The following is a 66,428-nucleotide window of genomic DNA, read 5'->3' as shown; positions in this document are numbered from 1 at the left end:
CGTAGTCTCAGCCTGGCAGCCAGGGCTCAGCTAAAACCTGTCTTACTAAGAAGAGGAGAATGGATATAGACGGTCAGCAGCTGCCCACCCGCGCCTCCTAAGTTTCCGACCCACAGGTCATAAGCAAAACAAAACGGTTGTTTTAAGCCATCAAGTTTTGTTGTAATTTGTTGTGCATCAGTAGTAACCGGAACACGTGGACCCTGCTCTGTCATTGACATGTTAGAAGATTTTATGTAACCAGAAGGAAATATTTATTTATTTTTTTAATCTTCATTTTATTGAGATATATTCACATACCACGCAGTCATACAAAACAAAATGTACATTCGATTGTTCACAGTACCATTACATAGTTGTACATTCATCACCTAAATCAATCCCTGACACCTTCATTAGCACACACACAAAAATAACAAGAATAATAATTAAAGTGAAAAAGAGCAATTAAAGTAAAAAAGGACACTGGGTACCTTTGTCTGTTTGTTTCCTTCCCCTATTTTTCTACTCATCCATCCATAAACTAGACAAAGTGGAGTGTGGTCCTTATGGCTTTTAGAAGGAAATATTTAAACAAATAATTTTGAGAATAAGAATTTGTAAACATTTACTCATCAATACCAGGGGGTGATACTATTATCATCTAGGAGACTGCTTCTATTATTTAAATAGAGATGGCCCTTGAATTAAACAATGTGAATATTTTTTTCTTTTTTCCTCCCAAAGCTTTTTTTCAATTTTATATTCAAAGTATCACTCAAGTTTTTGGTATGAAAATTTTCAAACCCACTGAGAAGTTGAGACACTAGTACCACGATGTCCCATATTCCTTCCACTGAGATGATTCAACAGTTTTTTGCCATATGGCAAATATATATAAATTTCTGTACCTTTTGACAGACAGATGCAGAATGAATATCTTATTTTTAAAATAACCGTTTTTTATGACCACATAAATAATATATGCTCATTTTGTAACTACTGGAAAATGTATAAAAATATAAAGAAAAGGGTATTCCTCTATAACCCCACTGCCCAGATAAACTGGTTGATTCTTGGCTTGCTGAGCTAGTGTTTGAGCTGAATTTGGTCTTGCTAAGCCAGGATGCCCTCTACTGGCGGCTGGGTGAATTGTCATGCACTGGAATTTTCATTTACATAGTCTCTTGAGGGTTTTAGTTGAATTGATTCCTCAGATTTCCTAACTCACGGATGAATCAGGAAAGTATGAGGATTTCATCCAAGTCTTGGGAGAAGCCTTACCTGAGGCAGCTTGACTAACTTACCTGTCCTTGCCACGTTTTCCCCTTGAATTGGACCAGTGCTCCTCCAAAATGGAACTAATGTCTCTGATTTTCCCTAGATTCTTTTCTTTCCTTTGGTTCATCTTTCTTGTCCCTTTACTCCAGTCACAACTTGTCTTGTTTACACTTCCTGCCTTTTGGGGCCTCTTGTGTAAAATCGCTTTGCTCTTGCTCTCTTTTGCAGTCTGTCAACTTATGACTCATTGAAAATTAGCATATTCAAATATATTCATTATATAATAAAGACTCTATAAGATTTATTTAAAATACATCATTTCTTTCTCTCACAAAATTAATGGGAAAGAGGAGGATCACAGTCATATCTTCAGGAAGCCATGGCTTTGGAGGGTCTGAGGTGGGCAGTCACACTTTCCCTGCACTGTTCTGACTTCTTTAGGCTTTTCAGATAGCAATCACATTGAGCTCACGTTGAATTAGCTTGTTATCTGCCTCCATTGCTTGGTGGACAGCAACTTAAGATTAATAAATAGGGTAATTGTAGTTTAAAAATTTCACGATTTACTGTCATACAACTTCTGTGAGGAAAACGTAAGAGGAAATAGTTAGGCTTTGTGGCAGGAGTGTGGCGAGCCCGAGTGAAGGAGGGCGTCAAGTGTGGGGTTTCGAGGAGGAGGAGCAGTCCAGAGTAGGCCGAAGTCCGATGAGAGGTGGCACTGGGGTTGCTCTCAGCTTTTCTTGGCCAACAGTCTTACCTCATTGCTTCATTTTGACTTATTTCAGACAGCTGCTTCTTAAAGTGCTCCTAAGTCTTACGCTATGGAATGCTGAAACTGAACTCTCGTTTCATTTGGCACATCCAGAGAACCACGACATGACACGTCTAGAGGAGACAGTGCTCTCACGGCGCTCTCCACTTAAACTAACTTGGATCTGGTACACCGTCCTCCTCACAATCAGCAAGTGGGGGGTCTTTTTAAGACCTGACCTCTGTGGCCACTCCACAACACCAGACCCAATTGTCAGTGGGTCCCAGACGACTGCCCTGCCCCAAGCCACACAAAGTTTTGGGCTTCAGAAGTGTGGAATAAATGAGCTCCACGTAGACAGTCTAGAATCCTGTTCTTGTTTTTCAAAAGACTCCCCTTCCATCCTACTCTGCTCTGAAGTTTGGTAGAGTGGTATGGAGAAGGAATTCTTCAAAGTCTGATTCTTGACAATGAGTAAGCGGTCATGTCTACCTTGGGATTTGCATCAACTCAATGATTATGATTTTTATTGAACATTTTCAGGGGGTCTGGCCTTGTACTGCAGGCTGATGCCAAAAGCCCTGTCCCTTCCCTCTTGGGGTTCACAATTTGGTAGGACTGAGATGTGGACTAAGAAACAAATAAAAATTCTAGAAATGAAAACTGTAATTGTAGAAATGAAAAACTAAATGGATGCACATATATTTCTGTCTGCGAGGGTGGAGGATTTCCCTCTCAACATACACTAATCATAAAAGAAAAGGGTGCTGAATTCTACTTCATTAAAATTAATTTTACTCATCAGATATACTCTAAGGCAAAGTGTAAAGACAAGTCACAAACTAGGAAATGATACTTGTAATATATATAACTGACAATGGCTTAGAACAAAGGATAAAAAACTCCTACAGATCAAAAAGAAAAATTCCGACACTCAATAGAAGAAGGGTAAAAGATATGACAAGCATTTCAGAAAAGAGGAAAAGCTTGTAGTCCATAAATATATGGAATGATCGTTAATTTCTTTGTTATTCAGGGAAATGAATATCAAAACCACAATAGGGTATTTTTTCTGTAGACATTTGATTGTTAAAAAATTAAGATATTTGAAATTACCAAATATTATAAAAGAAGTGGCTCCATTTTTGGGAGTAGGAAGGGGCATGACTTGATGTAACTACTTTGAAAACAATTTGACATTATCTCTTATGATTTGTATACTTTAACTGCTAGGAATAGATCCCAGAAAAACTCTTGCACATAAGCACCTGGAAATTTGTAGAAGGATGGCCATATTAGCACTGTTCATTGTAGCGAAATACCAGAAACAATATAAATGTCCTTTGCTGGGAGCTTGTAACATATATTATGGTATACTCACTTCATGGAATGTTACCAGTATAAGGAGTGAACCACAATCACAGGTTGCAAACTTGATGAATCTTGGCAACAAAGGTGAGTAGGAAAAAACAAGTTCTAGAAAAACATGTACAGTATGATATCACTTTTGTAAAGCTAAATACAAGCAAAACTAAGTAATCTTAGTTAGACATGCATCTCTATCTACCTCTCTCTGTGATGCACATGGATTAGAAGCACAAATAGTTTTTTCACTTATTGTATTAGTTAGGGTTCTCCTTGGAAACAGAATCAATGAGAGATGTCTCTGATTATCAAATTGTAAAAGTGACTCACGCAACTGCGGGAGCGCACGAGTCCAAATTCTGCAGAGCCGTCAACAAGCTGTCAACTCCAAGGAAGACGTCCAACGAACTCCTCGGGAAACGAACCGACAACTTTGACAAACTCCTCAGGAAACGAACTGGCAACTTCGACGAGCTCCCCAGGAAAAGCTTCACTGAGCAGCTGAAGAAGAAGTGAAGGGTCTCTAACCATCCGGCTTATAAGCCTCCAACTGATCACCTGGACCAAATCCAGCCAATTGCATTCTCTCACCGTGGAAGCACGCCCCTTGATGAGTCATCAGTCAGCCGCAGTCAATTGACTGATGATCCGACAAACCAACCAGCCTCAAATAGCCTCACAGGAATCGTCAGGCCAGTGCCCGCTTGACCAGACAGCTAGGCCACCTAGCCAAGTTGACACATGAACCCAACCATCACACTTATCATTGTTATCACTTTGAGGGGAGGGGCATGGAGATGGGATGGGGGTACAATACATAGGAATAAATTATTGTTTTAGTTCTTGTGTTAGGTGGTGGGTTCGGAGTGTTTATTACATTATAAAAAGAGAAACTAGTCCACAAATAAGTAAAACAAAGCCCAGGGATTCTACTATTAAATGATATTAAATGATATTAAATGATAAAGGGGAGAATGGATACTGAAGGTGAACCAGCAGGGAACTCTTGGATTTCTTGCAGGAACAGCTAAGTAGAGGAAGTGCCATTTAGAGAATTCTGGGAAACAAAAACAAAAACAAAAACAAAACCTGCAAAACAGTTTGTATGAGGGTAATGAGTTCACCTGTGAACATTTTTAATTTTCAGTTGCCCAAGTGACATCCAAGTGAGTCGTTTAATCTGTAGGTAACAATATCAGAAAAGAGGTCTGGGGTGGAAATATGAATCTGTGAGTCAAAGCCACAGAAGTGCCTGAGTGGTGGCTACAATATTTAGAGCTCAGACATAGGTGAGGAGAACCCAGCTCCCGGATTTGGGGGTGCACAGGTGCTGCTACCTTATGTGGAAGGTGCTCCCAGATGCTCATAGCAAAGACAGGAAGCTGTACCTTCTGAAGCCAGTGTGAAAGGATGGACAAGGCGATTGCTTAAACAACATCCTGGGAGATGGTTTGCAGATGGTGCTGTCCAAGGAGCTAGTCATCTTGTCAAGTCTCCAGGGGACCACAGGATAACTAATATGATGTAACTTGGTTCTTATCTAACACAAGTCTCAGGCATGGTTGCAGAGGGTAAACTGCGTGGAGTCCAAAGCAAGAAAAACAGAATCGGCATGTTTGTGTCCATCCAGCACTTCCCACAGCAGCTGGTGTGAGTATTCCGATGAAAATGAGCAAGTTGACTTCTGGGTCACTGATCAGTTTTTAGAAGCCTTGTTTACATCAATAAATACAACAAACAGAAACCAACATATTGTGTAAAAATAAATCAAATGTCTGGAAGCCCTTTGTCCACTAGGTATCATACCTAACACTCAGGTCACCAAATTCCTAAAAGAAAAAGGGAATTTTGCAGTAACTAATCAAATATTTTTCTCTAAGCTTCTGCAGAATGCAGAATGTACAAACTTCTTCTCTTCTTTGTCTTTCCATATGTAGTTTTAATGTGCCCTGAGTTGTGAATCTTTAACTGCTCAAATAAGCCCACATAAATAATGTCCTGTTTAATACTTAATTTTAACAAAGCGAACCTGTTTCCCCACTTGATGGATATTGGTTGGATTGATAAAATGTTTTGTAATCCCCACTCTGGCCATGCACTCTACTCTTGGGTGACGGTAGGAGCTGGGAGAAGAATATGATCAGGTTGTCCAGGTGCCGAAATCCCAGGCGAAATGCGAGGAAACACCTCTGTCTTTTACTGAGCCATGGTTGCAACGTAGAACTGCAGCTTCTGAGAGAAACAAGAAGCCCTCAAACAGGGATGATTGGATTTTGTACATATTTATACAGCTTTCCAAGGCCCTTCCTTCTTGTTTCCTCACTTCCTCCTTCCATCCTTGCTTCCTTCCCTTCCTTCCTTAATTCCTTCCATTTGTCTTTGGATTCCCCCTTCTAATATCTCTTCTTTACCACCCTTGGAAAACCAACAGAGCAGCCTGTGATCATGCTCAAATTAGGTTGGTACCAGAATTCCTCATATGTCATTGTTCTAAATGAAAAACTTTATTTTTAGAGCCGTATACCCCTCTCTAGTATGTCATTTTCATTGGGAAGAGGTTGGGTGGTCTTTGTTAACTTGTTCGATGCCTGGGCAGTCCTAATTTGATGATAATGTTCTATGAGATAAAATATTTTAAAAATACAGAGATTTATTTTCCAGTAAGTGTGTGTGTGTGAATAAATACACAAACACACACAGACATATGTATATATTCTTTTAAAATTGAGTGATAACTTTCAGAAAATGCATGATTGTGTACAACTAAAAGAATTATGACATAATATATATGCAATACATATATGTAGCTGCCATCTAGACCAAGATATAGAACATTTCCAGCATCCCAGAAAGTTCCCTTGTTTTGTTAATCAGTATTTCCCACTATTCTGAATTCCATCAACTTTGATTGGTTTTGCTCTTCTTGAACTTCATATAAATGGTAACATTCTGCATTTACTCTTTTGTGTCTGGCTTATTTCACTCAATATAGTATCTGTAAGAGTCATCTTCATGTGTATTAATAATTCATTCTTTTTTTATCCATGGAGTAAATATACCACAATTTGTTTTACCCATTCTCTTACTGATGGACATTTGTGTTGCTTCCAATGTTTGGCTGTTAAGAGTAAAGCTACTGTGAACATTCTTTTTTTTTTTTTTTTTTTTGGTAGACATATATATACTCATTTCTTTCAAGTGTATACCTACAAGTAGAATTGCTGGATCATAGGGTATATGTATATTTAGCTTTTGTAGCTATTGCCAAACAATTTTCCAAAGTAGTTGAGTTGTACCAGTTACACTCCCAGCAGTAATGTGTGAGTGCTGCAGTTGTTCCAGATCCTTACCAACACTTAGTATTATCAGTCTTTTTAATTTTAATGATTCTTTTTTTGTGTAGTGTCATCTCATTGTAATTTAATTTGAATTTTCCTGTTGAATGAAAATGTCAGTAACATTTTCATATACTTATTGGCCATTTGGATATCCACTTTTGTAAAATGGCTGTTCACATCTCTCTGTCTCTCTCTCTCTCTCTTTTTGAGGGGCATGTCATCATTTTAATGATGTAGCTCTTTGGTATTTCCCTCAGTGTTCAAGTCTTTTACACAGTTTTAAAAAATTGTCTTTTCCAATTGATTTGTAAATATTCTTTAAAAGTATATTCTTGATATGACTTTTTTGTTGTATGTATTTACTGCACATATAGTTTCCCAGTCTGTGACTTCCTTTTCATTCTCTCAATGGTGATTTTTGATGAACAGAAGGTCTTAATTTTCATGAAGAACACTGCTTGTTAAAACAATGAAACATTAACATGCAAAAATCAGTTTCAGCTAATAACAGCTAATAACATAATCAACAGTGAGAGACTGAAAGCCTTTCCTCTAAGATCAGGAACAAGACAAGCACGCCCACTGTCATCATTGTTATTCAAAGTTGTACTAGACATTCTAGCTAGAACAGTGAGGCTAGAAAAAGAAATAAAAGGCATCCAAATTGGAAAGGAAGAAGTAAAACTCTATTTGCAGATGACATGATCCTATATTTAGAAAATCCTCAAAAAACTATGACAAAGCTACTAGAGCTAACAAATGAGTTCAGCGAAACGGCAGGATGCAAGATCAACACGCAAAAATCAGTAGTGTTTCTATATGTTAGTAATGATCTATCCAAAGAGGTAATCAAGAAAAAAAATTCTATTCACAATAGCAACTATAATAATCAAATATCTAGGAATAAACTTAACTAAGGCTGTAAAGGACCTGTACCTAGAAAACTACTAAAACATTGCTAAAAAAAGTTGAGGAAAACCTAAATAAATGGAAAGACATTTTGTGTTCATGGATTGGAAGGATAAATGTTACTGTCAATTCTACCCAAATTGATCTACAGAGTCAATGAAATACCAATAAAAATTCCAACAGCCTACTTTGCAGAAATGGAAAAGCTACTTATCAAGTAGCCACAAACATCTGGAAAAAGAAGAACAAAGCTGGAGGACTCACACTTCCTGACTTAAAGCATATTATAAAGCCACAGCGATCAAAACAGCATGGTACTGGCATAAAGCTAGACATATCGATCAATGGAATCAAACTGAGTTCAGAAGTAGACCCTCAGTTCTATGGTGAACTGATTTTTGACAAGGTTCCCAAATCCTCTCAACTGGGACAGAATAGTCTTTTTAATACTTGGTTTTGGGCAAACTGGATATCCATAACCAAAAGAATGAAAGGGGACCCCTACCTAACAATCTCTACAAGAATTAACTCAAAATAAATCAGAGACCTAAATATGGGTCAGGACCATGAAACCCCTAGAAGAAAATATAGGGAAGCATCTTCAAGACCTAGTGATATTTGGTAGCTTCCTACCCAAAGCACAAGCATTGAAAGAAAAAAAACAGATAAATGGGACTGCCTCAAAATGGGATACTTCTGTGCTTCAAAGAACATGGTCAAAAGGGTGAAAGGCAGCTGAGTCCATGAGAGAAAATATTTGGAAACCACATAATGGCTTGATATCCTGAATATATAAAGAAATCCTACAACTCAACAGTAAAAATACAAACAACCCAATTTAAAAGTGGGCAAAATAAATGAATAAACATTTCTCCAAAGAGGATGTACAAATGGCAAAAAGCACATGAAAAGATGCTCATCTTCATTAGCTATTAGGGAAATGCAAATCAAAATCACAGTGAGATACCATCTCACACCCACAGAATGGCTACTATTAAAGAGGAAACTACAGGTGTTGGAGAGGATGTGGAGAAACAGGGACACTTACTCACTGCTAGTGGGGGTGTAAAATTGTACACGTGAAAGATGGTCTGGAAGTTCCTTAGAAAACTAAATATAGAGTTGCCATATGACCAGCAATCCTGCTATTTGTTATATACCCAGTAGAACTGAAAGCAGGGCTGTGAAAAGACCCTTGCACACTGATGTTCATATTAGCATTATTCACAATTGTCAAAAGATGGAAACAACCCCAGTGTCCATCATCTGATGAATGGGTCAACAAAATGTGACGTATGCATAAGATGGAATATTAGCACTAAGTAGGAATGAAGTCCTGAAGCACGCAACAGCATGGATGAACCTTGAGGATATTATGCTGAGTGAAATAAGTCAGACACAAAAGGACAAATATTGTATGATTTCACTGTTATGGACCAATTATATAATATGTAAATTCATAGTCATAAAATCTAGAATATAGGTTACCAGGAGACAGAATGAGGCTAGAGAATGGGGAGCTGTTGCTTACTAGGTACAGTATTTTTAACTAGGTTGAACTTAAATGTTTGGAAATGGGTAGAGATGATGGTAGCATGTTATTGTTAATATAAGTGTTAGTGCTGAACTGTATGTGAATGTGGCTGAAGGGGGTTGTTTAGAGTCATGTATGTCACCAGAAGGAAGCTAGAGGTTAAACTGTGGGAATGTGAAGCACAGTGAACCTTGTGGTTGATAATGTCTGTGATTAACACTACAAATATAAATAAGTTCTTTCATGGACCAGAACAAGTGTATGACCCTTTTACAAAATGTTAAAATAGAATGGTATATGGGAAAAAATGTATCTATTGCAAACTATGAACTATAGTTAGTAGTAATATCTTAATATTCTTTCATCAACAGTAACAAATGTACCACACCAATACTAGGGGTCAACTATAGGCAGGAATAAGAGGTATGGGATGTTTGGGTTTTCTTTTTTATATTTATTTTTCTTTTTGGAGTAATGAAAACATTTTAAAATTGATTGTGGTGATGATTGCACAACTATGTGATGACACTGTGAACCACTGATTATATACTTTGGATGGATTGTATAGTGTGTGAACATATCTCGATCAAATTGCATTAAAAACAAAGAAAAAAATTAGTTACAGTAAAATTATGGTAAGGATTGGTTCATATTGTACTCTATTTTTTTTTACCAGATAAATTTGATTATATTCAAGACTCAATCAGAGAAGAAAATGTTACAGGCTTTGCCATGACCTCTGCACGCTCTGCCATAAGCAGGCTACAACATCATTTTTTAAGCCTGTTGGGAAGGTTGGGAAGGCTGGGCCGGGCTCATTCTCACACAGCTGTAGGCTCCACAGAGGCCGGCGCTGGACTCGTTCACTGCTCTGTCTCTGGGACCCAAAACAGAGCTTGGCACATAATAGGCATCTCATAAATTCTTAATAATTGAAAAAACAGATAATTGGGGCTAGGAGACTTAATCTGCTTGTAGGGCTGACTCCATCTGTAAGTTCCTAATAGCCCAAATGAGAGAGTCCAGAGCATGTGATGAACTTAGTTGTTCCCAAGTAGATCCATTGTGGTGGAGATTTGCTACATGAATAGCAATACTCTGAGGAGGAAGTGTCATGGTTCCAGGTGATAAATTAAGGTTTTTTTTTTTTTTTTAAGAAACAATTTTAGTGAAATTTTTGGCAACAAAAAGTTAGCTTAGCAGAGGAAATGACAACAAAATAGAAAACTCATAAACATACATTTATTCAGGAAAAACAGTTACCAAAGTCCTTGATATTTCAATGATCTTTCCACATCATAAATTATTCACATGCATTCTCTTAAATCTACACCAAGGCATGCAGACATTTTTTGGGGGGAAGTCATAACCATTTCTTCCATTAAATGCTATGGTATCCATTTTAATTGTAAACAAAGTACTTGAGCTAAACTTCTTAAATACTTGGGCAAAATGACTTAAAAATTTAAAGGAGAAGGAAAATTATTTTTAAAAAGCACATTTGAATCATCAAACCCCAAAGAACTAGACCACTGTCCTCTAATATTATACCAACAGATGCTATGGCCATATAAGAAAGTAGGTAATTACCAATGATACTATTTCTCATCTGCATTTTTAAACATGGTTTTTCAAATAATATTTATTTTTGTAAGTTTTAAAGGTTAGGGGAGAAGAAAGGTGCCAGACATTAAAATTTTTACATTTAATCTACTGGCAGATTTTGTTTTATAATAAAAAATGAAGGTAGACTGTAATTATTCCCAGGTAAGGAACATCTGTACCTTTTATTCCTAAAGAAATTACTAAGAAATATAGTCATTTGTTACATAGCTGCAAATTGAATTACTCTGATACTTCCAGAGTCCAGTGTAATTAGAATATTTTATAAAGGGGTAAACTAGAGGTTTTCAACCCTAGAAATCCATTAGAACCACCTGGAAAGACTAATAAAAATAAATGTCAGGGCTCCACTCCCAGATATTTTCATTTAGTTGGTGTGGGATGGGACCCAGGTATCAATAATTTTTAACACTCTGCAGGGTGTTCTATTATGTATCCAAGTTTGAAAACCACTGAGTCACCTCATTTTGAAATATCAAAAAAAAAAAGAGGAAATTGAGAAGGGGGAAAATTTATATTTGTAACTCTATAAATTAAACACCTATTATATACTTACTATTTGCCTAGTTATGTTCATGAATCATACATTTCTAAGACCAAAACTGCCTTCATTTTCTTCCTATACGAGAGCACTACTGCACATCTTTGCCACTGAATAACTGAATTTTTCTATGATCAAGACTTAAAATTCTGGGATACACTGTGAAAATGGCATTAATGAAAATTACTGCTGCTCATGCTCAGCAGTAGCAAGTAGAACTACTGTATTTGGCTCCTTTAAGCTATCCTAATTTAAAGAATTATAAATAGGTGCCAACCTACACAAAGAACAGATTGTGGATTAGTGTAGAAGGCACAAAAAAAAAAAAAAATAGCTTACTCAATTTACTAAATTTCAACACCAAAAAAGATTTAACTTGGCTGAAATTTCTGAAACTGCTGAGATACTGAACCACGAAGCTATAATTTATAATGAAATGTTGACACACCTTTAAAAACTTCCACAGCTGTAGCTATACTAAATATTTCTTCAGGGCTTTATAACCCTGTAATGTAAGAATACAAGCATAACAATAATATTACTGTTCTTATATGCACCAATACTGCTCTTTAATATATATAAAGCTCTACAACAAATACCTTTAATAATTTTACAATTAAATAAAATAAGGCCATAATTCTTCTACACTACTTTGGTCTCAACATTTTAAAAACATCAATTAATTTTGAAAATATACAATTTGCAACATGATCCTATCAATAACAAGCACGTTTTGTAGTGGACTAAAGATGCATTCAACAATGCACTCCAGTGTTCAATACCTAAATGATAAACAACAGTGCTGACTGACTTCTTACTCTGCAAATCTTTGAAAATGGGAATAATCTTTTAAGACTCATGGTGCTCACAAACATGCAGAAAAGGTATACATTTCTAGTTTTCCTGAAGGAATGTTACAAAATGCTGACTTTTTATACAGGGTAGATAATTATGTCAAATTCCATTTTCCATTACCTTCCAGTCCATTATCTTCTTTTCAGGATCTGTCACTTGTTAAATTAAAAAAAAAAAATGTACAAATTCTCCTGTAAGTTCTGAAAGATCTGACTAAAAATGAACCTGAACTCTAATTTCAGCCTTGAAAAAGTTCAGTCATACACTAATAGCTGCCTTTTGGTAAAACAGTGACATCCAGTGGACAAGTGAAATAAAGAAACCTTTCAAAATTCCCATCATAATTTGAATTGTAAACAAAGATCACATTCTGTAAATCCAGTAATTTTAATATGAATTAGTTCCTGTGCATTTTGACAAGGAGTCTGCAGATTCTTATGAACACATAACCCTCATACTTTCTAAACATCTTGAATATATCCTTCTCTCTTCTTTCTATTTAAAATTACGCCTTTAAATTGAACTGGTAAAGAGTCTGTAATCCTGAGGCTAGTGAGGTTAAAGGTATAACCTTCACTTCTGCTATTTCCCACTACAAACTAACTGGCTCATCTCCAGGAATGAAAGAAACAAAATATAAGAAATATATTTAAATAAAAATGAACAGCATTAAAAAATTATAAAAGATGAAATTAGAACCTCTTTTTGCACTTGTAGTTTATGATATATTATTGAATATAAATAGATAGAAAAGGATGTAATCAGGAATGCTAACAATCAAATTACATCCTCTTGCATTACTGCTCAAATATTATTGAAAGAACACATATTATAGTAATGATTGTTCAGTGTTTAAAAACTTACTTTTATAAATCAGTACAAATGAATATTCATTATACAGTATGTTTAAATAAAAGTAAAAAACTTCCACTGTGCTTCCAATGAATTTACCATTCATTAGATATATTATGTGTTTTCAAAAGGTCAAAATGCTGCAGTGATGTTAACACTGACAGTGTAACGAACTTCTGTAGCTGAGACTGTATGTTTAATTCCTCAGAGAACTGTAAAGAAAACTCACAGGTAAAAAAAAATAAAGTAAGCAAAAGGAAGAATTGGAGAACTGTTATTTTTAAATAAGCAGCCAAATGAAGAAAGCTTTTTTTAAAAAAGATTAAGAATGTAAAAGTACATTTTAATATTAAAAAAGTATTTTTAAATATCTATAACAATTTTATGACAAAATCTGCATTTGAAAAAGGCCTGTAAAAAGAGCAGGACAGAATTGCCCTCATCACCTTTCACTTAATCTTGTCAGAAAAAAGTGACATATCTCTGGAGCCATACATGATGTTAAAATAGGTATTTATAAAATAGCAAGGAGAATTTCATGGGAAGTTTTTGTTTTTTACAATCATTGACATTGAGGCCCCGGCAGGTCATAAGTAAACCTTCTCTAGCCCAAAGCAAAATGGAATATAAAGTTTTGAACTGCATTAGGTTGTGAAAGAAGGGAGCCCACCCCGTCCTCTCTGTTCCTGCAACAGAAAGTTTTATTCTACTCATTCCTACAGGTTTTTATAGCATACAAGGTAGTTTCCTACATGACGGTTTTCAGGTATTTCAGGGAGGGTACATTTTTTCTAAAGCCGTAAGGTGTGTTTACATGTCTTTAATCTCAAGGGACAATTTCTTTGGGGCTAGACAGGAAACAGCGGGAGTGGGAGACAGGAGCACAGAAGGAGCCCAGCAAGGAGCCCTTATCTAAATTGCTACCTGCCTTCAGACATGCAAAACTTTGGCCTTTTCCCAGCTGGGCACCCGCCTTCAGGCATCCGAAGCTTGGGAAGTGGTAACTGGGTAATTAAGGTGTGCTAAGACCACTTTTAGGGGGATAATAATGATAATGAAGAACTTTGTTAGAAAAATTCAAGCTCAATATATATGCTAAAGGCTCAAGCATTGTTCAAGTTCTGGGTAACATGGAGTGAGATTTTTCTGGTTCTTGTATCCCAAGTAATTTTGGATTGTATCCTGAATATTTTGAATATTGTTATTAGATATTGTTGTTATTCTTATTATTGGGGTCTTACAGAGAATTTTGGTATTTTTGCTTTAGAGAACAATTGAGCTGGTTCAATTAAGGCCACAGATTCTGACTTGCTTGTGTGACCCATGAGGGAGTATAATATACTCCAGAAGAACTGCATGATTTTTCCAATTTATATACACAAAAATCAGGAGGATATGTGTGGGAATGGATATTAAGGGTGTGGGATAATGGTGGAAGGAATATAAAGTTGGATCAGGCTGAATTTATTGATATGGGCCCACTAAACAGAGATTCTAGATTCAGTGTTTGTATCTTGAGGGGATAGAAAGGGCTTTAATGATTTGTTTGGGTGGTTGGCTGAAACATGGATCAAAAGGTGGCTGACATTACCTGAGATCAAAATGCCAGAACTGCCATGGTATAATGTAGCTAAGGGAATCCAAAGGCTTAGAGAGATTGGAATGTTAGAGTGGATTTATCATAGAAGACCTGCTCACACACCCCAGGAATGTGCAGAGAACACACCTTTCACCAGCATTGTGAGGAATAGATTTGTGAGGCTAGCTCCATCATCTCTGAAAAGCTGTGTAGTCACCCTTCCCTGTAGGTCAGATATTAGTGTGGGAACTGTTGTCACTGAACTAGAATCTTTAAACATACAGTGGGGATGATTGGATCCTGTGTTGGCAGAAGCCATGCAGCAGCACTTAATTGTCAAAGACAAGGTAGGCATGGCTACCATAAAGAAAAACGGGCTCAAAGCCACAGTCAAAATAATCTGACTTGCAGAGACTTACGGCCTTTTTTAGAAGAATATGGGTTACCTAGAAGTAAAATAGATGGGCAGTCTACTAAATTCTTACCTGATCTGTATAAGAAGAGTTGTAGGTCCAGTGAACAAAAATCAAACTTGAATTACAAAAACAGAGATTCATGGCACCTTGATCAATTCCCAGACTTAAGAGCCCCTTGAATCAGGGGAAGGCCAATTCTCCTTGGGGAAGGACCCTGTTACACTGCCAAAAATTTATGCTGTTAATCTTCCTCCCAGCCTTCCCCAGGGGGAACTATGGCCTTTTACCAAGGTAATTGTGCATTTGGGAAAAAGGAAATGATCAGACCTTTCAGGAATTATTAGACACTGGCTCAGAAGTGACATTAATTCCAGGAGACCCAAAACATCACTGTGGTCCACTAGAGTAGGGGTTTATGGAGGACAGGTGATCAATGGTGTTTTAGCTCATGTCCAAATCACAATGGGTCCAGGGGGTCCCTGGACCTATTCTGGAGTTATTTTCCCAGTTCCAGAATGCATAATTGGTGGAATAAAGTACTCAGGGACTGGAAGAATCCCCACATTGGCTCCCTGACTTGTGGAGTAAGGGTTACTATGGTGGGAAAAGCCAAGTGGAAGCCACTAGAACTGCCCTACCTAGGAAAATAGTAACTCAGAAACAATACTGATTCCTGGAGGCATTTCAGAGATTAGTGCCACTCTTAAGGACTTGAAGGATGCAGAGGTGGTGATTTCTACCACATCCTCATTCAACAATCCTATTTGGCCTAGGCAGAAAATCCTATTAGTCTTGGAGGATAACAGAGGTTTATCATAACCTTAACCAGGTGGTGACTCTAACTGCAGCTGCTGTCCCAGATGTGGTATCATTGCTTGAGCAAATCAAGACATCCCCTGGTACTTGGTATGCAGCTGTTGATCTAGCAAATGCTTTTTTTCTCAATTGCTGTTAGTAAGGACCACCAGAAACAGTTTGCTTCCAGATGGCAAGGCCAGCAGTATACCTTCACTCTCCTACCTCAGAGGTATAACAACTCTCCAGCCCTATGTCATAATATTGTCTGCAGGGTTCTTGATCATTTCTCTCTCCCACAAGACATCACACTGATCCATTATATTAGTGATGTCAGGTTGATTGGACCTAGTGAGCAAGAAGTAGCAAATACTCTAAAATTACTGGTAAGGCATTTGTATGTCAGAGGATGGGAGATAAATCCAACAAATCCACCTCAGTGAAATTTCTAGGTGTCCAGCAGTGTGGGGCATGTTGAGATTTTGCCTTCTAAGGAGAAGGATAAGCTGTTACATCTGGCCCCTCCTATGACCAAAAAAGAGGCATAATGCCTGGTGACCTCTTTGGATTCTGGAGACAATCCCTAATTTGGGTGGGCTACTCTGGCCCATTTACCAACTGACCAGAAAAGCTTCAGTTTTGAGCGGAGACCAGAACAAGATGAGGGTCTGTGACAGGTCCAGGCTGCTGTGCAAGCTTCTCTGCCACTTGGACCATATGATCCAGCTGGTCCAATGGTGCTGGAAGAGTCAATGGCAAATAGAGATGCTGTCTGGAGTCTTTTGAAGGCCCCTATAGGAGAATCACAGTGTAAGCCCTTAGGATTTTGGAGCAAAGCCATCCCATTTCTGCAAATAACTGCTTTTCTTTTGAGAAATAGGTTTTGACCTGCAACTGGGCCTGAGAAGAACTGAACACTTAACCATGAGCTGCCAAGTTACCATGAGACCTGAGTTGCCTGTCATGAGCTGGGTGTTGTCTGACCTACCAAGCCAGAAAGTTGGCTTGCAAACAGCACTCCATAATAAAATGGAAGTGGTATATATGAGATAAGGCTTGAGCACATTCTGAAGGCACAAGTAAGGTATATAAGGAAGTGACCTAAATGCCCTTCTCTTTCCCAGCCCACAGCTACACATCTTGGGGGGTTCCTTACAATCAGTTGACTGTGGAAGAGAAAACTTGGACCTTGTTTACAGATGATTCTGCACTGTATGCAGTTACCACCTGCAGCATTGAATCCCCTTTCTGGATGTTCCTGAAATACAGTGGTGAGGCGAAATCCTCCCAGTGGGCAGAACTTTGAGCAGTGCACCTGGTTGTTCATTTTTCTTGGAAGGAGAATTGGCCAGAGTTGTGTTGGTATATTGATTCATGGGCTGTTGCTAATAGTTTGGCTGGATGGTCAGGGACTTGGAAGGAACATGATTGAAAAATTGGTGACAGAGAAGTCTGGGGAAGAGGTATGTTGATAGACCTTTCTGAGTGGGCAAAAAACATGAAGATATTTATGTCCCATGTGAATGCTCACCAGAGAGTGGCTTCAGCAGAGGAAGATTTTAATAATTAAGTGGATAAGATAACCTGTCCTGTGGTTACCAGTCAGCCTCTCTCCCCTGCCACTCCTGTCATTGCCCAAAGGGCTCATGAACAAAGTGGTCATGTGGTAGGGATGGAAGTTGTGCATGGCCTCAGCAAAATGGACTTCCAGTCACTAAGGTTGATCTGGCTACAGCCACTGCTAACTGTCCAGTCTGCCAGCAGCAGAGACCCACACTCAGTCCCTGATATGGGATAATTCCCCAGTGAGATCTGCCTGCTACCTGGTGGCAGGTTGACTACATTGGACCACTTCTATCATGGAACGGGTAGCTACTTGTTATAACTGAGATAGACACACACTCCAGATATGGGTTTTCCTACCCTGCATGCAGTGCTTCTGGTACCAAAATTTGTTCCAGTTTGCTAATGCTGCTTTTATGCAAAATACCAGAAATGGATTGGCTTTTATAAAAGGTGTTTATTTGGTTACACAGTTACAGTCTTAAGGCCATAAAATGTCCAAGGTAAGGCATCAACAATGGGGTACCTTCACTGGAGGATGGCCAATGGCATCCAGAAAACCTCTGTTAGCTGGGAAGGCATGTGGCTGGTGTCTGCTCCAGGGCTCTGCTTTCAAAATGGCTTTCTCCCAGGACATTCCTCTCTAGGCATCTGGGGATGTTCTCTTAGTTTCTCCCAGGCAAGCTCTGGGTTAGCAAAAGTCTGCTTTCAACAGCCATTTCCAAAATGTCTGTCTTGGCTGCTCTGAGGTCCTTCTGTTTGTGAGCTCTTTTATAGGACTCCAGTGATTAAATCAAGATCCATTCTGAAAGGGCAAGGTCCATATCTCCATGGAAATAAATCAAAAGTTTCACCCACAGTTGATTGATTCACATCTCCATGGGAACACTCAAAGGATTCTAACCTAATCAACACTAATACATCTGCCCTGACAAGATTGCATTAAAGAGCATAGCATTTTGGGGGACATAATACATCCAAACTGGCACATTCTACCCCCTGGACCCCAAAATGACATGACCTTTCTGTATACAAAATACATTCACCCCAATAAAATATCACAAAAACTTAAATCATTTCAGTAACTATAGGTAAGTATAAGATCTCATCAAGATCAGTTACAGGTGTGGTCTATCCTAAGGAAAATTTCCTCTAGCTGTGGACCTGTGAAACTTAGAACACATTATCTGCTGCCAATATACAAAGGAGGGACAGTCATAGGATAAACATTCTCATTGCCATAGGGAGAAATTGAAAGGAAAACAGGGTTCACAGGACCAAAACAATTCCTAAAACCTGCAGGGCAAACTCCATTGGATTTCAAAGTCTGAGAGTCATTTACAGAATGATGTTATATCCTTGGGGCTTGAGAGAGCAGGAGTTCAACCCTCTCTAAGGGCCTTTGCAGCAGTCTTCTTGCCTCTATGGTTTCTTATGGGTTTGGCTTCCCTTGTGTGGGGTGAATCACTTTTCTCTTGCTGCTTTCACAATTGTTTCATCAGTATTTCCCAGCCAAAACAGGGCCGGGGACCCACTCAGAGAGCATAGTCCAGTTCCAAAGGGCCCTGAAGAGAGGGTCAGGATAGATGCCAAAGCCTTTTATCAGCCTTACTTTCCTTCAAGCTAAACACATTGTGGTCTTTGCCAAGAAGCCTACTTGATGCTCCCCAACAGGTGGTGCTCCTTGGCCACCTATGCCACACAGCCCTGTGACGGCAGGGCATTTTCAGCCCTCTGTTGGTTCTGCCCCTGATGCATGTCAAAATGATGGCCCAGCAGTACCCATCAGGGATGGGCCAATGCTGTGGGACCCAGTGGTCCAAACGCACTGGCCAACAGCTGTATTCACACTGGGCCATGTCCCCTGCATTCTTGGGGAGGAGGACCTCACAGACCTCCCAGTCTGCAGCAGCCAGGCCAGGCAGGGATCAGATTGGCCTTGCCTCAGTGGTACAGGGTTGGCACAGGCAGTTGCTGTGCAGTGAATTACAGTTTTTTGATGCAGTTTCTCAGTCTGTTTGTCTCACTCTTCCATGGATGCTACACAGTACTCCCTGGTCTCCAGAGCTCCAGAACGTTGTTTCAGACAGTTTCTGCCAGTCCACTAGGTGTTTCGGGAGAGGAGTAAGCTCTGCCGCCCCCTATTCTGCCATCTCCCCAGAAAGCCTGTCTGCCAACACATTTTCTTTAAAAATTCAATTTTATTGAAATTCTTTGCATACCATACAATCATCCCAAGTGCACAATCAATTGCCCATGGTACCGTCACACAGCTGTGCACCCATCACCACAATTAAACTTTTTTCAAATTTTTAGAACATTTTCATTACTCCAGAAAAGAAATAAAAATAGAAAACAAAACCCAAAACCTCCCATACCCCAAAGCCCCACTCCATTATTGACTCATAGTATTGGTATAATACATTTGTTACTGTTGATGAAAGAATGTTAAAATACTACTAACTGTAGTACATAGTTTGTAATGGGTATATTTTTTCCCTATATACCCCTCTATTATTAACTTCTAGTTATAGTGTCATACATTCGTTCTAGTTCATGAAAGAAATTTCTAATATTTATTCGGTTAATCATGGACATTGTCCACCACAAGATTCACTGTTTTATACATTCCCATATTTTAACCTCCAACTTTCCTTCTGGTGACATACATGACTCTAAGCTTCCCCTTTCCACCACATTCACACACCATTCAGCACTGTTAGTTACTCTCACAATAATGTGCTACCTTCACCTCTGTCCATTTCCAAACACTTAAATTCAACATAGTTAAACATTCTGCTCTTAATAAGTGACTGCTCCCCATTCTTTAGCCTCATTCTATATCCTGGTAACCTATATTTCATGTCTATGAGTTTACATATTATAATTAGTTCATATCAGTGAGACCATACAATATTTATCCTTTTGTGTCTGACTTATTTCACTCAATATAGTGCCCTCAAGGTTCTTCATCAATCCATTTTTTTAAGATGGCTTTTTTCACACATCATACATTCTGTCCTAAGTAAACAATCAGTGGTTCCCTGTATAATCACATATTTATTCACTCACTGCCATCACCACTATCTGTATAAGGACATCTCCATTTTTTCCACAATAAAGAAGGAAGTGTCACATAAGGTAGAGAGAAAAAATAAAAAGAAAGAAAAAATGACAGCTAAAAATCAGCAAAAGGAAAGATAGAGTTGAAATAAAGTACAATAAAAGAGTCAGACAACATTGCCAATGCCAAGAGTCCCATACCCCTCCCTTATATCCCCATCTTATAGGCATTTAGCTTTGGTGTATCACCTTTGTTACATTAAAGGAAGCATAAAACAATGTTTCTGTTAACTCTAGTCTCTAGTTTGCACTGATTGTATTTTTCCCCAATACCACCCATTTTTAACACCTTGCAAGGTTGACATTCATTTGTTCTCCCTCATGTAAAAACATATTTATACATTTTATCACAACTGTTGAGCACTCTAGGTTTCATTAAGTTATACAGCCCCAGTCTTTATTCTCCTTCTTTTCTTCTGGTGTTGCACATGCCCCTAACCTTCCTCTTTCAACCATACTCACAGTCATCTTTATTCAGTGTACTTACATTGCTGTGCTACCATCACCCAAAATTGTGTTCCAAACCTCTCACACCTGTCTTTTCCTATCTGTCTGTATTTCCCCCTTTAGTATTTCCCATAAGGCAGGTATCTTATCCACAAACTCTCTAATTGTCTGTTTGTCAGAGAATATTTTAAACTCTCACTTGTAATTGAAGGACAGTTTGCCAGATATATGATTCTTGGTTGGCAGTTTTTCTCTTTGAGTATCTAAAATATATCACACCACTTCCTTCTTGCTTCCATGATTTCTACTGAGAAATTTGCATATAGTCTTGTCAAGCTTCCTTTGTATGTGATGGATCATTTTTCTCTTCCTTTCACGATTCTCTCTTTGTCTTTGATGTTTGATAATCTGATTATTAAGTGTCTTAGTGTAGGTCTATTAAGATCTGTTCTGTTTGGGGTAGTTTGTGCTTCTTGGATCTGTAACTTTATGTCTTTCATAAGAGATGGGAAATTTTCATTGATTATTTCCTCTATTATTGCTTCTGCCCCTTTCCCCTTCCCTTCTTCTGGGATACCTGTGACACATACATTCATGTGCTTCAGATTGTCATTCAATTTCCTGAGATGTTGCTCATATTTTTCCATTCTTTCCCCTATCTGTTCTTTTGTGTGTAGTATTTCAGTTGTATTGCTCTCCAGTTCCTGAATGTTTTCTTCTTCCTCTTGAGATCTGCTGTTGTATGTCTCCTTTGTGTTTTTCATCTCTTGTGTTGGGCCTTTCATTTCCATAGATTCTGCCAGTTGTTTTTCAAACTTTTAATTTCTACTTTATGTTCACCCAGTGTTTTCTTTACATCCTTCATCTCTTTTGCTGTATCTTCCCTGAACTCATTGATTTGGTTTTTCATTTGATTTAGCATATTTATTTGAAAATCTTTAATTGATTGTTTCATTAAAGTGAGACAATATCTCAACTATATCTTAATTGGGCCATATCTTCATTTTTCCGAGTGTGAATTGTGGTTTTCTTTGATCTAGGCATCTGGTTTCCTTGATTACTTCAATCAGATTTTCCCAGACCAGAACAGGCTCAGGTCTCAGAAGAGGAAAATATTCAGTATCAGGTTTCCATGAGGGTGTGTCTTAAAAGATTGACAGACTTTCCTGTGAGGCCTCTAGCCACTTTGCTTTACCTAACCTGTCCAGCAGGTGCAGGTGGCACCTGTCATCCTGTCACTCCCCACTGGTGTAAAGAGATGTGGCCCTTTAATTTTCAGGTTGTTTCTGGATTAATTGTTTTCCCCAAGACTTTGGGGTCTGAATTCTTTTTTTTTTTTTTTTGTAACAGCTTTATTGAGATATAATTCACACACCATACAATTCACCCATTCAAAGTATACATTTCAATGGTTTTGAATAGAACAATGACAACAATTAATTTTAGAACATTTTCATCACCTCAGAAAGAAACTATGTACCCTTTAGCTAGCACCCCTCTATTCCCCACCTCTTCAGCCCCAACCAACCACCAACCTACTTTCTGTTTCTATACACTTGCCTATTCTAGATGTTTCATATAAATGGAAACATATAATACATGGTTTTTTGCAACTGGCTTCTTCCATTTAGAATAATGTTTTCAAGGTTCATCCATGTTTTAGCATGTATCAGTGCTTCTTTCCTGCTTATGGCCAAATAATACTGTATTGTAAGGACATACCACATTTTGTTTTATCCATTCATCAGGTGATGGACATTTGGATTATTTCCATCTTTGGCCTATTAAGAATAATGCTGCCATAAACATTCATGTACAAGTTTTTGTGTGAACGTATGGTTTTATTTCTCTTGGGTATATACCTAGGAGTAGAACTGATGGGTCTATGTTTAATTGTTTGAGGAACTACCATACTGTTTTCCAACATGGCTCACCACTTGATATTACCACCAGCAATATCTGAGGGTTCTGATTCTCCACATTATTGCCAACACTAGTTACCAGACTTTGATTATAGCCATCCCACAGGGTGTGATGTGGTTACCTTATTGTGATTTTGATTTGCATTTCCCTAATGACAAATGATGTTAATCAGCTTTTCATGTGTGAAATTATTTTATTAATGGGGTGCTTAATGAAAAAGTTGTGAGACTACTGGTGTAAAATTTTCTGGCAATTTCAGGGACAGTTGTCCAATGAAAGCCCCAGAGAGCATTCTGAAATAACAACAATAGCACCTTTTCAAGACACTTAGCTCTTCATGGACAAGAAAAAAGGAGTACACATAGGTACCATATAAATCAAATCAAGCCCCAAGCACAGGAGACTAGTAGGAGATAAAGATCAACCAGACATGGATGTCTATCTATATACCACCTCCAAATCAAGGACACTATATAACTCTGAGGAACATGGAGAGTATCAATGACACTGTCACCACTGTTTAAACTGAGGCATGCCTCCACTCTTATCACAAAGAGGTGGCAAAAGCAACACTTCAGTCATTTCCTTGGCACATCATTAGAAGTTCATGAAAGGCAAATTTAGTGACAACTCTGAACGGAGGCACTACACAAGGACCAAGTCATTGGAGGCCAGTGTCTGTGTCAGTGTCAACAGTTCTTCATGGTACAGAACTGAAAGAACTACACAGATTTTTTTTTTTAATATGGCAAGATATAATCAATTTAAAGAAGTGTTCTTTTTTGCCAAAATTATATCTACTCTACGTTTTGGTATTATGGAACAGCAGTGACAGTCAACATCTCTACCTAGAAAAATTATTTCTGGAAATTGTAGCAGTCTGTGAAGTCCAAAAGTCTGGGAACTTCTGCTTTAGTACATACCTTACACCCTAGAAAGACCATATGGTCTCTCTAACTTACCCTACTCATTCTTTTTTTTTTTATCTTCATTTTATTGAGATATATTCACATACCACACAGTCATACAAAACAAATCGTACATTCGATTGTTCACAGTACCATTACATAGTTGTACATTCATCACCTAAATCAATCCCTGACACCTTCATTAGCACACACACAAAAATAACAAGAATAATAATTAAAGTGAAAAAGAGCAATTGAAGTAAAAAAGAACACTGGGTACCTTTGTCTGTTTGTTTCCTTCCCCTATTTTTCTACTCATCCATCCATAAACTAGACAAAGTGGAGTGTGGTCCTTATGGCTTTCCCAATCCCATTGTCACCCCTCATAAACTACATTTTTATACAATTGTCTTTGAGATTCATGGTTTCTGGGATGTAGTTTGATAGTTTCAGGTATCCACCACCAGCTACCCCAATTCTTTAGAACCTAAAAAGGGTTGTCTAATGTGTGCGTAGGAGTGCCCACCAGAGTGACCTCTCGGCCCCTTTTGGAATCTCTCTGCCACTGAAGCTTATTTCATTTCCTTTCACATCCCCCTTTTGGTCAAGAAAATGTTCTCCGTCCCACAATGCCAAGTCTACATTCCTCTCCGGGAGTCATATTCCACGTTGCCAAGGAGATTCACTTCCCTGAGTGTCTGATCCCATGTAGGGGGGAGGGCAGTGATTTCACCTTTCAAGTTGGCTTAGATAGAGAGAGAGGGCCACATCTGAGCAACAAAGAGGCATTCGGGAGGAGGCTCTTAGGCACAATTATAGGGAGGCCTAGCGTCTCCTTTGCAGCAACCGTCTTCCCAAGGGTAAAACCTATGGTAGAGGGCTCAACCCATCAAACCACCAGTCCCCCATGTCTGTGGCCACGTCAGCAACCATGGAGGTGGGGTAGGCCAATACCCCCGCACTCTCCACAGGCTCCTCAAGGGCGCACTACATATTTTTTTCCTTGTTTTTCTTTTTTAAATCAACTGTATGAAAAAAAAAAAAAAACAACATATAATAAAAGAACATTTCAAAGAGACCATAACAAGGGAGTAAGAAAAAGACAACTAACCTAAGATAACTGCTTAACTTCCAACCTGTTCCTACTTTACCCCAAGAAAGTTACCTAATATAGCAACATTTCTGTGAACTTGTTCCTACTATATCCATCAGAAATTAACAGACCATAGTCATTCCTGGGCATCCCCAGAATGTTAAATAGCTTATCTGTTCTTCTTGGATTATTGTTCCCCCTTACTTAATTGCTCTCTATTGCTAGTTCCCCTACATTCTACATTATAAGCCATTTGTTTTACATTTTTCAAAGTTCACATTAGTGGTAGCATATAATATTTCTCCTTTTGTGCCTGGCTTATTTCGCTCAGCATTATGTCTTCAAGGTTCATCCATGTTGTCATATGTTTCACGAGATCGTTCCTTCTTACTGCTGTGTAGTATTCCATCGTGTGTATATACCACATTTTATTTATCCACTCATCTGTTGAAGGACATTTGGATTGTTTCCATCTCTTGGCAATTGTGAATAATGCTGCTATGAACATTGGCGTGCAGATATCTGTTCGTGTCACTGCTTTCCGATCTTCCGGGTATATACCGAGAAGTGCGATCGCTGGATCGAATGGTAGCTCTATATCTAGTTTTCTAAGGAACTGCCAGAGTGACTTCCAGAGTGGCTGAACCATTATACAGTCCCACCAACAATGAATAAGTGTTCCAATTTCTCCACATCCCCTCCAGCATTTGTAGTTTCCTATTTGTTTAATGGCAGCCATTCTAACCGGTGTTAGATGGTATCTCCTTGTGGTCTTAATTTGCATCTCTCTAATAGCTAGTGAAGCTGAACATTTTTTTCATGTGTTTCTTGGCCATTTGTATTTCCTCTTCAGAGAACTGTCTTTTCATATCTTTTGCCCATTTTATAATTGGGCTGTCTGTACTATTGTCATTGAGTTGTAGGATTTCTTTATATATGCAAGATATCAGTCTTTTATCAGATACATGGTTTCCAAAAATTTTTTCCCATTGAGTTGGCTGCCTCTTTACCTTTTTGAGAAATTCCTTTGAGGTGCAGAAACTTCTAAGCTTGAGGAGTTCCCATTTATCTATTTTTTCCTAAGCTTGAGGAGTTCCCATTTATCTATTTTTTCTTTTGTTGCTTGTGCTTTGGGTGTAAAGTCTAGGAAGTGGCCGCCTAATACAAGGTCTTGAAGATGTTTTCCTACATTATCTTCTAGGAGTTTTATGGTACTTTCTTTTATATTGAGATCTTTCATCCATTTTGAGTTAATTTTTGTGTAGGGGGTGAGGTAGGGGTCCTCTTTCATTCTTTTGGATATGGATATCCAACTCTCCCAGCCCCATTTGTTGAAAAGACCGTTATGGCTCAGTTCAGTGACTTTGGGGGCCGTATCAAAGATCAGTCAGCCATAGATCTGAGGGTCTATCTCTGAATTCTCAATTCGATTCCATTGATCTATATGTCTATCTTTGTGCCAGTACCATGCTGTTTTGGCAACTGTGGCTTTATAATAAGCTTCAAAGTCAGGGAGTGTAAGTCCTCCCACTTCGTTTTTCTTTTTTAGAGTGTCTTTAGCAATTCGAGGCATCTTCCCTTTCCAAATAAATTTGATAACTAGCTTTTCCAAGTCTGCAAAGTAGGTTGTTGGAATTTTGATTGGGATTGCATTGAATCTGTAGATGCGTTTGGGTAGAATTGACATCTTAATGACATTTAGCCTTCCTATCCATGAACATGGAATATTTTTCCATCTTTTAAGGTCCCCTTCTATTTCTTTTTTTTTTCTTTTTTTTTTATCATCATTTTATTGAGATATATTCACATACCACGCAGTCATACAAAACAAATCGTACTTTCGATTGTTTACAGTACCATTACATAGTTGTACATTCATCACCTAAATCAATCCCTGACACCTTCATTAGCACACACACAAAAATAACAAGAATAATAATTAGAGTGAAAAAGAGCAATTGAAGTAAAAAAGAACACTGGGTACCTTTGTCTGTTTGTTTCCTTCCCCTACTTTTCTACACATCCATCCATAAACTAGACAAAGTGGAGTTTGGTCCTTATGGCTTTCCCAATCCCATTGTCACCCTCATAAGCTACATTTTTATACAACTGTCTTCGAGATTCATGGGTTCTGGGTTGTAGTTTGATAGTTCCAGGTATCCACCACCAGCTACCCCAATTCTTTAGAACCTAAAAAGGGTTGTCTAAAGTGTGCGTAAGAGTGCCCACCAGAGTGATCTCTCGGCTCGTTTTGGAATCTCTCTGCCACTGAAGCTTATTTCATTTCCTTTCACATCCCCCTTTTGGTCAAGAAGATGTTCTCCGTCCCACGATACCGGGTCTACATTCTTCCCCGGGAGTCATATTCTACGTTGCCAGGGAGATTCACTCCCCTGGGTGTCTGATCCCACTTAGAGGGGAGGGCAGTGATTTCACCTTTCAAGTTGGCTTAGCCAGAGACAGAGGGCCACATCTGAGCAACAAAGAGGCATTCAGGAGGAGACTCTTAGGCACAAATATAGGGAGGCCTAGCCTCTCCTTTGCAGCAACCGTCTTCCCAAGGGTAAAACTTATGGTAGAGGGCTCAACCCATCAAACCACCAGTCCCCTATGTCTGTGGTAATGTTAGCAACCATGGAGGTAGGGTAGACGAATACCCCTGCATTCTCCACAGGCTCCTCAAGGGGGCACTACATCTTTTTTTTTTTTTCCCTTGTTTTTCTTTCTTTTTTTTTTTTTTAACTTTCCCTTCTTTTTTTTTTTTTATTTATTTATCTGTTTACTTTTTTTTTAATCATCATTTTATTGAGATATATTCACATACCACGCAGTCATACAAAACAAATTGTACTTTCGATTGTTTACAGTACCATTACATAGTTGTACATTTATCACCTAAATCAATCCCTGACACCTTCATTAGCACACACACACAAATAACAAGAATAATAATTAGAGTGAAAAAGAGCAATTGAAGTAAAAAAGAACACTGGGTACCTTTGTCTGTTTGTTTGCTTCCCCTACTTTTCTACACATCCATCCATAAACTAGACAAAGTGGAGTTTGGTCCTTATGGCATTCCCAATCCCACTGTCACCCCTCATAAGCTACATTTTTATACAACTGTCTTCGAGATTCATGGGTTCTGGGTTGTAGTTTAATAGTTTCAGGTATCCACCACCAGCTACCCCAATTCTTTAGAACCTAAAAAGGGTTGTCTAAAGTGTGCGTAAGAGTGCCCACCAGAGTGATCTCTCGGCTCGTTTTGGAATCTCTCTGCCACTGAAGCTTATTTCATTTCCTTTCACATCCCCCTTTTGGTCAAGAAGATGTTCTCCGTCCCACGATACCGGGTCTACATTCCTCCCCGGGAGTCATATTCTACGTTGCCAGGGAGATTCACTCCCCTGGGTGTCTGATCCCACTTAGAGGGGAGGGCAGTGATTTCACCTTTCAAGTTGGCTTAGCCAGAGACAGAGGGCCACATCTGAGCAACAAAGAGGCATTCAGGAGGAGACTCTTAGGCACAAATATAGGGAGGCCTAGCCTCTCCTTTGCAGCAACCGTCTTCCCAAGGGTAAAACCTATGGTAGAGGGCTCAACCCATCAAACCACCAGTCCCCTATGTCTGTGGTCATGTTAGCAACCATGGAGGTAGGGTAGACGAATACCCCTGCATTCTCCACAGGCTCCTCAAGGGGGCACTACATCTTTTTTTTTTTTTTCCTTGTTTTTCTTTCTTTTTTTTTTTTTTAACTTTCCCTTCTTTTTTAAATCAACTGTATGAAAAAAAAAGTTAAAAAGAAAACAAACATACAATAAAAGAACATTTCAAAGAGACCATAACAAGGGGGTAAGAAAAAGACAACTAACCTAAGATAATTGCTTAACTTCCAACATGTTCCTACTTTACCCCAAGAAAGTTACATAATATAGCAACATTTCTGTGAACTTGTTCCTACTATATCCATCAGAAATTAACAGACCATAGTCATTCCTGGGCATCCCCAGAATGTTAAATAGCTTATCTGTTCTTCTTGGATTATTGTTCCCCCTTCCTTAATTGCTCTCTACTGCTAGTTCCCCTACATTCTACATTATAAACCATTTGTTTTACATTTTTCAAAGTTCACATTAGTGGTAGCATATAATATTTCACTTTTTGTGCCTGGCTTATTTCACTCAGCATTATGTCTTCAAGGTTCATCCATGTTGTCATGTTTCACCAGATCGTTCCTTCTTACTGCCGCGTAGTATTCCATCGTGTGTATATACCACATTTTATTTATCCACTCATCTGTTGAAGGACATTTGGGTTGTTTCCATCTCTTGGCAATTGTGAATAATGCTGCTATGAACATTGGCGTGCAGATATCTGTTCGTGTCACTGCTTTCCGATCTTCCGGGTATATACCGAGAAGTGCAATCGCTGGATCGAATGGTAACTCTATATCTAGTTTTCTAAGGAACTGCCAGACTGACTTCCAGAGTGGCTGAACCATTATACAGTCCCACCAACAATGAATAAGAGTTCCAATTTCTCCACATCCCCTCCAGCATTTGTAGTTTCCTGTTTGTTTAATGGCAGCCATTCTAACCGGTGTTAGATGGTATCTCATTGTGGTCTTAATTTGCATCTCTCTAATAGCTAGTGAAGCTGAACATTTTTTCATGTGTTTCTTGGCCATTTGTATTTCCTCTTCAGAGAACTGTCTTTTCATATCTTTTGCCCATTTTATAATTGGGCTGTCTGTACTATTGTCATTGAGTTGTAGGATTTCTTTGTATATGCAAGATATCAGTCTTTTGTCAGATACATGGTTTCCAAAATTTTTTCCCATTGAGTTGGCTGCCTCTTTACCTTTTTGAGAAATTCCTTTGAGGTGCAGAAACTTCTAAGCTTGAGGAGTTCCCATTTATCTATTTTCTCTTTTGTTGCTTGTGCTTTGGGTGTAAAGTCTAGGAAGTGGCCGCCTAATACAAGGTCTTGAAGATGTTTTCCTACATTATCTTCTAGGAGTTTTATGGTACTTTCTTTTATATTGAGATCTTTCATCCATTTTGAGTTAATTTTTGTGTAGGGGGTGAGGTAGGGGTCCTCTTTCATTCTTTTGGATATGGATATCCAACTCTCCCAGCCCCATTTGTTGAAAAGACCGTTATGGCTCAGTTCAGTGACTTTGGGGGCCGTATCAAAGATCAGTCAGCCATAGATCTGAGGGTCTATCTCTGAATTCTCAATTCGATTCCATTGATCTATATGTCTATCTTTGTGCCAGTACCATGCTGTTTTGGCAACTGTGGCTTTATAATAAGCTTCAAAGTCAGGGAGTGTAAGTCCTCCCACTTCGTTTTTCTTTTTTAGAGTGTCTTTAGCAATTCGAGGCATCTTCCCTTTCCAAATAAATTTGATAACTAGCTTTTCCAAGTCTGCAAAGTAGGTTGTTGGAATTTTGATTGGGATTGCATTGAATCTGTAGATGCGTTTGGGTAGAATTGACATCTTAATGACATTTAGCCTTCCTATCCATGAACATGGAATATTTTTCCATCTTTTAAGGTCCCCTTCTATTTCTTTTTTTTTTCTTTTTTTTTTATCATCATTTTATTGAGATATATTCACATACCACGCAGTCATACAAAACAAATCGTACTTTCGATTGTTTACAGTACCATTACATAGTTGTACATTCATCACCTAAATCAATCCCTGACACCTTCATTAGCACACACACAAAAATAACAAGAATAATAATTAGAGTGAAAAAGAGCAATTGAAGTAAAAAAGAACACTGGGTACCTTTGTCTGTTTGTTTCCTTCCCCTACTTTTCTACACATCCATCCATAAACTAGACAAAGTGGAGTTTGGTCCTTATGGCTTTCCCAATCCCATTGTCACCCTCATAAGCTACATTTTTATACAACTGTCTTCGAGATTCATGGGTTCTGGGTTGTAGTTTGATAGTTCCAGGTATCCACCACCAGCTACCCCAATTCTTTAGAACCTAAAAAGGGTTGTCTAAAGTGTGCGTAAGAGTGCCCACCAGAGTGATCTCTCGGCTCGTTTTGGAATCTCTCTGCCACTGAAGCTTATTTCATTTCCTTTCACATCCCCCTTTTGGTCAAGAAGATGTTCTCCGTCCCACGATACCGGGTCTACATTCTTCCCCGGGAGTCATATTCTACGTTGCCAGGGAGATTCACTCCCCTGGGTGTCTGATCCCACTTAGAGGGGAGGGCAGTGATTTCACCTTTCAAGTTGGCTTAGCCAGAGACAGAGGGCCACATCTGAGCAACAAAGAGGCATTCAGGAGGAGACTCTTAGGCACAAATATAGGGAGGCCTAGCCTCTCCTTTGCAGCAACCGTCTTCCCAAGGGTAAAACTTATGGTAGAGGGCTCAACCCATCAAACCACCAGTCCCCTATGTCTGTGGTAATGTTAGCAACCATGGAGGTAGGGTAGACGAATACCCCTGCATTCTCCACAGGCTCCTCAAGGGGGCACTACATCTTTTTTTTTTTTTCCCTTGTTTTTCTTTCTTTTTTTTTTTTTTAACTTTCCCTTCTTTTTTTTTTTTTTTTATTTATCTGTTTACTTTTTTTTTTAATCATCATTTTATTGAGATATATTCACATACCACGCAGTCATACAAAACAAATTGTACTTTCGATTGTTTACAGTACCATTACATAGTTGTACATTTATCACCTAAATCAATCCCTGACACCTTCATTAGCACACACACACAAATAACAAGAATAATAATTAGAGTGAAAAAGAGCAATTGAAGTAAAAAAGAACACTGGGTACCTTTGTCTGTTTGTTTGCTTCCCCTACTTTTCTACACATCCATCCATAAACTAGACAAAGTGGAGTTTGGTCCTTATGGCATTCCCAATCCCACTGTCACCCCTCATAAGCTACATTTTTATACAACTGTCTTCGAGATTCATGGGTTCTGGGTTGTAGTTTAATAGTTTCAGGTATCCACCACCAGCTACCCCAATTCTTTAGAACCTAAAAAGGGTTGTCTAAAGTGTGCGTAAGAGTGCCCACCAGAGTGATCTCTCGGCTCGTTTTGGAATCTCTCTGCCACTGAAGCTTATTTCATTTCCTTTCACATCCCCCTTTTGGTCAAGAAGATGTTCTCCGTCCCACGATACCGGGTCTACATTCCTCCCCGGGAGTCATATTCTACGTTGCCAGGGAGATTCACTCCCCTGGGTGTCTGATCCCACTTAGAGGGGAGGGCAGTGATTTCACCTTTCAAGTTGGCTTAGCCAGAGACAGAGGGCCACATCTGAGCAACAAAGAGGCATTCAGGAGGAGACTCTTAGGCACAAATATAGGGAGGCCTAGCCTCTCCTTTGCAGCAACCGTCTTCCCAAGGGTAAAACCTATGGTAGAGGGCTCAACCCATCAAACCACCAGTCCCCTATGTCTGTGGTCATGTTAGCAACCATGGAGGTAGGGTAGACGAATACCCCTGCATTCTCCACAGGCTCCTCAAGGGGGCACTACATCTTTTTTTTTTTTTTCCTTGTTTTTCTTTCTTTTTTTTTTTTTAAATTTCCCTTCTTTTTTAAATCAACTGTATGAAAAAAAAAAGTTAAAAAGAAAACAAACATACAATAAAAGAACATTTCAAAGAGACCATAACAAGGGGGTAAGAAAAAGACAACTAACCTAAGATAATTGCTTAACTTCCAACATGTTCCTACTTTACCCCAAGAAAGTTACATAATATAGAAACATTTCTGTGAACTTGTTCCTACTATATCCATCAGAAATTAACAGACCATAGTCATTCCTGGGCATCCCCAGAATGTTAAATAGCTTATCTGTTCTTCTTGGATTATTGTTCCCCCTTCCTTAATTGCTCTCTACTGCTAGTTCCCCTACATTCTACATTATAAACCATTTGTTTTACATTTTTCAAAGTTCACATTAGTGGTAGCATATAATATTTCACTTTTTGTGCCTGGCTTATTTCACTCAGCATTATGTCTTCAAGGTTCATCCATGTTGTCATGTTTCACCAGATCGTTCCTTCTTACTGCCGCGTAGTATTCCATCGTGTGTATATACCACATTTTATTTATCCACTCATCTGTTGAAGGACATTTGGGTTGTTTCCATCTCTTGGCAATTGTGAATAATGCTGCTATGAACATTGGCGTGCAGATATCTGTTCGTGTCACTGCTTTCCGATCTTCCGGGTATATACCGAGAAGTGCAATCGCTGGATCGAATGGTAACTCTATATCTAGTTTTCTAAGGAACTGCCAGACTGACTTCCAGAGTGGCTGAACCATTATACAGTCCCACCAACAATGAATAAGAGTTCCAATTTCTCCACATCCCCTCCAGCATTTGTAGTTTCCTGTTTGTTTAATGGCAGCCATTCTAACCGGTGTTAGATGGTATCTCATTGTGGTCTTAATTTGCATCTCTCTAATAGCTAGTGAAGCTGAACATTTTTTCATGTGTTTCTTGGCCATTTGTATTTCCTCTTCAGAGAACTGTCTTTTCATATCTTTTGCCCATTTTATAATTGGGCTGTCTGTACTATTGTCATTGAGTTGTAGGATTTCTTTGTATATGCAAGATATCAGTCTTTTGTCAGATACATGGTTTCCAAAATTTTTTCCCATTGAGTTGGCTGCCTCTTTACCTTTTTGAGAAATTCCTTTGAGGTGCAGAAACTTCTAAGCTTGAGGAGTTCCCATTTATCTATTTTCTCTTTTGTTGCTTGTGCTTTGGGTGTAAAGTCTAGGAAGTGGCCGCCTAATACAAGGTCTTGAAGATGTTTTCCTACATTATCTTCTAGGAGTTTTATGGTACTTTCTTTTATATTGAGATCTTTCATCCATTTTGAGTTAATTTTTGTGTAGGGGGTGAGGTAGGGGTCCTCTTTCATTCTTTTGGATATGGATATCCAACTCTCCCAGCCCCATTTGTTGAAAAGACCATTATGGCTCAGTTCAGTGACTTTGGGGGCCTTATCAAAGATCAGTCGGCCATAGATCTGAGGGTCTATCTCTGAATTCTCAATTCGATTCCATTGATCTATATGTCTATCTTTGTGCCAGTACCATGCTGTTTTGGCAACTGTGGCTTTATAATAAGCTTCAAAGTCAGGGAGTGTAAGTCCTCCGACTTTGTTTTTCTTTTTTAGAGTGTCTTTAGCAATTCGAGGCATCTTCCCTTTCCAAATAAATTTGATAACTAGCTTTTCCAAGTCTGCAAAGTAGGTTGTTGGAATTTTGATTGGGATTGCATTGAATCTGTAGATGCGTTTGGGTAGAATTGACATCTTAATGACATTTAGCCTTCCTATCCATGAACATGGAATATTTTTCCATCTTTTAAGGTCCCCTTCTATTTCTTTTAGTAAAGTTATGTAGTTTTCTTTGTATAGGTCTTTTACATCTTTGGTTAAGTTTATTCCTAGGTACTTGATTTTTTTAGTTGCTATTGAAAATGGTATCTTTTTCTTGAGTGTCTCTTCAGTTTGTTCATTTCTAGCATATAGAAACATTACTGACTTATGTGCATTAATCTTGTATCCCGCTACTTTGCTAAATTTGTTTATTAGCTCTAGCAGCTGTATCGTCGATTTCTCAGGGTTTTCCAGATATAAGATCATATCGTCTGCAAACAATGACAGTTTTACATCTTCTTTTCCAATTTGGATGCCTTTTATTTCTTTGTCTTGCCGGATTGCCCTGGCTAGCACTTCCAGCACAATGTTGAATAACAGTGGTGACAGCAGGCATCCTTGTCTTGTTCCTGATCTTAGAGTGAAGGCTTTCAGTCTCTCACCATTGAGTACTATGCTGGCTGTGGGTTTTTCATATATGCTCTTTATCATATTGAGGAAGTTTCCTTCAATTCCTACCTTTTGAAGTGTTTTTATCAAAAACGGATGTTGGATTTTGTCAAATGCTTTTTCAGCATCTATTGAGATGATCAATTGATTTTTCCCTTTTGACTTGTTAATGTGTTGTAATACATTGATTGATTTTCTTATGTTGAACCATCCTTGCATGCCTGGAATGAACCCCACTTGGTCATGGTGTATGATTTTTTTAATGTGTCTTTGGATTCGATTTGCAAGTATTTTGTTGAGGATTTTTGCATCTATATTCATTAGGGAGATTGGCCGGTAGTTTTCCTTTTTTGTAGCATCTTTGCCTGGTTTTGGTATTAGATTGATGTTAGCTTCATAAAATGAGTTAGGTAGTGTTCCATTTTCTTCAGTGTTTTGAAAGAGTTTGAGTAAGATTGGTGTCAGTTCTTTCTGGAAAGTTTGGTAGAATTCCCCTGTGAAGCCATCTGGCCCTGGGCATTTATTTGTGGGAAGATTTTTGATGACTGATTGGATCTCTTTGCTTGTGATGGGTTGATTGAGGTCTTCTATTTCTTCTCTGGTCAGTCTAGGTTGTTCATATGTTTCCAGGGAATTGTCCATTTCCTCTACATTATCCAGTTTGTTGCCATACAGTTGTTCATAGTATCCTCCTATAATTTTTTAAATTTCTTCAGGATCTGCAGTTATGTCACCTTTTTCATTCATTATTTTGTTTACATGGGCCTTCTCTCTTTTTGATTTTGTCAGTCTAGCCAGGGGCTTGTCAATCTTGTTGATCTTCTCAAAGAACCAACTTTTGGTGATATTTATCCTCTCTATTGTTTTTTTGTTCTCTATGTCATTTATTTCTGCTTTAATCCTTGTTATTTCTTTTCTTCTACTTGGTTTAGGATTGGTTTGCTGTTCATTTTCCAGCTTCTTCAGTTGATCCATTAGTTCTTTGTTTTTGGCTCTTTCTTCCTTTTTAATATATGCGTTTAGTGCTATAAATTTCCCCCTTAGCACTGCTTTTGCTGCATCCCATAGGTTTTGGTATGTTGTGTTCTCATTTTCATTCATCTCTATATATTTAGCAATTTCTCTTGCTATTTCTTCTTTAACCCACTGATTGTTTAGGAGTGTGTTGTTTAACCTCCAGGTATTTGTGCATTTTCTAAGTCTCTGATGGTTATTGACTTCTAATTGTATTCCATTGTGGTCAGAGAATGTGCTTTGAATAATTTCAATATTTTTAAATTTACTGAGGCTTGTTTTATGTCCCAGCATATGATCTATTCTGGAGAAAGTTCCGTGAGCACTAGAAAAGTATGTGTATCCTGGTGATTTGGGATGTAATGTCCTGTATATGTCTGTTAAATCTAATTCATTTATCAGATTGTTTCGGTTTTCAATTTCCTTATTGGTCTTCTGTCTGGTTGATCTATCTATAGGAGAGAGTGATGTGTTGAAGTCTCCCACAATTATTGTGGAACATCAATTGCTTCCTTTAGTTTTGCCAGTGTTTCTCTCATGTATTTTGTGGCACCTCGATTGGGTGCATAGACATTTACGATTGTTATTTCTTCTTGTTGAATTGCCCCTTTTATTAGTATGTAGTGGCCTTCTTTGCCTCTCAAAACATCCCTGCATTTAAAGTCTATTTTATCTGAGATTAATATTGCTACACCTGCTTTCTTTTGGCTGTAGCTTGCATGAAATATTTTTTTCCATCCTTTCACTTTCAATATCTTTGTGTCCCTGTGTCTAAGATGAGTCTCTTGTATGCAACATATTGATGGTTCATTTTTTTTGATCCATTCTGTGAATCTATATCTTTTAATTGGGGAGTTTAATCCATTTATATTCAACGTTATAACCGTGAAGGCATTTCTTGAATCAGCCATCTTATCCTTTGGTTTATTTTTGTCATATTTTTCCCCTCTCTCTATTAATATCCTTTATTGTACCCATACCGAATCTCTTTAGTACTGAACCTTTCTCCAAGTCTCTCTGTCCTTTCTTTGTTTCTCTGTCTGTAGGGCTCCCTTTAGTATCTCCAGTAGGGCAGGTCTCTTGTTAGCAAATTCTCTCAGCATTTCTTTGTCTGTGAAAAATTTAAGCTCTCCCTCAAATTTGAAGGAGAGCTTTGCTGGATAAAATATTCTTGGTTGGAAATTTTTCTCACTCAGAATTTTAAATATATCGTGCCACTGCCTTCTCGCCTCCATGGTGGCTGCTGAGTAGTCACTACTTAGTCTTATGCTGTTTCCTTTGTATGTGGTGAATTGCTTTTCTCTTGCTGCTTTCAGAACTTGCTCCTTCTCTTCTGTGTTTGACAGTGTGATCAGAATATGTCTCGGAGTGGGTTTATTTGGATTTATTCTATTTGGAGTTCGCTGAGCATTTATGATTTGTGTATTTATGTTGTTTAGAAGATTTGGGAAGTTTTCCCCAACAATTTCTTTGAATACTCTTCCTAGAACTTTACCCTTTTCTTCTCCTTCTGGAACAGCAATAAGTCTTATATTCAGACGTTTTATATTATCTATCATATCCCTGAGGTCCGTTTCGATGTTTTCAATTTTTTCCCCATTATTTCTTTTATGCTTTCATTTTCCATTCTGTCATCTTCCAGGTCACTGATTCATTGTTCAACTTCCTCTAGTCTTGTACCATGAGTGTCCAGAATCTTTTTAATTTGGTCAACAGTTTCTTTAATTTCCATAAGATCATCTATTTTTTTATTTAGTCTTGCAATGTCTTCTTTATGCTCTTCTAGGGTCTTCTTGATATCCTTTGTATCCCGTACTATGGTCTCATTGTTCATCTTTAGTTCTTTGAGTAGCTGCTGTGTCTCTTCTGATCTTTTGATTTGGGTGCTTGGGCTTGGGTTATCCATATCATCTGGTTTTTTCATATGCTTTATAATTTTCTGTTGTTTTTGGCCTCGTGGCATTTGCTGAACTTGATAGGGTTCTTTTAGGATTTGTAGACCAATTGAAGTCCTTATCTCTAATTTATCAGATCTACAGCTTCGTGGAGTACACTTTCTCTAACTAACCAGCAGGTGGCATCCACGAGCCACCTGTTCTCCACAAGCCAGTTCTCCCCTGCTTAGCCTTTGTTGTGAGTGGGGGAGCGAGCCTTGTGGGGTCCAATTGGTTTACCAAGCTTGCGTGTGTAGTTGGTGTTGCCTGCCCTGTATATGGGGCGTGTTTCTGGGCAGTCAGGGAGAGGGGGGTGGCTCTAACAATCAAATCTCCCCGGTGATCCTACAGTTTTAAAGCTGCTGCAATAGTCTAATCCTTCAGTTCAGTACTGCCACAGTTTGTCTCTGCCACTGACCCACAAGTCCTTGGTATTGGCGTATGGCTCCTGAGACTTGCAAGTGGGCCCCTCTTCCAGGCTGTGCACCCCCTGGTCCTCTGTTGAGGGATGACTGTGCTATGTCACAGGTGAGTGCCATCCCCCCAGGGCGGTTCTGGGCTGCTGGGCTGTGTAGGGAGGCTCCCAGTCTGCTGAAATGATGGCTGAATGGGGCTTTGTTAATTCACACTGGTCCACCTTCCCAACTCTTGGACAATCAACTGAGGTTGCAGGGAAGGCTAATGTCTACGCCCAGTTTTGTGGTGTGTGCCTGTTATTTGAAGCACTTCCATCACACTGGGGTGTCTGGGGTAGCTCTGGGCTATGGGGCTGGCAATGGGCAGGAGTGTTTCCTGTCCACCAGGATGATGGCTGTGAGCGGACACCCCCCTTTTCTTGGGAAGTTGTGGTGTTTAGTGAATTTTCTCAGCCACTGGATTATTGCCTTTTGTCTCAGAGCTCTCTTAGTTCTGCTCTTGTCTTGACCTGCCCAAATTGCAAGTCTTTGAAGCTTTCCGTATTGGGCTTCTTAGAGTAATTGTTTTAGAAAAAGAAAAAAGGATTAAAAAAAAAAAAAGGGCCCTCCTCAGAGATCTAATGGGTTATTGAAATGCTAAGAGACAAAGCAATTAGGGCCATTAAGGAAAGGTCCACAGGGCAGAGAGATCAGCTTTTCTTCAGGATTTGCATATGCGCCTCAAGGCCTGAGCTCTGCCCTTCCCCTTTCTGTGTTCACTAGAACTCCAAAAATCCTCTGCTTTTATTTTGGAGTTTTTCATGTTGTTTTTTTTCTATGCCTGTCTCCTCTTTGCTGGGCTGGCTGCTCTCAGATTCTCTGGTGTCTGGTCTCAGTCTATCTATGGTTGGAGTTTGGATCAGTAGGATGAGTTTCTGATAAGGGCTGCCACTGCAGTTCTCCCTTCTCCTTCCCGGAGCTGACAGCCCCTCCTCCCATGGGACTGAGCCTGGCAGGGAGGGGCGCAGGTCCCCTGGCCACAAAAACTTACAGATTTCGCTGATCTCAGCAGTTCGACATGTTCCTGAGTGTTGTATGAAATATGCCCCAAGTCAGATTGCTCTGTGGTGTCCAGTCCACGCAGTTCCTGGCTTTCTACCTACTTTCCTGGAGGAGTAACTACAACACACACCTCACCAGTCCGCCATCTTGCCCCACCTCCCGGGGTCTGAATTCTGAAGAGAAGGTGGGCACTTATGCTGGGCTCCACCTCCTTCCTCTTAGGAAAGATACACCCACTAAGGAGTTATCTTCTGCATTTGAATAGCTCCTTTGTCTCTGATTCTGTCAACTCCACCCCTGTCAGGGTCAGGTTGCTGCGAACTGAAAATGGTTGAGGCTCTCTCCACTGAGTCACTCAGGTTGAGAAACAGAAATAAAAAGGGAGAGAAAGCCCCCTTTCAGAGCCAGTCCATGGCTCCCCAGCTTTGCCCATTGACCAGGGACAGCAACCGGTCTCCTGGGCTCCTTTTCTGGGGTAACAGGTGCCCTCTGGCTCTCTAAGGTCAGTCTCTAAAAGTCTCTGTATTTTCTTTCTTTTTTTAATTATTTTTTTCTCTCTGTCAGCCCCACCTCCTCTCCACTGGGAGTGAACTCAGGGTACTTTGATGCTTGTTAGGGGTTTGTGTATGTTTGTAGCTTGTATTCTGCAGCCCACATTTGTTAATTAAAACCCCAGCTGGAGTGAGGCTGAGCTATTTGCTGGCTCCAGGACTGCTGCTTTCTCCTACATTGAGATCTTATAGCTCAGCCTTCTTTGGGGGGTGGGGGTTCCCAGTGCGGGTCCACCTTTTTTACTTACAGATTTTGTGTTGTGATCTCAGCCATTCCACCCAATCCAGGTTGGTGTACAATGCGTAGACGGTCATGGTTGTCCCCCAGCAGCTGTTCCAGATTATTTCCTAGTTGTTCCTGGTTGTTTATTATTTGCTCCAGGGAACTAACTAAACTCCACACCATTTTATGCCACCATATTGCCTCTCTCCTGACACAGTTTTTAGTAATCCTTTTAAGATTTTCACCAAAAGAAACGTCAACCTTAAAGAAAAGTAAAATTTCATACATTGCCCACTTTCATAGTTTGTCAAAGTGTATTGGCCATAAATCTGCAGGAATCTTAGAGGAAATGAATTTTCATAAGATTTGAAGGGACAGTCACATCTTTCATTCAATAAAATTTATTTAACATCTACTATGTGCCTTGAATGAAAGTAACAATTTACTTAGTACCTTGTGTACCAAATAGGAGGACACTACTATTTATTTTTGTATTCATTATGTTCTCATTGCTGAGGAACTCACAGCTCAGAGAGGAGCAAAGTTATATAAAAATAATTTCAGTGCAGTGTCAAAAATGCTAGAGAGAAACTGTACAAAGAGCATTGGGCTAGGAAAGAGGGAACTCTTCCTGGGGAATTCAGGGATGGATTTATCAGTTGGAGAAAATGGGAGAGTATTTCATGCATGATGACTCATTATAAGGAGGATATTTGTTGATAATTATTTCCTTCCCAAAGGGATGGATTACACCCTTCTCAGTCCTTTGCAACAAATGGCAGCTGGTTATGAGCAGAAATTCCGGGACTGGTGTGCTGACCATATTCACTGGGTGGAAGGAAGCCAGTGAGCATCAAGTGATCAAACTTTTGATCTCAACTTTGTTGGTTCTTGTTCCTACTCTACTGAAACATGCTGCCTAAAAGACCAAGAAAAGAAGTAAAAGAGGACATCACAGGATACTAATGCTATGTTTTTACACCTTAGATTTCTAGAAGCAGTTTCTACATTGCTGCATTTGGTCCTTACCAAATGCTTTGAGGAAGGTGATACATCATCAGTTAAGGAAAGAGATCAGAAGATTGAGCGGCTTGGCTGAATTAATGAAACAAGAAGGCAACAGGACATGGATTTGAATGAATGTCAAATAATTCCTAATCCAGTGATCTCCACTCTAAGAAAAGAAGAGTAAGAAAAGGAGAAGACTGGACAGAATGGAAGTGAATATGAAACTGATGATTAAATAAATGATTTAGGATTATTTATGGAATCCTGTGAAACAAGGCATTAATTCATGTTCTTCGTAAGAGGCACTAAACTGTCTTCTGCTAATTGGACAGGTGAAAGGCTGTGGGAAGGTTCAATACCAGTTTGAGAGAGGGCTTCATTTTGGTGGGCTTCTCAGATTGGCCTCAACGGGAACTCATCCTTTTCTACTCTCTAACTTTCTTTGGCAACAGCACCGTTATCATCTTCTCTCACCTGGACCTTTGGATGTGCTCACCCATGTACTTCTTCCTCTGCCACCTCTTTCCTGGACCTCTGCTACACCACCAGTGCTGTGCCCCAGCTTCAAGTCAACATTCACGGAACAGGCTGGACCATCAACTATGGAGGGTGTAGGGCCCAGCTCTTCATCTCTTTGCCCTGTTATGTGCTTCTGGTGGTAACGGCCTTTGACCACCACGCTGTTATCCATCAACCACTCCAGTATGTGACCATTATGTACCTCCATCTCTGCCAGACACTGGCTGTCACCTCCTGGGCAAGAGGCTTCATGAAGTCTCTGATTCAGACAGGTCTTATCATGGCCCCTCTGTGGCCTGCTTCACCTGAACCACTGCTTCTGTGAAGACACACAAGGGACACACGACATCTGTGGCCTGAGCTACAATCTTGGTGGTTCCTGCAGCAGTAATTCTAGTCTTCTGTGTACACACTGCTCAGACAGGGTTAAGGGTAAAGTCAATGGCTGGGGGCAGAAAGGCTTTTGGGACTTGTGGATCCCTCCTTTTAGTGGCTTCCCATTTTTATGGCTCAGCCATCTACACACACCTCCACCCCATGCATGGTGATTCTCAGAATGAGGGAAAGTTTGTTGCCCTTTTTTATACTATAATTACCCCCATGCTGAATCCTCTGAGTTACCCCCAAAGGAACCATGATATGACGAGGGTTCTCAGGAAGATACTAAGAAAAGGCAGAGACTTGGGGTGGGAGGGATGAGAGGACCTAAACAGTTGTCTGTAATTGCTCTCAGATCATGGAGCGCATTCTGTTCTTTGGAGGTCAGTGTCAGTAAAAAATAGCCCTCAGCTGGGCTAAGGGTTTTAGCATTTTCTTTGGTTAGAAGTTGAAAGTGAGGAACTCTTGGTGCTCTTTCTAGTTTTGTTCCTGTGATCATTTTGCAGGAGGGAATAAATATTTATTTGGTTCACAACTTTCAAAGAAATGAAGTTGGGGTTGGAGGAAAGGGATGTCATGGCTACTTGTGGAGAGGGGGCTGGGTTCTAGTTAAGTCTGAGAGGGAGAAAACATAATTCAGAAAAACAATACCTTTTCCAAAAGTCAGTTATTGCCAACGTGGTTCCATCTAAACAGCACTGAACCCAAGGTAGCAGACATGAGTGCAATCTTGCTCTTTTTCTAATTAATGAAATTCCTGGCCACACTCCTTCAAATTTCAGGGCCCATTTCTAAGGCCTCTTACAGTGGTTACCCCTATATGACACTTGGAGCAAATATAGAGGTAATGAACAGAGGTTCTTCATGGAACACGTCAAGTCTCGGACATGGATGTCACTTACCAACTTGAAGGAAAAGGCAGAATCTTTAGGGTGGAACTGAGCAAAGTGAGGAATCAAAATCTCATCGGCTATACCAAGCTCTCATTAATGCTGATTGGTGTCACAGGCAAGATATTTTCAATGAAAGAGAGAGGAGAATAGAGAAGAAATGCAGGTACATTTGTTAAAACTTTTTATAGGCTCTGTAATTTTCAGGCTTAATCATCTTTATTCCAATAGTTATAACTGATGTTTAATACTTTAAAACTGTTTTTGTATAAATTGTAATTAATCTTTACAGCAACATTTTGAGGTAGTTGCTATTATTAGATTTTCTGTTTATTCATTAGGAAACAGAGGTTCAAAGGTTTTAGGTAATTTATATACGTTCACATAGAAAATATGGGATGATGCTCAGATTCATCTTTCTGCCACCCTAAATCTAACCCTTACTACCACACACTGCCAATGATCATATTTTGAGGGTGAATTTTTATTAGGGAAAGATTGAGGTTTGAAAGAATGGTAGTTGGAGAGGGAACAAAATATTAGCTTAAGGAAATTCACAGTTTTACTTCTGTCAATCTTAGCCAGCATTCTAGAGTTACTCACTATCCTTTAGATTTACTCAGTTTTTTCTTTTAGTTCAAGGGAATACTTTTTCCACATTCAAAGCTAATGTTTCTTATGATAATAGTTCCAATTATTTGAACTCTCTGGTTCAAACACCATGATATACAGTATACTACATTGTCACACTTAATTCTTAACAATGTGAAAGATGGGTATTAATACCCACCCCACATTATTTGTATTGACCATGAGACTGAAGGTTAAATAATTATTTTGAGTAACTTAAGTTATCCAGGCACTAAGTGGGGGGTCAGGACTTGAATCTCATCTGCTGTCTCCCAAAGTCCACCCACCTAGCCACTGAATAAGAATCTGTACTTTTATGTTTATAGCTCAAGGTACTAACCAACAGAGGTGACACAATTTCGTGGAACAAATGGTTTTTCTTCTGAATGTTGTGTATATGAAAATCCTTGTATCCTAGTATGAGAATCAAGGTCTAAACAATTCAAGTATATAAGTTAACCTTAATGGAGAAGCAGGGATTATCTGAGCTAGAATGACAGAATTTAATAAAATTATTTTGTGTTTAATGTGTTATTCTTTCATATGTCACACAGAGAAAGTGACCACTCAGTTATATTAGAGGGAACATATCCCATACTTAAACAATTTTAAGAGGTCATTGCTACAGCAGGCCATACCCAATCGTTCTTTGGAAGAGAGCACCTTTGGGAGGCAAATGCCTTCTCCATGGGAACCTGCACCCTCGGGCCTCCCTGGGCCTTCTCACCCACGGCAGAGGATAATTGATCATCAGAGATGTACGTCCCTGTAGCTATGCCAGAGCCGTCACCTGATTGCCCATCTGAGAGAGGACGTTAGAGGTAACTTCTGTACGTGGAGCAGGACAATACTGACAGCAAAGCACTGGTCTCCCTTTCTGTTTTAGAGGCTAGCTGGATGCCATTTGAAATCCATTGCCCATTGTCCTTACCCTGCTAAGCCTTCTGAATGCTGTTTTGAGCTAAAACTAATGGTGCATATAAGACTTAAAAACAGGGCTTATATATTAGAAAGAAAAAGAGATGGGAGAGAATAGAGAAGAGGTTGTGTAGGATTAGCTCTAAAGAAAAAATTGAGGAATGATCTAATAAGGAAGAAAGAACAAGAACTTAGACAGATTTCAGTGAATACTGGGAAAATCTGTTATTGTAGACTTTACAACTTTCCTGAACTTCATAGCATTTTTAATGCCATTAGATTTATTTGTATCATCTGTAATTAAAATCCATAGAAACTCCCCAAAATGTTGGGTGCTTACTTGGGAGATAGTTCAAGTGTGTGTGTGTGTGTGGGGGGCATTCTTTTAATTGTAGAAAGGAAGAGTCAGATACACCCATCTCAGAACCAGCAGCAGAAGAGAAGACTTCTGTCCACACGTGAGTGCTTGTGTATTTGGTGGACAGGGATGATTGTGCGAGTGCAAATACACACAATGGGGGCAACCTCTCAGAGACCAGTGTGATGTGGGAAACAAAATAGCAGAAGGAGACCCAATGTTCTGCACTAATCCCACTCATCCTCATTGCACTCTCCATGCTTTCCTAAGTGCAAGAAAGTGACTGAACTCTCCCCAAGCACTCTTCATGCATCCCAATGCCTGGCTGTGCCTCTCCATTAACCAAAGTGTGAGACAGAAAATGATTAAGGAGAGAGGAGGCGGATTTGGGTGCATGGAGTCCTCACCCATGTCCGACATCCTTCAGGATATTTTGAAGGATTTTCTGTTTCTATCTAGTTCTTTCTGGGACTGATGTGAGCTGGGCCACAGCACTTCCTTTAATAAACCTTCCCATACTTACTGCTTTTGCTTTTTTAAACTTAACTCAAGGACTGGGTTCATTTGAAGGGCAGCTCTATTTAACAAAGGTGTCAAGAAAGAGAGAAATATCCAGAAAAAGGGTTAAAACAATGGAAAACACATTATAAGGGAAGATTAAGGGATGATTTGATTGCACTAAGCATACAAATATTATTGCTTAGCGGGTATGGGATAAGTGGTTTTCCTTGCCATCTGGCTACTGGAAGAGATAACCTTAAGCTAAAGCTTAAGTTCGTAGCTGACATAGGAAATGACTTAACCATTAGGGTGAAGTGAGCCTGAAACAAGCCATAAAGGCAACCATTCATGGTGAAGTGTGTCCGGCCTCTAGGTGACCACAGTTTGCCCAGGAATGTCCCTCCCCATCCTCCAGAACAACCACAAACAATGCTTCAAAGAATAGCTTTTTATATCCATCACTTTGTACATTTGTGAGACTATCTGCAGAATAAATATTTAGAAGTGAATTTCACAGGGTTTGCCATTCATAATTTTGACAGATATCATAAATTGCTCTCAATGGAGTTTGTTCTAATTTAAATTTTTCATCTCTACAAAGCTGAAAGTGAGAATGGTGCTGAAGGGTAGATTAAATTTGCATTTCTCTTATTATGAGTGAAATTGGGGTCTCTTCCTAGTTTCACAATTACTTATATTTCCTTTTTTGGAAACTCTTTCTTCATACCCATTTTTATCTATTAGTTTGTTATCATATGCATTTGCAGATTTTTAAAATATTAGGCAATATAGCTCTTGTCTACCTTTACTTCTCCCCACCAAAGGGGACAGAAGTTGTGGCGGTCATCAAATGTAAACTTTCTCTTCTCTTCTGGTACCCTGACAACCACTCTTTATAAATACAGCTTGTCTGTGTGCTTTCATGTTTGGTCCACTCCCCAGGTTTCCAAATCCAAACTTTGCCATCTGCCAGTGCACAAAGTTCCCTAAACTGCAAATAAGGAGTTGAGGTGTTAGACCTATGGGTGTACTCCCCACCTTTCAGAAGTGTCTTTTGTTGCCTCTTTCTGACAGCTTGAGCTGCTATCCTCACTCTCTCCTGCATGTAGTATTCAATCCCACCATGTTTGGCAGCTCTTCTCCAAATTTTTAGTCTGGGATTTTAACCAGTTCCTAATTTTACTGATAATTAACATTAAATTTCTGTTTCTAAATCTCCTGGCTACATTTTATGATTTGTTTTCATAAGAGGGAGAAAATGCTGATTTTATGCCTTGATACTAAATCTCCTCATTATGCTTGAGTTGTATTTCCTTTGGTCATTCATGTTTAGTTTCAAGTTCCCTTTCTGTACACATCCTTATTCTCGTGAGATGGTGTCAGGGTTATGGGTCTATATTGTGGCCAGGAAGAAAGTGTCAGAAACATTCTTCACCCTGTGTAAGATAACTGGAATAAGATGGCATTCAGACCGTTCACTATGCCTTCATTAGTACAACCTATAAACATCTGGGAAAGAAAAGAGTAGATAAGAAAAACTTATTCATGTATGTTTGTTTTTATGGAAGACTTCTTGAGCCTTATGCTTTAAGAGGAAGCTGTCAAATTACATTTAACATTTTCATTACTCCAAACAAATTATGTTTAATGTAATCTGTTTTTCTCTGGTCATTAGTAGTAACCATGTCTCCAAATCCCTTAAATGATGTATGTTTTCTATGTATATATGCACATGTACTCAATATGTGCAGAAATGTACATACTTGTAAGTATAAATTAATGGCTTACTTTATTTCTGCTGATGCCAATTTGTGCTCAGGACACTGACAGATGAGAGAGGAGGATGTTTGAGAGTGTGAAGATGATAAAAATGCTAACAAGGCATTTTTCAGGTCCTGGGACCCAGTGTCCTGCCACCAACTTCTTCATGTGCTTCTACTCAATATTATAAGGTCGTTATTATAATTTCATCATCAATCTGCTAACTATTTCATTAAGGAAACATCTGCTGAGTGTCTACTCAGTGTAAGATACTATGAAGATTATTCTGGAAAAATAAAGAAGGTAAGACAGTGGTTCTGTGAGTGTTTCCCAAACAGCAGCATCAACATCTCCAACTTGTTAGAAATCCAAATTCTTGGATGCCAGCTCAGACTTACTGAATCAGAGACTCTGGGGATAAGGCCCAGCAATCTGTGTTTTAGCAAGCCCTCATGGTGATGTACTAATGTAATACACATTTCTTCCCCAGGTTTTGTTTTCTTTCTGTATAAAAAGTAGGCCACTGTGGGGGTTGAACAAACTCACTATGAAAATTTTAATATATAAAGTGCTGTATGTATTTAGTCATTTTGTCTGTTATAAAAAGGAGGCAAATTGAAGTAGGAATGGCTGATTGTTCAGCCTTATCTTTTATATAGTTAGATTAGGGAGCCATGAATTAATCTTTAATGTCTAAACCGACATTCTTCCTAGAGGTAAACAGTCATGGAAATTGGTATTACTAGTTTGGAGAAGCGTTTTCCCTGAGTGTGAGTTTGGGGGAAATACAACTCTCAGTCTTCCACTGACTTATTTTTATCCACGTGTCATAAGAGTAAAACAAATAATGCAGCTGTGAGGAAGAGGAGAAATCAAGAAGAGGGTGTGGTGGGGAAGGAGAAGGAAGGTCTGGTCCACTCTTTTTGCACCAGACGATTGGTATCAACAGGATGAAGATGTCGGCACCAGACTGAGCTATCACCTTCTCCTTATCTAGGTCATGTCCGTCTATCCGTGTCATAGATTCCTCCAGGACTGGGGCTTGGAGGAGGTCACCCCATTCACTGTGTCTTAGGAAATTTCTGCCTTTATTGTAAGCAATTATGTTGATTTTTATCTCATAGGGGAATTTGATGCTTTCTTAGATGTTTAATTGACAATTAGATAAGAGTGCATGAAACACAGAACAGGTCATTTAGGATGTATGGAAGATCTTCCGAAGGACAAAGTGATGAGGAGCTCTAGGCACTTAGGAACAGAAGCCTGAATAAGGAATGAGGGTTCTGAGACAAAAGTGAGGAGAGAGAATTGTGCTGTGTGGAAATTCTTGCAGGAGTCTGTTAGCATTCTCTTCTGCCCATGTCATTTTCTATGCCTAATTGTCCTAAGTTGGCCAGCTGTCTCTTGGGCAAAGGGAAGGGAAATGAATGAACAGGGATTTTCTACTAAATTCAGTCAGTGGCAGCATTCTCACACAGCACAGACAGAGCACAGTGGTGAAATGATTTTTTTTCTTTTCCTCACAGGTCACCCAGAAGTTGATGGAGAGAGAAAATTCCACATCTGGAGGAGGCTTCATCCTGGTGGGCTTCTCAGATCAGCCAGGGCTAGAGAGGATCTTGTTTGTGTTCCTCTTGATAATCTACCTTCTAACACTCATGGGCAATGGAACCATCATTCTGGTCTCACGCCTGGACCCCCATCTCCACACCCCCATGTATTTCTTCCTCACTCATCTCTCTTTTATTGACCTCACTCATGTAACTTGTATCAGCCCTCAGATGTTGGTCAATCTTGGGGGGCCAGAAAAATCCATAAGTTTTGCTGGATGTGTGGTCCAGCTGCTCATCACATTTGGTCTGGGGGGCACTGAGTGTGTCCTTCTGGCCATGATGGCCTATGATCGCTATGTTGCTATCTGCCAGCCCTTGCATTATTTCACCCTCATGTCTCCACAGCTGTGCTGGGCACTGGCCAGCATATCCTGGTTTCTTGGTTTCAGCAACTCATTGATCCACACCCCTATCACCATGACCCTTCCCAGATGTGGGCACCACCGGATAAACCATTTCTACTGTGAGACACCCCAAATGATGCAGTTGGCCTGTGTGGACACCACAAATTACAAGAAGGAATTTATGATACTAAGTAGCATCTTCCTTGTTTTTCCTCTCTCACTGATCTTGGTCTCTTATGGGTGTATTGCCCATAGTGTGTTGAGGATACAGATACCTGGCAGGAGACAGAAGGCATTTGGGACATGTGGCTCTCATCTCACAGTGGTGTCCATCTTCTACAGCACTATCATCTATGTGTATGTAGCTCCAAAGCCTAAGCACTCTCCTGATGTGACCAAGTTTGTGGCACTGCTATATAATCTGATTCCTCCTTTGATGAATCCCATAATCTACACTCTGAGAAACAGAGAGGTCAAGGAAGCAATAAGAAAGCTGGTAATACAGAAACAGAAAAGAAAGAACATACATTTTTCCTAGATTTCACTCCAATAAAGAATTAGAGGACGCTTCCAAAAGAACTTTTCCTGAGAAGCTGTAGTTTGTGGGTTGAGCATTGGGTCAGATAATGACTTCCATGTAATCTTTGTATATAGCTCATCCTCTCTATGATTTCCTGTCTGCAAACTCTCTGTCAAGTGTCTGAATCTTCCCAGAAGATGATCATTCATATTAGATGTTCTCCAAATTATTTTTGGAAAAACTCTTTAGGAGGATTTTGGTTCCCCTCTGTGTCAAGTATACAGCTGTAATCTCAAGATCTTTGCTTGTTTCTTGATTCAATCTTTGTTTTGGTGGAGCTGTCTCCATTATCTTCCCCAAAAAATGTACTTGGGGAGTAAATTATTTTGAGACCTTGTGTGATTGTTGTATTCATGTATCAAATTGGTTAGGTGATGGCATCCTGTTGTTTGTTTAAGCAAGCACTGGGCTTGTTACTGTGAAGACATTTCACGGACTTAAATCATCAGTAAGTTGATTGTATCTATGGCTGTTTATGTCTACAGTCAATTGAGGACATTGCCTTCAACAATGAGAGACATCTCACCCAATCAGTTGAGGGCTTTAAAAGGAGTAGTGATGCTTTCAGCAATCAGAAGGGACAATTTCCATCTCTACCTCAGCCAGCCAGCTTTTCCTGGAGAATTCATTGAGGACCTCCATCAGAGTTTCTGGCTTTGCAGTCTGCCCTCTGGAAATTGTACTTGTGCAACCCCAGAGTAGTGTGAGACAATTCTTAGAAATTTCATAACATTTATGGATTTCTCCTGTCAGTTCTGTTTCTCTAGAGAACACTGACTAATACACCTTGTATGTCTAGAATGTGTACCCTCATTCTTTTATTAAAATATATTTTTTATCATTTAACCTTTTGTATGTATATAATTTAGTGTCATTAATTACATTTACAATGTTGTGTTACCATCACCACCATCCATTACAAGATCTTTTTCATCACTCCAAATAGAAACTATAAAACCAGTAAGCAATAACTCCATTATCTTCTCTTCCTCTTGGCTCCTTCTAACCTCTGATCTATTTTCTGACTCTATGAATTTACTTAAGCTGAATATTTCATATAAGAGGAATATATTTCTTTGTATTTTTGTGTCTAGCGTAACATTTTCAAGGCTCATCTCTGTTGTAGCTTGTATCAGATCCTCATTCCGTTCCATTGCTCAGTAATATTCCTTTGCATGCACACAACCACCTTTTAAAAATCCCTTTATTTGTTGATGTATCCTTGGGCTGTTTCCACAATTTGGCAATTGTGAATAATGATTTTATGAATGTTGGAGTTAAAGTATCTGCCTGAGTCCTGACTTTCAATGGTCTTGGGTAGGAGTGTGCTAGTTGCCAGATTGTATGGAAATTCTGTGTTTAATTATTTTAGGACCCAAGAAAATTCTTATCCACAGTGAATTCACCATATTTTATTCTTATCAACAATGCACAAGGGTTCTAATTTCTCCACCACCTCACACCACCTCACCTTTTCACAGTTATTTTTAAATAAAAATAATAGCCAACATAGTGTGTATGAAGGGGAATCTCATTGCAATTTTTTTATTAGGGAAGTTGTGAGTTTACAAAACAATCATTCATAAAATACAGGATTACTGTACACCCCTCCCCCACCACCTGGCATTGGTGTGGAACATTTGTTAGTATGGATCAGAGAATTTTAAAATAATAGTACCATTTTTAAAAACATTTTAATGTGAAATATAATATACATACAGAAAATTGATAACTTTGAAAGTGGTTATAAAGCAAATTTCAAAGTAGAGTATGGGTTACAGTTCTACAATTTCAGTTATTTCCTTATAGATTTTCTAATTCACTGGAGACTAAAAAAATCTATATAATGATTCAATAGTCATAATCTTTTATTAAATCCTATCTTGTCTGTGGCTACTACTCCCTTTCATTTGATCATTGTCTCGATCTTCAGGGATATCTGGGCAATGACCACCCTAACTTGTTCTTATTGAAAAGGGGCATTGGCATTATGTGGAAGGGGATACAACTGGTTGCTATTCTTGAAGAGACTGGTACCTCTGGGTTTTGGGACTTATCTGGCATAGAAGCAACCTGGAGGTATTAAGTTTCTGAAGAATAAACTTAGTGAAATTTTATAGAGTCTCAGGTAGGAACCTGGGTATTCTTTAGGATTTTTGGAAATACTGTTGGTTTCAGCTCAGCTTACTGTGGCCACTTGCGTTATCCAGCTTAAGCTTGCATAAAAGTACACCCCAGTATGGCCTATCAACTCTATTTGAAAATCTTTTAGTGCCTGAAATCTTATTTTGTTACATTTCTTTCCCAGCTTTTTGTCAAGTAAGCATTCTCAATTCCATGATTCCAGGGCCAGGAGCATTCCTGGGAATCATCCCACATCACCAGGGAGACTCACGTCCCTGGGAGTGATGAACCATGTGTGTGTGGGGGGGAGGGTAATGAATTTATTTGCAGAGTTGGACTTGGAGAAAGAAAGGCCACATCTGAGCAACAAAAAGAGGTTCCCTGGAGGTGACTCCTAGGTGTAATTATAGGTAGGTTTGGCCTCTTCTTTACAGCAGTAAGGTTCCTAAGAGCAAGCCTCAAGATCAAGGGCTTTACTTATTAAGTAGAGAGTCCCTAATTTCACATAGCATATATTCTGTCCAAAATAAGCAATCAGTGTCTTTCATTATCCTCACTTACTTGTACAATCATCATCACTCTCAATTTTAAACAATTATCATAACCCAGAATATCCCGTAAGCCTAACCCCCCAAATATTTACTCCTAGCATTGGTGTGGTACTAGTAAGGTATTCTTATTAAATATAGCCCATGATATACAATAGGTAGTTTTCCCATATACCACTATATTTTTAACTTTTTGTATGAGTGTCATACCTTAGAAATAGATCATGCAAGAACTTATTTGTATTTGTAGTGCAAATCTGTGATATACATGACTTTTAACAACCCCTTTCAATCATGTTTGCTTTCAAGACCTCATTCATTCTTACCTGGGTTGTTCCATCTTCTGGCAATCATGAATAATGCTGCTATAAACATCAGTGTGAAAATGTCTGTTAATGTCACTGCTTTCAGATCTTCTGGGTATGTACTGAGTAGTGGAATTGCCAGGTTATAGGGTAACTTGATATTTAGTTTTGTGAGGAACTGCCAAACTTTCTTCTACAGTGGCTGTACCATTGTACATTCCCACCAGCAGTGGCTAAGAGTTGCAATTTCTCCACATTCTCTCCAGCATTTGTAGTTTCCTGTTTGTTTAGTGACAGCCATTCTTATAGGTGTAAGATGATATGTCATTGTGATTTTGTTTTGCATTTCCCTAATAGCTAAAGAAGATGAATACTTTTTCATGTGCTTTTTAGCCATTTGTATTTCCTCTTTAGAAACATGTCTTTTCATATCTTTCCCCCATTTTATATTTGGGTTGTTTGTGCTTTTGTCATTGAATTGTAGGATTTCTTTATATATGCTGAATATCAGTCCCTTATCAGATATATGGTTTCCAAATATTTTCTGTCATTGAGTTGGCTGCCTCTTCACCTTTTTGACAAAGTCATTTGAGGCATCAGGACATTTGATATTGAGGAGTTCCCATTTATCTGGTTTTTCTTTCATTGCTTGTGCTTTGGGTGTAAGATCTAAGAAGCTCCCTCCTATTACTAGATCTTGAAGATGTTTCTCTATATTATCTTCTAGAGGTTTTATGCTACTGATTTTTATGCTTAGATTTTTGATCAGCTTTGAGTTAATTTTTGTATAGGTTGTGAGGTAGGGATCCTATTTCATTCTTTAAGATATAAATATCCAGTTCTCCCAGCCCCATTTGTTAAAGAGACTTTTCTGTCCCAGTTCAGTGGATTTGGGGGCCTTGTCAAAAATGAATTGAAAAAAAATAAATTGACCACAGATCTGGGGCTCTATTCCTGAACTCTCAATTCAATTCCATTGATTAATATGTCTATTTTGTGCCAGTACCATGCTATTTTGACCACTGTAGCTTTATAGTAGGCTTTAATGTCAAGAAGTGTAAGAAGTATAAGTCCTTCCTACTTCATTCTTCTTTTTAGGATTTTTTTTTTTTTTTGGCAATTTGTGGTCCCTTTCACTCCCAAATAAATTTGATATCTAGCTTTCCAAATCTGCAAAGCAAGTTGTTGGAATTTTTTTGTAAAATGTTTACTCTTAAATCCAATGCATTAAGAAAGTGTTAATACTTATTTCCACCAACTGTGGCATTACCTAAATAAATTAAAATAAGCACTTTTGTCACAGATGTAATAAATAATTATTAATACTTTTTTTAAAAGAACCTAAACTTCCCCAAATTTCACAGGTAGTTTTATTGTATGCTTCACCTAGTAGATGATTTTTAAAAAGTGTGTAGAAATTAATAGTTTCAAACTGCTTAAATATATTATACCATGTTATCAATACATCAAATCAAAAGCAATTGCCAAGCTGAATAATAAGTTACAAAGAAATAATAATTCTGGTTTGTACAAAAAGGAAACATGCAGTATTTTCAAAGCCCTTAACAGTTACCTCCTGATACAAATCTCCAAAGCTTAGAGTTGGAAGATGAGTTTCACAGTAATGTAATTTTAAACCTCCATTACATTCATTTTAATATATTATTAAGATGTTTATTCTATGTCACAATGGTGCTTTCTAGTGTTTACAATTTACAGTTTAAATTTGTACATGCAAAAATCACTAACATAAGGGACAGTTATTACTACTACAAACTATCTGTACAAAGAAAAAACTCCACCTTACACAGAACTCTGAACATTTTGTGACTTAAAACAGATTAATTCAACGTGGTTTTAAATATTTCAGCCATTTTCTAAATACCAGCATGTAAAGTTACCTATTTAATATATAAGAGCCCAAATATTTTTTTTTGCTGAAAAATTATGCATTAATTTTCTTCAATCATCCTCTTCACCTTAATTCAAAAATATCATGGCATACTTGTTCTTTTCCAGTGAATTTGGAGGCAGGGAGTAAAGGAGGTGATAAATACACTGTAAACACAAAAAAAGTTGCCCTCAAATTAAGCCTTTTTTAGAAAAACTTTTCACTACTACACTATTTAAGACTTTAACGAGTCAGTTGCAAGGTTTCATTTTTAACGTTAACACAAATAAATTACTGTATTGACAGGCTGTCCTACCATTCTGGGATCTAGAGTCCTAAATATGTGAACACCAGAGTAAAATACTTCAACAACATTCAGAAGTTTAGAACATTTGTTATATGAGGTGACTAGACAGTCAAAGCAGTTAGAAACATACAATTCTGTAGTGGGTGGTAGTTTTGCTTTTAGGGGTGGGTAGTTGAAGTACAGAGAATAACAAATGAAGTAACACACAAAAATATGTTTCCCATTAAAGGGGGAAAATATCACAGTGCATTTTAAATCTCTTGAGTCCATTTGACCTATCCACACAGGTCTAAGACCAAATTTTCCATTTTTTTGCATAACCCCCATTATTTCCTTGAGCATCAAGCCAACTGGTAGTTACATATCCAAGTACAATCAGAGCTTAACAGGCTTGTTGAATGAAATATTAGTAAGGTCAAAAAGACAAAGTAAATTTCAAACTGGGAAAAATTCTACTCAAGTATCACATTATGTTTTCAAATTATTTACTAACACAACAACAGATTTGGCTTCAATCACTGTGACACACATTCACACCCACAACAGGCACCCCAGCCAATGATCTGCTTTGTGACACAAGGTTATATAGGCAGAAATGCAATCTCTAAGCCAAGCTTTAAATAGATTTTAAAAAGTAATTTCTAATTTTACAGAAAGGGCTATTGAAAAAATATTTACTCTCACTCCCTCATCTCCTATATTGAAGGATGTGTAAAATGTTTTTATTCCCAGCTAAATCTGAACCCTCAAAATTGATTCAAGGCAGAAAATCTCTGCAAATTAAATTCAAAAACAAAAATAGAAAAGTTATATTTTTGTATATGCATATGTATATATATGTGTGTGTGTGTATGTATGTGTATATATATATATATATATATATATATATATATATATATATATATGTATTATACTGACTGGGATCCCCCAGAATTTTAAAATCTCTTTAGATATGAATTTTGGGATTCTAATGTTTACAATTCCAGAATCCATAATGATTTAAGGACTTATTTTCTCCTATTTCTTTCCTAGCTATCCCCATCCCCACCCCAAAACAGTTCAAGTTTAATTCAGAAGAGAGAGATGTTTTTGGATAGTTTTTTGTTGCTGTTTTTCTTGTTTTGTTACCTTGGTGATCTGGGTGGCACATATTGCTCTTTGCCATTACATGAAGTCACTCCTTGAGCTATAGCTCTATGGACAAACTGGTGCCTCTGTTCTCAGATTTTTCCAGCTGCTTCCGTGAGACTGGTATTGCCTTGGAAGCAAGAACAATCTTTACTAGCCCTTGCTTCAGGCCCCTTGTGGTTTCTCAGTGGACTTCTTGGGAATCCCATTCTCTTCATTTCTGGTAGGAAATACTACCTTGGAGCAAAGTTCCAGTAGTGGCTGCACAAGAGCTGGAGAGGGCTCTTTAGGGGGCTCCTGACACACTTCAGCATAACATAGCTCTTGGGGTTCCAGTGGGGCCACAGCTGCGGCTGCATTTATACTACTATTACATGGTGAAGCAGTATTTGTCCTTGATGCCTCTGCAGTACTCAGGGAAGAAACTGGTATAGTCACCTGGTTGAGAACATCCCTCTGAACAGAGGAAGGCTCTATTTGATACTTTTCTTGCTGAGTAGCACTTACTGCAGGAAATTGAGCTACACATGGAGGATTGTACTCAAACTGAGCTGTTGGACAGAGCTACGGTCTGTGTGCTTGTCCTCTGCAGGCACGGGACAACTAATTATCAACTCTTCATTATCCTTTTCTTTGTAGACACCTTTAACAGCATCAGACATCCTATTCTCCAAAGCAAGTTCACCTTCATGAAGTATTCTTCATGAACTTCCAGGAAAAGGGGGAAATTTTGAAGTTAAGTCAAACTTCAGTGTTGGAGCCTTTGATTCAGCTGTTGCAGGAGCGGGTCTTGGGATCCTGTCATCTTCCCATTATTTTTGACCTCTGAAAAGAGTTCTCCTGCCCCTGCCATAGTCCCCATTCCCTTCCACCTGCAAAGTGGGAGTCTCCTTTGGGAGGTAAGTTTTCTCCCTGTTATTGTAGGGTTATGCCATTCAGGTGTAAATTTCCTTGAACTAGATCTGTTCAATAGTCCACCCCCCAAATACACACGGCCCTCTGTTGAGTGTTCTCAACCATGGATGACCTAAAATGAGGTTTCGCATGAGTTTTTTGGGATGGTCAACCCATTTTCATAGAAGCAGCATTTGCTTTATAAGAACCTTGTGAACTACAGCCATTCACAAAACTACCATTGAAAAGGAGAGCCAGTGTTGTTTCATAATAAGTCGCAGCATTTGGAGACCAGGACTGAGGCACAATGTTATAGTGTGTATACTGTTGGTGATGATTATATACAGGCTTCTTAAAGATTGGTGAGGCATACTGTGCTTGAGTTGGAATGGGCTGACTATACGCACTACAATCCATTAATTGATAACAATTCTTAACAAACAATGTATTGATGGCTTTTATCCTTGCCATGATTGGTTTGCCCTGAAATGTGTTTTAACTTCTTAGCATCTAAAAGCCTGTTGTGTATCTGTGTCTGACTGGAAAGTGATACACCAATTACTATTTTGTGCAAACTCACAGCTTATCACTTTGGGTCAATTTTCATTTGTGAACAAAGATTTCACTTCCTCTATTGGTGTTGTTTCAGGAATCTCTCTAAGAATAGCAATACAATTCTTATGACTTGGTTTCACTTTCTCACCCTTCTCATCAACTGGTACAATGGGGAAGAGCTCAACACTTCAAGAATTAGATCAGGGTCTGTGGTCAGTTTTTTTTTTTATTCCAGGTTGACAACTGTCAAAATTGGGAAAAAACTGATCACTGTCCATTTGAGAGATCAAGTAAACAACCTTTCACAAATTTTCTCATGAGAAACAGAATTCTAATAGTTTCTTCAGACATTCTTTTAGGTCTTCTGTAGAAATTGTGAATTGCCTTCTCCAGAAACATCGTATATTTGGTAATTCAGAGCTTCTGGTCCTAAAATCATTACATCGGTTGATTCATCAATCTCAGTAGCATTTCTTGTGGTTTCACAAGATGAGGAATATATTACATTATATTCCTTACACATATCATCAGAAAGCTCTGTATTACCCTCAGAATGAGACCCTGGTGTGGCTGCTGTTTCATGCCAGGAGCTTTCAGTTCCATGAGTTACTGGGAGGAATTTGTTGACATACTTTGGCATTAGGATGTAAACCAGTTCATTTAGATGTTACCTATTCCACAAAGAACAGAAAGTCTCCCTCCATTTGGACCAATTGTTTCCGCTGCTGTGACTCCAACTGGCTCACAAGCCCAAGCCCCAATCCAGGTTGTTGGATCTTTGATTGGAATTCTGTTGAATCTGTAGATCAATTTGAGTAGAATTAACATTGTAACAATGTTTAGTTTCCTATCCATGAACACAGAATATTTTTCCATCTATTTAGGTCCTCTTTGTTTTCTTTTAGTAGAGTTTTGTAATTTTCTGTGTAGAGGCCTTTTACAGCCTTGCTTAAGTTTATTCTTAGATACTTGATTATTTTAGCTGCTATTGTGAATGGAATTTTTTTCTTGATTGCCTCTTCAGTTAGGTCATTACTAGTGTGTAGGAACATTACTGACTTTGTGCATTAATCTTGTATCCTGCATCTTTGCTGAATTTGTTTATTAGCTCAAGTAGCTTTGCCATTGATTTCTCAGGATTTTCCAAATATAGGATCATATTATCTGCAAGTAACGACAGTTTTACTTCTTCCTTTCTGATTTGGATGCCTTTTATTTCTTTTTCTTGCCTAATTGCTCTGGCTAGAAATTCTAGCATGATGTTGAATAATAGTGGTGATAATGGACATCCTTGTTTTGTTCCTTGTTTTGTTTTACATATCCTTGTAAAAGGTCTGATCCTTTTTTGATTATTGATTTCCAGCTTCATTCCGTTATGGTCAGAGAAAGTTTTTTGAATAATTCCAATCTTTTAAAATTTATTTACATCTCTTTTGTGCCCCAGCATATGATCTAACCTGGAGAATGTTCCATGAGCACTAGAGAAGAATATATATCGCTGTGTTTGGAGATGAGTGATTTATATATGTCTGTTGGATCCAATTCATTTATCACATTGTTCAGGTTCTCTAATTCCTTATTGATCCCCTGTCTTGTTCTATCTATAGAAGAAAGTGGTGGATTGAAGTCTCTCATGATTATTGTAGAAACGTCTATTGCCCCCTTCAGTTTTGCCCGTGTTTGCAATGTTTGGAGCTCCTTGAGTGGTTGCATAAATGTTTATGATTGTTATTTCTTCTTGGCGAATTTTCCCTTTTATTAATATATAGTGTCCTTCCTTGTCTCTTATGACATCTTTGCATTTAAAATCTATTTTGTCTGATACTAGTATAGCTGTGCCTTCTTTCTTTTGGTTACAGCTTGCATGGAATATTTTTTTCCATCCTTTCACTTTCAGTCTATTTCTATCCTTGTGTCGAGTCTTTTGTAAACAGCATACTGATAGAGCATACCTTTTAATCCATTCTGCCAGTTTGTATCTTTCAGTTGGGGAGTTTGATCCATTCACATTCAAAGTTATTGCAGTAAAAGCAGTACTTTAAACCACCTCTTATTCTTTGCTTTATTTGTCAGATCTGTTTCCCCCGTCTCTTTTTCCCTTTAAATTACCTTTAGTAATGCTCTTCAATTCTGTGCCCTTCTCCAGACCTCCCTGTCCTGTCTTCTCTTCTCAGCTGGTAGAGCTCCCTTTAGTATTTCTTGCAGTGCAGGTCCCTTGTTAACAAATTCTCTCAGCATTTGTTTGTCTGTAAATTTTAAACTCTCCCTCATCTTTGATGAAAAACTGCTGGATAAACTATTCCTTTCTGGAAGTTTTTCTCTTTCAGAATTTTAAGTATGTCATACCATTCCCTTCTGGCCTCCATGGTGCCCATTGTGTAGGCAGTTCTTTGTCTTATGTGGTTTCCCTCGTATGTGGTGAATTGCTTTTCTCTTGCTTTCAGGACATTCTCCTCTTCTTTAGCATTTGACAATCTGATTAGTATGTGTCCTAGAGTGGGTCTTTTGGATTTATTATATTTGCAGTTCAACGGGATTCTTTCATTTTCATATTTATGTCTTTTTTAAGGGTTAGGAAGTTTTCCCCAACTATTTCCTCAAATACTCTTTGTAGGCCTTTACTCTCCTCCTTCTGGGACAAACAATGCTTGTTATATACATGTGCTTTATGTTGCTTCATGTGCTTCATGTGTTGCTTTATCTCATTTCCCTGAGATCCATTTCAAATGTCCCCATCTTTTTCACCATTTGTTTTTTTTGTGCATTTGCATTAAATTGTTCTGTCCTCTAGTTCACTTACTCTTTCTTCTACTTTTTCAAATCTGCTGTTGTGTGCCTCTAGTATATATTTCTCCTCATGCAGAAGTTTTTAATAAAAAACTTTATTATAAAACATTTTTTGAAAATGTAATTCTGTAAAACTGAAAACTCTACTTTATCAAAGATGCAACTTGTGTGTCTTATAATGGCACTTTTATTTTACAATTAAAAAACTTGTTTCTTATCAAGCCCAAAATACTCCAAGAGTTTATTCTTTGCTTGCAAAGTGCTAGGTTGTTGTCTTGTATTTTACTCTCTTTAAATAATCTGGTGTTTTGAAAGAGTGGTTGCAAAGCCTTGACCACTGGAAGGGATGGAAGGGCATATGCTGGAATGTTGTTCTAGGGCCAGAAACCTAGAGGTGGAGGTGTGTGTTTGTGGAGAAATAGCTAAGGAAGTCAGCCAACACCTGAAGAAATAAGACTGGAATACATTTTGCAAACCCCTCCATGGAGACACTAGATGGCCACAGTGAATGGATCTTTGTCCCGTCAGGACTAGTGAACCCCTTTCCCTTGCCACCAACCCTACTCTGCAGTGGTGAAGGTCATGGCCAATTATTTCCACAGCAGGTTCAAAGCTCCTGGAGAGGCCAGGCTGAGGTTCCAGAGGAATCTGCACTTTTCTGGCCAACACCTGCCTAAGGCAAATTTTATTACATAAATATCCTTGTTTACAAGAAAAATGTTGATCCTGTGCAGTATAAACTGTTGAAGAAATTGTACTTAAAAACAGTGCTGGGATAAGATGGAAGGTGGAGAAGAAGTAAAGAAAACAGCTACCAAAAATGGACATGATGGATTTAAAGGGCTAGTGGAGAAAGTTCAGGGCAACAGGAGAATTTCAACTTAGGACAATATCTACAAGCAAAAAAGTTATCACACCTGCTTCCCAGATTTCCATTAACAAAATGCCATTTGTAAAAAATTGAGGAGAAAAAATTCACTGGTGTTCTTTTCCCTGCCTCTCACCTCTTCAAGGTAGTGCAGAGAATCTTTGAGCCTGGCCCTCAAGGACTGCTCCCACACCTGACCAGTTAATGTGCAGGACATGAGGTCACCCTCAACATTCTTTATTTCTTAACCAATTTCTTAACACTACATGCACATAGTTGTAGATGCTTATATATTTATGATTCAATTCACAATAATTTTTAAACTTTAGGATAAATGACAGGATTTTAAATGGCAACTCAGAGATATCAGATTTTTAATTTTAGGTTTATTTTTCAATAGGCCAACTTTCACCACCCTATTTAATACTGCATGTACTCCCCCCACTCCATCACCTCTCATCCTGTCCCCTCCACTTCCCATCCCCCTTATGCTTCTCTACATTTCCTTTTTTCCATAATATTTATTGGCATCTTACATCTTCTACAGTAGCAAGTCTCTAGATTTTTGGTCCCAAGGCCACTTTACGCTCTTAAATATTACTGAATTTTTCAAAGATCTTTTGTCATTTGGGTTCTATCTATTGATATTTACTATATGAGAAATTAAAACTGATAAATTTTCCCCCCTCTCTCTAGCTAAGCCACATCAGCAGGTGAAATCACTGCCCTCCCCCCTTCATGGGATCAGACACCCAGGGGAGTGAATCCTCCTGGCAATGTGGACTATGACTCCCAGGGAGAAATCTAGACCCAGCATCGTGGGATGGAGAACATCTTCTTGACCAAAAGGGGGATGTGAAAGGAAATGAAATAAGCTTCAGTGGCAGAGAGATTCCAAAAGGAGCTGAGAGGTCACTCTGGGGGGCACTCTCACGCACAGTATAGACAACCCTTTTTAGGTTCTAGTGAATTGGAATAGATAGCAGTAAATACCTGAAACTATCAAACTACAACCCAGAACTCATGAATCTTGAAGATGATTGTATAAAAATATAGCTTATGAGGGGTGACAATGTGATTGGGAAAGCCATGTGGACCACACTCCCCTTTGTCCAGTGTATGGATGGATAAGTAGAAAAATGGGGGCAAAAAAAAAGGCACCCAGTGTTCTTTTTCACTTTAATTGTTCTTTTTCACTTTAATTTTATTCTTATTACTTTTGTGTGTGTGTGGCAATGAAAATGTTCAAAAATTAATTTTGGTGATGAACACACAACTATATAATGGTACCATGAACAACTGAATGTACACTTTGTATGACTGCATGGTATGTGAATATATCTCAATAAAAAGGAATTTTAAAAAAACTGATAAATTTTGAAGACATGAAAATCACAAGCACACATTTGATTAGCCATCATACATCATGTAACCTCTGGGAAGCTCCGCTGTGCACTCATGAGGGAATGAGAGTGAAAAGAATAAATAACATTTAGCATCATCACAAAAATATTTTTGACCTCAAGTATCTCCTGAAATGATCTCAGGGGCTTCTAGGGGTACCCAGATCACACTTTCAGAATCACCGGTTTAGAACAATGCTGGTGCTTGACATATTTCCTACTCAGCAGATGCATATGTGTATCACCAATAGAACTCACCAGGTAGAACAGGTGACACAGAAACAGAAACTTGTGCTTCAGTCAAATCCACCAGATATCCCTCTGGAAACCTGGTGTGATCTACTGAGTTCTTTGTTCTTAGAGAGACCCTTTCAGGGTAGGTGTCAGGACAAGAAGGGTCCACAGTGCACACTGTTAAGCAATCTGCAGAGTTTTATGACATGTTTGTGTGTGTTCTGCAAAGACTGGTCCCTGCCTTAGGACTGGTGAGGGGTCAGTACACGTGGCTCCATACTGAGCAAAGCCAAAGATAGCAGGGAGAGGAGTGGTGACCCAGGGCCAAGCATCACATGATCCTGGTAGGTCACTTTACTATTTCCTCCTCTACAAATGGGATTCAGGAATAAAGTCTACTCTCTGGGTGATGGCTAAAGTTGCTTCCAGTATTCACATTCCACAGCTCCTCAGTGCAAAATTTCTGGATTCTAAACACTTATCATGAGCTGTCTGATGATGTTACTCCAGCTGAGCCACCTAAGGAAATTTTTAAAAATTATTATTATTCTTTTAATAGAGAAGTTTTAGGTTTACAGAAAAGTCATGTAAAAATTCAGTGTTCCCACATACATTGCTCCCCCCCCAGTGTTGACATTTTGCATTATTGTGGTATCTTTGTTACAATTGATGAAAGAATATTGAAATAATACTAGTAATTATAGTATACTTTAATTAAACTCTATTAAACTCTATTATAGTATACTTTTATTAAACTCTATTGAGTTTGCATATTATAATTAGTTCATAGCAGTGAGATAATATGGACTAGAAGTACATTATGTGTATTTTCCCCATACACCACACTATTATAAACACTTTGTAATAGTGTCATACATTAGTTCTAATTCATGAATGAACATTCTTATTCTTGTACTATTAACCCTAGTCCATTGCCCACAACAGGGTTCACTGTGTCATACAGTTCTATGTTTTGTCTTTTTACTTTCATACTAATTAAATATATACAATCTAAAATGTCACATTTTAACCATATTCAAGTATATAATTTAGTGCTGTTAATTATGCATGAAATAATATGCCACCTTCACCACCATCCATTTCCAAATCTTTACAATAAACTTAAAATAGAAATTGTGTAAAAGTTAAGCATCAGCTTCCCATTCTTTACTCCAATCTATCCCCTGGTAACCTATACTCTAGGCTGTATCTCTGTTGAGTTTGCATACTATAATTAGTTCATAGCAGTGAGATGATACAATATTTGTCCTTTCGTGCCTGACTTATTTCACTCAGCATAATGTCCTTGAGGTCCACATATGTGATCACATGCATCAGGACTTCATTCTTTTTAAAGCTGAATATTTCACTGTATGTATACACCACATTTTGATTATCCATATGTCAGTTTATAGAGAGGATCAATAAAACCAGTAGTTGGCTCTTTGAGAAAATAAATAAAATTGACAAACACTTAGCTAGACTGAGAAACAAAGAAAGAGAAGGTGCAAATAAATAAAATATGAAGTGAGAGGTGGGCCATAACTACTGACCCCACAGAAATAAAGGAGATAATGAGTGGATAATATAAGCCATTATATGCTAAAAAACTAGATAACTTAGATGAAATGGACAACTTCCTAGAAAAGCATGTACAAGAAACACTGACATGAGAAGAAATTGAAGGCCTCAATAAACCAATCACAAGTAAAATGATTGAATAAGTCATCAAAAACCTCTGAGGAAAGAAAAAGCCCAGGACCAGAAGGGTTCAAAGGTGAATTCTACCAATCATTCCAAGAGGAATTAATACTAAACCTGCTCAAATTCTTCCAATAAATTGAAGACAGGGGAACGCTATCTAACTCATTCAATGAGGCCAAAATTATCCTAATACCAAAGCCTGATAATGATACTAAAAGAATAAAAAAAGATCAATCTCTCTAATGAATGTAGATACAAAAATCTTCAATAAAATACTTGCAAATTGAATCTAACACATTAAAAGAACTATACACCATGACCTCATGTGTTTTATCTCAGGTATGCAAGGATATTACAACACAAGAAAATATTTAATGTAATCAACCACATTAACAAATTGAGAGGAAAAACCAAACAATAATCCTGATTGGTACAAGAAGGGCATTTGAAAAAATCCAGCATCCCTTCTGTATGAAAACAATTCAAAGGAGAGGAATAGAAGGAAACTTCCTCAACACGATAATGGGCATATAGGAAGAGGACACAGATAATCATCACATTCAACGGTGAAAGACGGGAAGCTTTCCCTCTAAGATCTAGAACATGACAAGGGTGCCCACTGTCATTGCTGTTAGTCAACATTGGGCTGGAAGTTCTAAGTAGAGCAATTAGGCAGGAAAAATAGCTAAAAGTCATCCAAATTGGAAAAGAAGAAGTAAAACTTTCACTATGTGCAGATGACATGATTTTATATTTTAGAAAATTCTGAATATACTACAATAATCTTACTAGAGCTAATAAATGAATTCAGCAACATGGCAAAATACAAGATCAACAGGCAAAAAGCAGTAGTGTTTCTATACACTGGGGATGAGCAATGAGGAGGAAATCAAGAAAAAATCCATTAACAATAGGAATGAAAAGAATCAAATATCTAGGCATAAATTTAACCAAGGATGTAAAAGACCTATACAGAGAAAACTACAAAGCATTGCTAAAAGTAATCAAAGATGACCTAAATGAAAAAAGGACATTCTGTGTCCATGGATTGGAAGATTAAATACAGTTAAGATATAAATTCTACCTATATTGATTTACATATTCAATGCAATCCCAATAAAAACTCCAACAGCTACTTTGCAGAAATCAAAGAACTAATCATCAAATTTATTTGGAATGGCAAGGGTCTCTGAATATCCAAAAGTATTTTGAAAAAGAACAAAATTGGAGGACCCACATGTCTTGACTTTAAAGCATATTACAATGCTACAGTAGTCAAAACAGCATGGTACTAGCATAAGGATAGATATTTGCCCATGGAATCTTTTTAAAGATCAGAAGTAAACCCTCACATCTATGGTCAATAGATTCTTGACAAGGCTGCCAAGTCCATTAAACTGGGACAGAACACTTTTTTAAAAATGGTGCTGGAAGAACTGGATATCCGTGTCAAAGACAATGAAGGAGGAATTCTACCTCATACCTTATATAAAAACTAACTCAAAATGAAACAAAGACCTAAATAGAAGAGCTAAGACCTTAAAACTGAAGAAAATGTAGGGAAGCATCTTCAAGATCTTGTGTAGGAGGTGGTTTCTTAGAACTTATACCCAAAGCATAAGCAATGAACAAAGAAATACATAAACGGGATATCCTAAAAACTGAATACTTCTGTATTTCAAATGTCTTTGTCAAAAAGATGTAAAGGCAGCCTATTCAATGGTTGAAAAATCTTGAAGACCGCATATCTAATAAGCGTTTAATATCCAGAATATATAAAGAAATCTTACAATTCAAAAGTAAAAGATAAACAACCCAATTTAAAAATGGGCAAAAGATTTGAATAGACACTTTTCTAAAGAGGAAATTGCTAAAAGGAAAACACGGAAAAAGTTGCTTAACATCGCTAGCAATTAAGGAGATGCAAATCGAAGTCATTATGAGATATAATTTCACATCTACTAGAATGGCCAGTATCATAAAAACAAAATTCTACAAGTGCTGAAGAAAATGTGGGGAAATAGGAACCCCTATTCACTGCTGGTGGGAATGTATAATGGGATAGCTAGTTTGGAAGGCAGTTTGTTGTTTCCTCAGGAAGCTAAGTATAGAACTGCAATATGATCTGACTATACCATTACTAGGTATATACTGAGAAGAACTGAAAGCAGGGACTCCAACAGACATTAACACATCAATGTCCATAGTGGCATTATTCACAGTTGTCAAAAGATGGAAACAATCCAGGTGTCCAATTGATGAATGGATAAACAAAATGTGATAAATACATA

At 38.4% G+C, this 66,428-nt stretch overlaps 1 protein-coding gene and 2 pseudogenes across 1 annotated transcript; 2 read left to right on the top strand and 1 right to left on the bottom strand.

Moving 5' to 3' along the window:
• The first annotated feature begins 14,924 nt into the window (after positions 1–14,924).
• Positions 14,925–42,115, top strand: LOC119519741 (annotated as a pseudogene).
• Positions 42,116–48,393: 6,278 nt separating this feature from the next.
• LOC119519740 (olfactory receptor 2G3-like) lies at positions 48,394–49,347 on the top strand. Its single transcript, XM_037817491.1, has one exon. The coding sequence runs from the start codon at positions 48,394–48,396 to the stop codon at positions 49,345–49,347; it is 954 nt and encodes a 317-aa protein (XP_037673419.1).
• A 6,341-nt stretch (positions 49,348–55,688) lies between these two features.
• LOC119520055 lies at positions 55,689–57,818 on the bottom strand (annotated as a pseudogene).
• Between the last annotated feature and the right edge of the window lie 8,610 nt (positions 57,819–66,428).

The sequence above is a fragment of the Choloepus didactylus genome, chromosome 24 (assembly GCF_015220235.1).
Source record: "Choloepus didactylus isolate mChoDid1 chromosome 24, mChoDid1.pri, whole genome shotgun sequence".
NCBI lineage: Eukaryota > Metazoa > Chordata > Mammalia > Pilosa > Megalonychidae > Choloepus > Choloepus didactylus.
This window is presented reverse-complemented; position numbering and strand designations above follow the sequence as displayed.

Coding starts and splice junctions, on each gene's coding strand:
- LOC119519740 (XM_037817491.1), top strand. CDS start 48,394: ATGGAGAGAGAAAATTCCACATCTGGAGGAGGCTTCATCCTGGTGGGC.